Raw genomic sequence first — 72,089 nt, 5'->3', positions numbered from 1 at the left:
TGATTGCAAAAACGCGTCCAAATCATTCTTTCATTAGGAAATTAGCGTAGGTCTCATGCATTGCACATAATCTAAGAAATGAGCTATAGTATTTATAGCTTACGTATAGTGTGACTTATTAGAGTTTTTGTTTTATATATAGATTTGTAGATTAGATGATGCAAAGGATGCATTCCCATTTAAAGATTCCTGAAAATATATCAAGAAACACAAAAAAATTATATTCAGGATAGATAAAGAAAGTATGTTCTTCAAGAATGTTCATGGTTTTATTGCCGCAGTAATTCATGACTTAATGTTCTGGCAGAACAAAAATTTGTTCCCTAGATTACATGTAAAGCTGTTAATAGATATGAATGGTGATCTGATCAACAGTACATACTGTAGCTTTTGCACAGTTACTTTTAAACGTAGCCTGGAGGCAGCTTCTCAAGGACTTTCTTCAATCATTATTGAAGAATGTCACTACTTTTTGCATCCTAACGTTCTTAGATTTAATTATTGTTCATTGTAATTATTGTACTTTTGTAGTATTTAATGGTCCAGACATTGTCTCCTTTTATTTTTAGCCTCTTTCCGCAAATGTATTGTGTTTTACACCTTCACTGTCTAAAGAATCAGTTACACATGTGATTTTGGATTTCCTTAAGCAATGATTTTCACATATATGTCATTGGACATGTTAGCGAAGTTTTTTAATCTACCGATGCCTTTAACTCATAATATATGGTGTCTCTAAAGTGGGTTCCAGATGGACCACGTGAAATCTTTGATTCAAATTCTCTTATCACAAATGGAGTTGATTCTTATAATATGAATCTTTCTGTTGTCACAGAGATGATCGTATTATGGGTTAAATACATGGACCAACACTGATCCCATGTAACAGCTGAAAAGCTAATCCTGTAATTTTGACTGGTAAAGCTATTGATATCAAAAGGAGAAACTAGAAATGGCTAATTTGTGATGCATACCATGCTTGAAATAGTTGAGTCAAGTCCATAGATCATGTTAGTAGGAAGAAGAAATTCTAATTAAGGAAGCAATTTTATATTTATTAAGGTCGATCTGGAGGTAGTCATGAGTATTGTATTATGTCAGTTGTTTTCTTCTATGCAGAACCATCCATTTAGGCTTAGGCTTTTTAACTACATTCATAAGTTCTGTTTGCTTTGTCATTTTATGCTCAAATTTATAAAAAATGATACGTGGTAACAATCTCTTGATAAAGCTTTATGCTTGCGAACATTGCTGCTTGCTGGAGATCAGCAATACAACGGTATGTCTTCTGAATAGAAAAGGTTATATTTTCATGGAAAAATAGCAACCAAGGACTATTGGAGCAAATTTATATCAGTTAAAAATCACTTATTATTAAAACTTGAATGAGTATTTGTTAATTTAGAATAGTCCTTTATCAAGTATTCTTTTGGGTTTTAATAACAACTTATTTTAAATTAACAATAATCCATTCGATTTTTTTATTTATTTGAGTTTTTGATAACAATTGATGCTAGACTAATATAAATTTGCTGCAGTGATCTTTGATTGCTATTTTCCTTATTTTCATTTTCCCCAAAAATGGCATCAACCAATCAATGTCACAAATTCTGTTAAATAGATGATTTGAGATAGTAGCACCTTTTTTATTAACCACAAATATCTCTATATTGGAAATAATCTTATTTGAAGCATTATCAGATATTAAATATAGGTATCTCTATTAGTGAGGATTTAAATTTTAATTCGCCACATGGTGAGAGGCTAGCCTTTTTCATTAGACACAACGTCGTTGGTAAGATAATAGCACCTTTAACTTGCAGGGAGGTTTATACCAAGATATGTGGCCTGTTATTCAATGCGTTGGTAGCACAACTATGTTAAAAGTCACCAATCTTCAGGCCTCTCCTTGATCCATTCACTTGTACTTTTATTAAAGAAAGGGTTATAATTTAATTGCTCTTTAGATGTGGCACCTCCACTCGAAGACATGTTGCATCGAGAATTCTAAGGAATATTTTAATTGTAACTATAAAATGACAGATACAGGTCATTGTACGTCGCAAAGTCTTGCTAGAGTTGGTGTATTTTCTCAGTTACAGTTAACAAAATCTGGACCACAATTTCAAGGTGGTCCAGATGTTGGTAGGGGCACCGCTTGAATTTACCTACCTTTGTGTTGGCTGTCGGTCAGTAATTATTAGAAATGGTGCACATCTCTGGTTGCATTTTTTTTAAGCCCTACCCACTTGTCCTTTGGTTTTTTTTCTCTCTCTTCCCCCTCCTCATTCACAATGGCAAAAGCGAAGACGCATCCTGAAACAATTAATCAAGTGGTGTCTAATTGTTCTATAAATTAGATGGCTCGGGTTAGACATTTTTCATTTTCTTGTTAAATTTAACCGGAGCTATCTATATTATTGTTTGTTGTGCTGGTTAATAGGTCTCCCTCCGATTTTTTTTATCTGTTACTTTTGAAGAGAAGTTGTGGGTATGTGTGTGTATCATTTTAGAAGTTTAATACAATATTAATTGCTGTTTTCCCACTTACATACTTATCTTTAATTTGGTAAAAATATCAAAGAAAACAAAACTACATTTAATAGTTAGAAGTAATTTTAACATATTAATTACATTAACTTATGTGCAGAAATCTTAAACGACAGGTAAAAGAAATGGAGGGGGTAATTATGTAAGTAACAGATATCCAGGCCTATTGGGAGCACAGTGATTGAATATCGAAATTGAAGCACCTATTCAACGTTAAACACGAGTTTGTTCTGCTCTATGCTATCATAACTTGGTGTTGTCTGCAGTATCTGTGATTAGGAAGCTATAATGAGCATATTCATTTACATTGCAGGTTGAATAACCGGCTATACTATTAAAATTCACAAGCTAGACAAAATTTAATTAGAATTTTAAAACTTTGCTATGCCATACTTCGAACTTCTGAGCCAATTATTCATATGGTTACAATACTTGGAGCTTTAAGGCGAATGAAATGTAAACCAACTATCTGTCAACAAACTACATGTCAACAAGCTGGTTACCTGTAAATCGCACAGATTGTGGGACCTCCGTGATGGAGAAAAAGCTATTACTCTGGAGCGGTTAAAAAAAAAAAGGAAAAAAAAAAAGATGTGTCCATCTTTATCTTTTTCTTTTTTCATCACCGTACCTCTTTAATGTAGGAGGGGATAACATTAGCTCTTGCGTTGAACACTTCTTAATATCCCATTTTGCAAAGAGAGTTTTTTCCCTTTTTAGTTTTTACAAAATTGCTGTATTATTATTCTTATTCAATGATTTTTATTATATCTTTTTATATTATTTTAAACATAGAAGAATTAAGTTAAGTTCTTATATTAATTTTAATTAATTTTTTTTGTCATTTAAGGAAGCCCAAACTTTTATGTGTAGGATGGAAGTTGAAGTTATAATGGGGCATGTGGTTGAGCTCAAGTAAAATTGTTGATGGTAAGAGATGGCTAAACGGGCAAATTTCATTATATATATATATATATATATATATTATACTTGATATTTAATACTATCTCAGTCAATTTTAAGTATTGTTGGTTCAATTGAGTGTAACTTTCTCAATATAATATTTTCTTTTTATTTACAAAGTTCGAACTTCCGACCTTATACAACAAAATTGAGTCCTTTCTACGTAATTCAGCTACTATTGCTTTGTGGGAAGTTCATACTTTGAATGGCTGTAGTACAGTATGTTGGATGGTATGCTCGGCCCCTCATCTTCAATAGTTCAGCTGCAGTACTTGAATAGCTCGTCAATAAGATCTCCCTGAAATAAGATTACCAAACAATATGCTGTCCCTTGGCACACTAGTTTGTCTACTCGAACCATGGAAAAGAAAATAGACATGCTAATTAGTGCCTGACACAAGAGTAAGGTACTGTACATCCCAACATGGGGTGAACTTTTTTAAGTTATTGGGTATCTACTTTCCAATAAAAGCCCTGAAGGCCTCTTGGAATGTAACGTAACGTAACGTGGGCATTAGATTGATAGATTCCCTCTCGTTACTTGATCTCAATTTAAAAGATATGTTTCATTTTCATCAAAAAAAAAAAGAAAAAGATATGTTTCATTGATTCAGCGGCATGAGAGAGACAGAAAGCGAGGCAATGCCACAGAAATTGTTAACATAGGCCTATCAAAAGCAAAACAAGAGACCCGGCATCTTTGCATTCTAGATAAAGTTGGAATGCTACGTGGGATAATTGCAGCTTAGCATTCGGAGGATTTGATCACCAATGATGCGGTCGTACGGACTGTGCGTGGAATCCGTGTTGAATGTTGAGGAGATTCTTAGCTCTTGGAGAAGAGTGATGATTAATTGCCCTTGCCAAAGTTCATATTGCAGCACCACAAACACAAACCCAGGTTTGGTGGGTTGGGTGCAGGTTTCTGTATTGAATTATGGCACGTGACACGTGGAGGTGCCTCCACGTGGAAGTCACATGGCAGGGGGAACTGTGGAGTGAAGAAGATGCTGCTGTCCCGTCCTCACAGGGGGAGGTTTGGTGAAAGTCCCTTAATATAAGTACACGTTGATCTACTCCCTCACCACCTTTGACGTCGCTGGCAGTTACAGTAAGATAGTGACTACTCGGTGCAACCCATTGGCTGCTAGTACCAAGTACGTCTCCTTCTTTTTCCCCTTCACTGACTTGGTCCATATAGAGCAAGGAAGAAAAGCAGAGAAATAGTACCATATGGGACGCATTTGATAGTGGCCTAACCTTATGCTCCCACTAACCACCAATTTGCATTAACTTATATTATCATTTTTAACTTTTTACTCCCTTTCTACTCTTGTGGTATTACGTTGCTGTTATTGGTTATTACTCAAACTCTTCTGCTAACAATGCCTCAATTACTGACAACTCACAAAGATTTTTCTCAACAAGTGATATTTTTTGGGAGAGAGATTTGAGCAACTTGTATTCCAATAATTGAGAAAAAGGGTGAGGATAGAGGTTATCCCTTTTTACTCTTTTTGTTTGTTAATTGAACAGAGAACAGTTCTGCACAATGTTTGAAAGCATTGATCCTAACCCGCCACTGAATTACAGTCATGAAGGGCCCATTATTAAGGACAAGAGGTAGTACTATTAAGGATGAAGTGGGGTCACTCTGCGTTGGGCTATGGCCCACCAACTTAGCAACCTCATTGGATTTATGCATCTAAGGTACGTACCCCTAAATTCATAAAACCCCGTAGCATGTACCATGTACATCACGCAAGCGTCAACTTACGTCTCATCATCACCACCATCATCATCATCACCAATCCGGAACGCAAAACTTTGATGGGCCTGATAATTGCAGGGTATAAAATTTTTCGACCGGCATTATCAAAATGAGCGAGTACTCTATGAAAAAAGTGCCCCGATTGTCATATTTTCAAATGTTTCATTTCTTGTTGACTCACAGAGAAACAAAGAGTATCTCGCTTACATTATGACCATACCCCCATGTGCCTTCCATTCTGTAAAGAGATTTTCTTTTCCATTTTTTTCTTAGAAAAAAAAAACCAGATATGCAAGTGCTATATTGTTTGATATGAAATGGAATCACTATTTATATCCTTTTCCTTTGAACAGAATTATCAGGTCAATTAATCAGATAACTGTGTGGTTGTCTTAGATTCAAAATGATCTTCACTGTTTATGATCTGAATGAATGAGTGAATTAGTGGAATCGTCTTCTTGTAAAATAAGCTCAGTAAGAATTACTTTGCCTCTGTTAAAAGATTTGGAAGACCAAAAAACATGGAATTGTTGGTAGTTAGGGGGAAGGTGCAAGAGTTCTTAATGTATATTGATTGTTTTTCTTTTAGAAGCATTTGATTGATAAGGATGCACCACTTAGTTAAGAGGGTAGGAGGAGGGGGGCTTATATCTCCGTTTATACATGGTAAAGAGGGGTAGGAAGGGGGTGGGACTTTATGAGGGAATGATCAAATGTCTCTATCTTGAGGTGCCCCACATATCTCAGTCACGTTGTCCTCAAGCAGAGCTCTAGATGCCTATTCCATCTCTCTATCATTGCAAGTCCCTATCAGTCCTCTGTAGGCTCAAGAAGTGATCATTATCAAGATGTCCTCGTAACCCCACCCCACCTCAAGAGCTGCAATCATTTAAATTTTTACTTGGGCACCTTGATGTAAGCACCTACTCCATCAAATCATCAATCTAAACTAATCGTTAACTTTTCTTGATCTAACAATAAAGAACACTTATCAGGCTAGTTTGTCGAAATATTTGGTTATTGTCATTGAAATGCTACTTCTTCAACTGCAATCCTGTTTGACCTTAAACCTAGCTACCTCCATGTTTCACGGCTAAAAGTAAATTTAAAACCATTGAAAAATGCGCAGCAAATTGAATTAGACAGGCCAGATAATTATTTGAAACCCTGGGGGGCACCATATGTTTCATGCGGATAATACACCTAACATGTCAAGTTAAAGGTAACATTACAGCCTAGAAGTGGACCTACTTACGCAGCTAGTTCTGTTCTATTTGTCCAAATCGGACAATGATGGTTGATGTTTATGATGAGGCCATAGCGTATGGTGCTATCTTGTTCAGAGTGACGGAGTAAAATATTTGTTACACCTTCAGAAAGTTAGGTTTTGAGTTGAACGTATCTGCAACACATTAACAGCAGCAGGACCCTTTATCTGAATCACCCCTGCAATAGCTTGACAAATCACTAGTGGTGGTTACATTGATACTGAATGCTTGATCAATCACTTTCTGTTTGACTAACATAAGCAAAAGGAATTGCTTTTTTTTATCAAATGGTGCTAGCTAGTTGCCATGAGTGTGGCCTAATCGGATGGCATAGATTGAACGTGAACTTTGATGTATACCCATATTAGAGATATGTACTATGTACTGTTTGAATGGTGGAGGTTCCAAAAATGTCTGAGCGTGGGAAAGAAGCTGAGGATTGCTGTATTTTTAATGGAAAAGACTCGGTTTCTACACAGCATTACAAAAGCTAAAGAAAAAGAGACTAGCATAAAGAAACTGACCTTCCTTTGGCTCTCTTCTTTTTTATTTTGCTTCTAATTTGGATGGCTACTAGTTGGTAGGCAAGGCTTTTCTTGGCCAAGAATGTGACTTGCAAATAGCAATGCCTTCACGTGATGCCTTGGATGTTCTCTCTCTCTCTCTCTCTCTCTCTCTCTCTCTCTCTCTGTCTGAAAAATTACAAGTCCCAGATTTTTAATACACATTTGACTGGCTTGGACTTTTCGGCATGTATACTTTACCCTCTTCATTCGTATGTATGATTTTTTCCATTCCCCAATTACTTGATGCTTGATCTAGACGAAGAGGTACTTATTAATTTATCCCCTTTTGTAAATCCCATTAATTCTATCCCTTTAGATAAAAAAAAGTATTAATATATGCACCCACCTACCTAGCTATAATCATTATAAAGCGTGCTCTCACGCATTAATTGGATGATGTAGTTTATGGTCATACAATCAATAACGTTTATTATATGCTTTTTCATTTTAAGGTACCCTACACTTTGTGAACCATAAAAAGTCGTGGCATCCAGCTCAATACTTCACAATGGAGCGGACTTTCCGTTTCGTTTACAGCTTTCCCACCAATACTTGTTGCCTGCAAGAACTGGAAAAAAAGTATGCGTTCCAACCTTTCCCACCCACCCAATACCATATTAATTATTTAAAGTTATAGTATAATAATTAATCTAATGAAAATAGAAATCCAAAGCTGAAATGAGGACTTTTTTTCTTCTTCTTCTTGTTTTTTTTAAGCTTAAAGATGCTCTGAAAATGATAAATGTGATGATAAAATCTTCTTATTTTTCACCGAAAAAAAATCTTGTGAGTTTTCAATAAGGAGGGGCCCTTTAAAACAGTCTTGGAATCTACATATAATACATAAATTCTACAAGCCACCTTGTTAAGGTCCATATAATGCATGAAGTTCGATTAGTAATCGGGAAAAGTCACTAATAACTCAAGTGAAAGAGATTTGATTTTTCTTGAGTAAGGTTGAAGATTTATGAATTTTATATAAGTGTTTTGAAGATTAGACTGGATCGGATGGTCCAATCGCCACTCATTGATCAAGATGGCTTGGTTCAACTAATTAAACCAATCTTTCATTTGAATCAGGTTGACTTGATGGTTTTGAAAGAATTGAATTTGACCTGAAAACTAGAATAGGTCAACTCAGTTCAAAGGAAAAAATAATTAAAAAATTTAGGTTAAATCACTAAATTTGCATTTTTTTTTCTAATCTAGTTTTCTTCTGTTTTCTCTTCTGTTTTCTCTTTGGATCTCTTTATCTCCTGGCTCAGGTTCAATCTTTGACTTTTCCTCTAATATCTTCCTCTAGCTCTAACAATCCAGCTTTTAGCATCAAAATTGAAAGCTCATGAGTCGTGACATGATAGTGTGCCTCCAATTCTATGTTTTGCTTCAACATGTAAGTTTGTGTCTACATGCCTCTGCCTTTATCTCCAACGATCCAGGCATCTAGCCTTTGACATTGAGATCTCAAGCACCATCGACAAATTAATATTTATTTATATATTTGTGTTTATAAATATTTTTTTAATTTTTATGTCATCAGTTCAACCACCAATTTAACTGGTCGAACCATGAAAACTATGACCCGTTGCTCTTTTTAGTTCGACGTTTGGTTTGGGTTTCAAAACATTGCTTGATATATAGAAAAAATGATATTGAAAAAGTACCTTTAATTAAACTTGATGATACCCAGTGCAATCCAATATTTTTGGATTTTATTTAGATGTAGTATAAAAAGGTCACTCAGAGATCATTTTTCGGTTTATACTAAAACATATAATGGAAGAAATTTTTCATCATGAAATCCATCGAAAAAATTTATTTGCCATGGATTTTGTGATTGACACTTTGAAAATACGCGCCCCTTATATACGTGCCCCTTACATCTCACATATTTTAGTTGTAGTGTATATATATGTTAAGTTTGAAGCTGCCATATATATAAAGAATCTAACGATGTATACTTTACTTTGTTATACAGAAGCTTTATTTGGCCAAAGTTTAATTCTTTGACAGTGTCATCCTTCTTTCCTTTGTCCTGTTTTCTTCTCGCTATTATCGAAATCCACCCAATACAAACTACACTTTTTCGTAGAAAACATTCGTTTCTTTCCTGAACACTTACATTTTTACTCTCTTTCTCTTTCTCTCTCCACTTCCTCCATAACTTTATTTTATTTCCACTTAACGAGAGTTGATATCACACAGAAAGAAAAAATATTTATTTAATTTGTCACTAAGTGAAAATTTCCTTTTGATGGCTTAATTGATCGTCAATCAAAGAATATTTATTCATAGACATTGCGTGCACATATCATATGGCTAAGGTTTTATTTTGCTATTAACACTGATTGGATGCATAAACTAATTTTTTATACCTATAATCAATTGCAATAATTTGAAAGGAAAACTGATATGCTTAACTTATATACTTGAGGGATTTGTTTTTAATTAAATCAAGACATGTATATTTTGTATATTAAGTATATAATGTTAATATATAAGTCTTGTCCAATTTGAAATCATTTTGCCTACATTTAGTTTGAGCCTTAATTATTTATGATATACAAACACATACATAACCTTGAGTTTAGATTACGGCTAAGTGATTCATGCGGAACTTTAAATGTTCATATTATGCACATACACGCACAAAGTTAATAAATCCTTTCAATTCCCTTTTTCCTAAAAGTTTAATTAAGTTGCAGAAGAGTATATAATTGGTCATTCATAAAGCTAATCCCATCAAATGAGAAATAATAGGAGATATTCATTTCCATATTCAAGATTCTACAAGACAAATTGAACTCGAACTCTTCAGTACCAAGCCTTCCACACCAAATAAAACATAATAAAATATTTGAAACTGAGCCAATTTTGAGCTAGAGACTTAGGCAGGCTTGCATTCTTGGGTATATAGGAGTGGTGTAGAGTTTCCAAATCCATAACTTATTAATAAATTTAAGAGATAAATATAAGAACAAAAACATCGACAATGTTGGGAAATGTGGAATCCTTATTATTATATTCATAAAATCACCGGGCAGATACAAATCAGTTAGTTAAGGAGATATAAATTCTATCACTTCAAGGAAACACTGAAATTTAGATTGATATATAGATGTCACGAGATGGCCAATTAGGGCATATCCTTTTTCTAACAAAGCCATGTAACTGAGCTGTGAGGCTTACGTGTCTTCTTCTTTAGACAAATAAAGCCACTCTAATGCTATTAATTATCCCATAAAATATGCCACCCAACATTCCCAAAAGCAATAAATTACAGAACTCTTGTTCCTTAACTAGTTTCTTTCTAATATAAACAAATATAAATTATTGTGCAATGGGCTCAGGTTGATGAAGACGGATCTTTGCCTGCTTAGAAGTGTGCATTACTAGATACAATGTTTATTGTCTGGTTTGTTCTCCTAAAAGACATTATGAAAATATCCCACTTCTGATTGATTAATTAATTAATTGTTGATCGATGTTTCTTGCTTCTGCTGATCTGATCAAGTTTTGGTGTGTTGTGTGTGTGTTTGTTTTTTAATATTATCAAATTATGGGACATTGGGAAGGATGGGGGGCAGAGATTCCACTTCCTTTAATTGAAGAAAGGGATGGGGCATCCTTCCAACACCTGTGTTACCTTGACCAAGACTCTTGTGCCATTCTTTTCTCCCATACCAACTTCGTCTTCTTCAATTCATTTCCTTCTCTCTAAATTGATTAATTAAATATTTCTTTGAGGGGTTTTCTAAAAAGAACAAGATGCCAATAGATATGTATCCACTGGAGGCATCTCTACCTTCAATAAAATCCAAAGCTCATTCAACTAGCCCAGCCCCCAGCACCTTCCTTTTGCTTGCATCACACCGGATTCAGAGTCTTGTCCCCAACTCTACCATCTTTCTCTCCTCAGGAATCGTACATCTTGCATCATGGACAATTTAATCCCTCTCTTTCACTCTCTCCCCTCCTCTCCCTCTCCCTCCCATACACGCACAGCATGCATGTACACACATACGTCAAGGGGGAGACAAGCACAAGCGTTGTACATTAATGTATAGAAGAATCCGTATAAGGAAATCATGGAGATAGCAATATCTGTCACTGTCAAGAATTAAGGTGGAAATGTTGGGTTTTCAAGCGATCTGAATCATTAATAACAGCTAGGAGATATGTGATGAGAGTTTCTTTGTTAAAGGATGGTCAAAGGGAGGAGCGGCATTATGGCCTGTCAATCTTTAGAGGGGAAATAAAAATAATGAACTTCCTTTTAGTCATTATGTAACTTGCGGATTCTGTGCAGACTGAAATATAGATACCAACTTCTGAAATGAATGTGGAGAGAGAGAGAGAGAGAGAGAGTATGGACAAATGTCGATCATTTCATGACTTCGGTTAAGAAAGTTCACCTGATTTAGGTTGCAAATACAATCTTTTTGAGTACTAGTGTCATTTATGTACCATGGTCATGTCTTCCCCAAGCTCCTGATCATGTCACCAGTACGAAATAAGAGATTGTCGTATAAAGCATGTAATTCAACGCCCTGAGGGAGAAGTGTATATGTATATATTTTCTCTCTCTAAGATGCATTATATCTCAGACTTTGTTGTTGTTGCACTACTGCAGCATAAACTTAACGGAATCATTTGTACTTGTGCAATGCTGAAAACAGTGCCGGAGGAATTATTTTAGAAAAAGAAAGAAGCAATCAAGTCTTCTTATTTAGCATTAATACATCAAGAAGTTTTGCGTTTTATTAGCCTGGATCAAGAAGTTTCCCAGCATATTGTTTCTTACATATATCTTTATATGTATGTGTACATAGATGCTTTTACGTTTAAGAAATAAAGCAGTAAAAATGTTCACGATCTCTTGTATACTTAAGAAAATAACTAAAATTCCTGGCAGCTAGAGTGTCAGATGCATAGATAACTCTTCGTACATTTTAGTTGGCCTACCTTGTATCAACCAAATATTATAAACATGGTGGTATATATGAGACATGAGATTGTTTGCTGTGGCATCACGAATTCCACTATGTGATAACCAAATTAAAATAATAAATCGTATCAAAACCCCAACACTCTGTTTGTTTAGCAGCATGATAATTTACAGTGTCACAGTAATGCAAAGTACGCCTTGGTTTCTTTGGCTGATTTAGTAATGTTATTGCTGCATTATTAATTACATGCTAGCTACTGAGAAACTGGTATATTACAGTTATTTGAAGGTTGATATTTCGCTTTCATCTACGGATACCTTGGCAGTAGTTGGCCCCATATATATCTTGTTACCTATTTGCAGACGACTGAAGACCACAATTTTATGAAGAGTTAAACCCAGGAAGAAAAAAATAAATAAATAAAAGTTGGAATGTAAGATAAACATGCTCTGCCAAAATTTTATGGCCTGTGAGGTTCTAGTTGAGTTGAATAAATGACAGTGGTTTAGGAAGTTTTCCTGGGACTGGAATCATGAGCACTAATATCTACAAGTGTCAGGGAATAGACCGGTAAGCCATGAAAACACACACACACAAATATTGCTGGCATTGGGGTTCAGAGAAAGATACGAGTCACCAAAGAAATGGGGTTAAATACCTCATGAGTCATTATGTTGTGCAAGCACATAACACACACACACACAGAGAGACCTATTTTATTACGGTTGGCCTTTGCTGGTGATAGACGGTTCATGAATTTGGGTGAGGATCGGTAGTCTTCTAGAGGAAGACATTGAAAATGAGACTTGGGGAACGGGGAAGAAAAAGGGGTGGGGCCTTCAGAAAATATTTTGGGTGAATAAAAAATTATATGACTCATTAATTTCACCCCACCCAAACGGGGGGTGTGTGTGTGCGTGTAAGAGAGAGAGAGAGGGGGGTATAAATGTGAGTTTCCTTGTCCCTTGTTGGTGGGCTTATATAAAGGAGGATAGGACGTTGCCGGTTTCCCCACTATTAAAGATAGCTATAGGTAATTAAGGGTGAAAGTGGAGAGAAAGAGATCAGACATTAGTCCGTATAATTGGTTATTGTGAGAGATTTCATGGAAGAACATCTCAGTCCACTTGCGTCCCCTGTTACCCATCTCCTTCAACAACACACTCAGAAGCTTGTGCATTCATGAAAATTCCCAATGGGTTTATGCGGTCTTCTGGAGGATCTTGCCCAGAAACTACCCACCACCCAAGTGAGAAGAGGATACAAACCACACACCATTGAATCAATTCTTGAGAAAAGATCATAGAAACAGTTTCTTTTCACTTCAGCCACACAATTCAAACATTCTCATGGCCTAATTAATGATACGTATCAGTTTCTTTTCACTTCAGCCACACAATTCAACATTCTCATGGCCTAATTAATGATACGTATCCTATGAATGCATTTTCCTATATAGTTAGTTGGCTTGTGTGTGTGTGTTTGTGTGTTATGATGTTCAGTTCTTATACCTTGTTGATAGGTGGAAGGTCAAGTGGCTTATGATAGATCAAGAGGAAACAGAAGGAACTGGTATTGTTTCCTTCGTTGGCTTCGTCGTTGCGTTATGTTTTACTTTTGTCAAGCATAAGATTGCATTGATTAAGCTCAACACTTTGAACACACCAATGAAGGATATTGGTCTGGGAAGATGGTTTTCTGCAATTTTGCTTCTTCATCAGCGCCTGAAATCACCTCCGGTGAATGCCCTGGTTCATCTGTCTACGGGAACTGTGAATTCCAGCACTACCAAGGACTGCAACCAGAGCTTTTCTTCAAGATGTCACATGAGATCTATAACTATGGAGAAGGGTACGTATCACCAATCTTCAGTAGATTAATCCTCGGAACAATATAAATGATATCTAGAACAGGCTATATAACTATTTAACTTTATGAGATTTTGAAGCAGAGAGAGGCTAATTAAAATCTATGGGTCAGGTTGATAGGAAAAGTTGCTGCAGATCACAGTCACAAATGGATATATAAAGAACCAAATGAACAAGAAATCAACTTCTTGTCAGCGTGGCACAATTCAGCAGACTCGGTTAGAAAAATCCCATCTTGCTCATGATCATGATTTATTATAACACAAACTGCTGATATCAAGTGTCGATATGCTTGCTGATAAGCTCATAAGCTTGTGATTTCATGTTTAATTGGCTTCATGCGAACTAAATCCGCCGTGTTTTCCTATATATAATGCATGATTTCATGCTTACACTTTCTTCCACAAAGAAAATAAAAGGGGGGAAAAAAACTGTCTGGTATCCTCATTATTTATGTTCTTTACAGCACCCAAGGACTTGGGAAGCCCAGTTCCAGTCTGGTATAAAGTACATGTAGCCTCTTGACATTCGTATGCATAACCTATCGTCCTTAACTTTTAACTAAAAGACTCCTTTCATGAATTAATTAAAATTCAATCGTATTATGTCTTGCAGACCATAGCCCTCATAGCCGTAAGAGAAGGTGTTGTTCAATTGGGAGCCGTTCACAAGGTATTGTATAGTGCTAAAGTATTGTATATTACTAACTCATAACTCATCATGTCATGTCCATTTCGTTTTGTCTGGGACTGAAGGTTATTGAAGACTTGAGCTACGTGGTCTTCTGAGGAAAAAGTTCAGCTACATCGAGAGCATCCCAGGCGTGTTGTTGCCACATCCATCATCTTCCGCATACCCTTACAAGGTGGAAGGGTACGGATCAATCCCCGAGCAATGGCAATATTTCCAAGCAGTACACTCGCACCCCCACCACCTGAGTTATATGATCACTTCAACCAGCAGCCCCTGAAAATCACTCCATCAATGAGCAGCCTTGAGGCACTTCTCTCTAAGCTTCCCTCAGTCGTACCGCCAACGCAAACACAGCCAATCAGTCCAATCATCATCATCATCATCATCTTGTGCCATCCCATCATCACAAAAGGCCCTTAGAGTTTCTGGGAATGCAGAAAGCAGCAAAAGAAGAGATTGATGATCAGGAGGTATATAGACCAGAGCTTGATGTGGGTGAGAGCAGTAGCTCCATACCAGAAGGATACCACCACCAACACCACCAGCATTTCCAAGATCAGAATTTGACTAATGAAGCCAATCATGGGTTTTGAGTATAATATCAATAATAGTAGTAGTAATAAAACCCATAGAGGGCATTAATTAGCACCACATATGCATATGTTTCTAGACTAGTTTCAGGTGGGAAAAATGAAGATGATCAGTCCCAAGTCCTAACACTGTTGTAGTGAGTTTGTTAGGTTCAGTGTTATTATTTATTATAAGGGCTTGTCTTTTCTTTAAAGCTTTAATATATGGCAAGCCAAGGACTTCCAATTTAATGCATGCATGCACATCCGGAGCTGATCAGGTTTATGGGAGTGTGAGAGAGATAAGTGTGTGTGGGTGTGTGTGAAGCAACAAAATGTAGTAAACCGTGGTTCTAAAATCCATGAACTTGTGCAACTTAATTAAGGGAAAGGTAGTCCTTTGAACTGGAAAATACTTTTTTTTTTTTGTGTTAAGTACTGTATCTCACGAGTTTTTATCTCAACTAACCTAATTGATAACTTGTAGTCACCTCTTTAAGGTATACCCTCCATCGAGAATTATTCAAGGGTTTGAACTTGAAATTTTTGATTAAACTGAACCAACCCTTTACCAATTAATTAAAGCGGCCGGTGTAACTAGTAAAGACTTTTAATCATATTATATAGTACACAATAATGAAATCGAATATAGTTTGGCGAAAAAAAAAAATCGAACATAGTTAATGGTCTGAAACAAATTACAAGAAGTGCTCACAACGATGATCGATTCTGTATAGTATGAGTGAAACGTACAAGATCATGAATAAGGATAGAGAATAAAAACATGTAATAAACCATTACCTTGGGTCAGGTGACAGAGATAATCGACACACACACACACACGCGAGAGATCGGTCTATTTCACTATTGCTGCTTGCATGATTGGACTAGACTGGCAAATCCTTGTTCAGAAGATGACTCCAAATAATGCTTCTGTTCTATCACCAAAAAAATAAAAAAGAAAGAACTCCAATATAGTTTTGCGCTTAATTGGAGTAGTCTTTTCGTATATTTGTATCAAGAGTATTATAATATTTCACAGAATACAGCCATTAATTGATTTATTTTAAGGATAACATATCAATACGGTGTCACTTTAATAAATAATAATTGAAAAGATAAACTTCAACTATTATTTTTTATATCAAAGATCAAATATATTAATTTTAGTTGTAAATTTGACGTCGGTTTTTTTCCCCTCTTTTTCCGGCGATTTGAATGTGCTTTTTACTTATATTTTTAAAGCAATAAATTCGAATATGAGTTACTGATTAATATTTTTGATAGGGATGGTAATCATATTAAACTTTTTATTGTAGAAAAGGAAACTAAACTAGTTGATTATTAAAGTTGAATTAAGTTACTGATTAACATTGAGGATATACATTTTTAAAGATACTTATTTCTAAAATATGAGATTTGACATTCATTATCCTAATTAATGCAAGGTAAGTGAAGTAGCAGTTAATTATAGCCAGGAGGAGAACTTCGAACCAAAAGTTAAGAAGAGGCCACTTGTGGGAGATTTTTAGAGCATGTCATCTTCGTCAAACCTCTCAAGTTAGATACAACTTCTAAAGATAGGAGAGATGCACCATTTGTCCCAGGTTATGGAATAAAGAGACGAACAACAAATTAACACAATAGGAAAACAATCACACAATTAGTAATATTCCTTTCAATTGTATTTATAAGTCACTTTTAAACTATTTTACCAAAATCAATTAGAGGAAAATCAATTATTGATATTGTTTAAAAAAGAAAATAAAATTTCTAACTTACTCTTATTAAATGCATTATCTATGCTCAAAATATTTTCTCTCTCCTGTAATTTACTCTCTCTACTCATTGAAAATGTAAAAGTGTAAACTTGAAAAAATACTCCATTTGGTTCTATTTGTAGAACATCTTTTAAAAATAATAGTTGATCCAAAATGTAGGAAACATGGTAATAATTAAAATATTTTTTTTAATTTTATTCTTTCTTGATTAATGTGAATGTATTTAATAGTTGTATATCATTATTTAAAGTGAAAGATAAAAATGAAAGTATATATAACATTTTTTATGATATGATTAACAAAACTAACTTTTTTTAATACGCGCGTGAAATAGTTGAAAGTGTCCTACAATTAATAATTTAAAACACAGAAAAGCTAAACAGTTGGACCGTTGACCAGAGTTGTTAATGGCTCGATTTGGATCAAAAAACTGTTTACATACATAATTGAGCTGGATTGGAAAAGAGAGTTGAGCCCTATTAAGCCGAAAATCAAAAATGAACTAGAAATTGGAGTGATTAAAAAAAACTAGAAGGTTTAAACATAATATTAAAAAAATTTAAAAATTAGATCATACTAAAAGCCAACTTTTTTTTTGAACAATTTACATGAATAAAATATGATTTTGAAACTCTTTTTATAAAGATATTGAGAATTATAAATGCAAATGTAGATATTTTGAAGTCTACTCATATTTAATTTGATCAACAATTTACCTATATTTGATAAATTATAAAAAGTATAATTTATGATATTATTAATTTATGATTATGCTATTTCATTTTATTGACATACTATAAATTTTTTCTTATATTTATTCTATATATATATATCATATACATTTAATATTCTTTTTATTTAATTATTATACCTCGTCCAATCACTAGTCTCAATAGTTTAATCATAAAAAACTTAAAATCACTAACTTTTCTTGTTCCACCATTTGGTCCAACTTTTAAAACATTGCAACTACTTAAGGACCAGAGGGAATGCGAATATAATGATATTTTTTTTTAATCTAAACTGACTATATAAAAAAGATCGAGGCCACTCCAAATATACGGACGAGTATTATATATTTTTGTATTTTGAAAAATTTGTCTCCCTATAAATTTTTTAAAAAATTATCTTTGAGTTTGTTGTATTATACAAATTTTTTCCTTTTTTGAAACCTGCTCAAATTTTTATATGTTAAAAATAATCTACATAAAATTTTTAAATTTTGTTGGAATATATTATGCAAGTTCCCTTTTCCAAGAGATTTTGAAAAGACAATGGATTTACAGTAACATTAGGCCAAAAAAAAATTTTACTGTATAATTCACTTTTAATTTTTTAAAGAAGATTCAGATAATATTAGTAACTAAGAATAAGAATGCTGCTATAGTATTAATAATTTTTAAAAGAAATAATTTTTGATTCAGAGAGACACAGTGTGTGTCTATGTAGCCTCAGTAAAATTAACACATAAACAATCATATATATGTTAACCTGTCTCCTGTCTCCAATTCCACAAATGTGACACCTAATTTTAAATTTCGTGTGAATATTCATGGTCAGCTTTGTCAGGGGTTTAAGGGTCCTCTTGGACACCACAAAAGCATTTTGTTTTTCCCCCATCGGCCGACAGCACAAAAGTTTAGATGCATCATGCGAGTGACAAATAATGAGATCTCCTCGAGGAAATTTGCGATGATGTAAAATAGGCACAAAAAACAAATTAAAATTAAAAGGAAAATCTCAATCTAAACATATTGATCAAATATAATTAAGAAAAAAGAAAGCTTCCTAAATATGAAACTTCATGCGCACGAAAAAAAGTGAAATGAGATTAAAAATGTTGAGGAAAATGATAAAACTTAACAGAGTTAATTTTATTTTTTTTTGGGTTCAAAAAAAAGCTTCTTTAGTTAACTACGTTCAAATTTCACGATCAAGAGGCAGCATCTTCGAACCGGCAAGGAACAATCAAAGATTGTGGAGGAAACGGGAGGAGAGAAGGGGTTTAGGAAAGAAGAGTTTCAGAAAGGGCTTGGAGTGAGAGACATGGAGCTAATCAAAGACAATGTCACTAAGGACAGTTTCATGGGAGACAGTAGAGGAAGAGGAAGGGAGAAGTTTTTTTTTTTTCTTAATTTAAGAGAGTTAATGAACAATTGCCATAGAAAACAACAACTTTAATATGAGAAATTTGTGACTTCATTTACCATAATAATAACACTAAAAATAAAATCAAATAAAACTGTGCACATAAACAACTCATATAGAAAAGTTACTATTTTAATATGGGTAATAAATAATTTCCATTATGAAAAATTTGCAACTTTTTTATCCTGATAACTACACTAAGAGTAAAATCAAGTGAAGTCAAACACATAAGCAACTCCCATAGAAAAAATAATCACTTCAATATGGGAAATAAACAATTTTAGTATGGAGAATTTGCAACTTTTTTTTACTATAATACAACACTAAAAATAAAATCAAGTTAAACTATGTGCACAAATAACTCTTATAAGAAAACTAACCACTTCAATTTGGGCAATAAACAATTTCAATATGAGAAATTTGCAACTCTTTTTAATATGATAATAACACTAAGAATAAAATTAAGTAAAATTATACATGCAAACAACTCCTATAGAAAAAGTAACTACTTCAATAGGGCAATAAACAATTTTAATAGAAGGAATTTGCATTTTTTTACCATAATAACAACACTAAAAATAAAATCAAATGAAGCTATGCGCATATTATAGTTATTCATTTATCCAGCATCACTTGTTATTTATGGAAGTGGCTTAAGCCTATTTAAAGACATTTGCCAAATTCCCCCTGCTAAGGTTGTTTGTTTCTCATACTGAAATAATTAATTTTCTCACAAGACTTGTTTGTGTGCAAAGCTTAGCTTTATTTTATTTTCTTTGTGATGTGATTATGGTAAAAGAAGTTGCAAACTTTCTATATTGAAATTATTCATTATTCATATTGAAGTAGTTACTTTCCTACAAAAGTTGTCTGTACATATAACTTTAGGAGAGAAGATGGTGAGAGAAGTGGTTTAGGAAAGAAGAGTTTCAGAAAGGGCTTGGAGTGAGAGACATGGAGCTAATCAAAGACAATGTCATTAAGGACAGTTTCATGGGAGACAGTAGAGGAAAAGGAGAAGTTTTTTTTTTTTCTTAATTTAAGAGAGTTAATGAACAATTGCCATAGAAAAACAAACAACTTTAATATGAAAAATTTGTGACTTCATTTACTATAATAACAACACTAAAAATAAAATTAAATAAAATTGTGCACATAAACAATTCATATAGGAAAAGTAACTATTTTAAATATGGGTAATAAATAATTTCATTATGAAAAATTTACAACTCTTTTTATCATGATAACTATACTAAGAATAAAATCAAGTGAAGTCATACACACAAGCAACTCTTGTAAAAAAAATAATCACTTTAATATGGAAAATAAACAATTTCAATATGGAGAACTTGTAACTTTTTTTTTTACCATAATAACAACACTAAAAATAAAATCAAGTTAAGCTATGTGCACAAATAACTCTTATAAGAAAAATAACTATTTCAGTCTGGACAATAAACAACTTTAGTATGAAAAATTTGTAACTCTTTTTAATATGATAATAACACCAAGAATAAAATTAAGTAAAACTATACATACAAATAACTCTATAGAAAAAGTAACAATTTCAGTATGGGCAATGAACAATTTTAATATAGGAAATTTGTAACTTTTTTTACCATGATAACAACACTAAAAATAAAATTAAGTGAAGCTATGTGCATATTATAGTTATTCATTTATCCAGCATGACTTGTTTTTTATGGAAGTGGCTTAAGCCTATTTAAAGACATTTGCCAAATTTCCCCTACTAATTGTAACACACCAAATTTTTTTTTAAATAATTTAACTCAACCATAGTTGGGTTACAGCCACCCAACACATTTTATATCAATAATTTTAATATAAAATATTTTATAATTGGCTTCAACTCACACAATAAAACATTTCAGATAAATTTTTACCTCCCACATGCCATTAGGCCTAAATCACATTTATCCATCCTTATACTCCCAACAAGTAAACTAAATCACATTTGTCCATCCTTATACTCCCAACAAGTAAAATAAATAATTTAGTCAATTTTCAACACAAGCCAATTATTTGGCCTCATAATCATGCCATTTTAACCAATCCAAAGTAAACTAAATATTAAAATTACAGTCATCCAAAGTGTACCAAAAATATAAATAGGTTGAAAGGCATGATTACATTTATATATTCATATAATTGTCAATAAACAAAAAGCCCTAATATTGACAATATAACACATTATAAATCATAAATCAAATACCCAAAAGAGACAGTGGATCTATGCCACTAAGCCTCTGAGACTCCTTCACGTGTCACTCGTGGCTCTTCTCCTAAAAATTGTTAACCACATAATGAAACTCAAAAGTCCCAATAACCAAAGCAATTTATGATAGTATATACAAATAGTTAAGTGTGTGCTTATTAGGTGAGAATTAAAAATAATATAATTCCAACAAATATAAGAAATATTACAATACACACAAATAACCATCCTTATATCCCTCCATTAACCTCGAGCCGTAGCCTTCACTCGGTGCTAAATTACCCGGCCAAAGGTAGATTAGCTCGAGCCCTTATAAGCCACCTATTGAGCTCCAATAGGGGCGTACCACGTGGCACATAAATACAACAATGATAGCAAGTCTCCTAACACCTCCCACAATAATCAAACAAATTCATAATAATATTGCACAATTATACAATATACAAAAATTCATAATTTTTTCAATAATCACCCAATTAATATGAAGTAACACTAATCACAAATTAAAAGTATGGTTAACTTGTGGCTTTTTCAATAAATTATTCCTTAAAATTTCTCTCCCACCAGAATCTTCACCAATAATACAATCTACAAATAACATATTATTTATAAATATTAGTTTCAATTTTTGAAACTAATAAAATAATTCTAATAATAGAATTAAAATGTAACATAATTTCTAATCTCAATCTTAATACAAATCTAGAGTTAACACTATTAAGTAAAATTTTAATTCCTCTTTTAGTCATCAATAAACATTAATAATCCAAAAATAAACTTCTAAACTAATTTCTATTATCAAAATTTCTTTTTATTTTATAAATTCGCACCTAAAATACCCAAAAAATTAAAAATTGAATCTCTAGCTTAGAATCATAATCCTATAGCCATAATAATTCATTTCTCATCCCAAATAATCATCTAAACATCAATAAATCAACATATATTTTCCAGATTTAATAAAAATCTAATCTAGAATTTGATCCTTATGCCACAAATTCAAAGATCATCAATAAATTTATACTCTAAAATATTTATTATACTACTAATAACCTCAAAAATCATATTTATTCAATATAAATTCATCCCTCTTTCAAATTATAAATTTTCTACCACTACAAACTCAGAAATTAAAGAAGAAGGATGACTAAAAAAAATTTTAGAACACTTATTTAGCCTTGAAAACTTGAAATCACACCCTAAATATCCTATTAAAAACTCTTACCTTAAAAACTCAGATCTCCCGCACCGGCGAAACTAGATGCTCTCTCTGCCTCAGCTCGCGCACAGGGAAGAATGAAGAACAAAGTAAACAGGTAAGTTTTTATAAAAATTCAGTGGGTCCTATATTTTTTAAATTATTTTTCCCTTTCCTCTCTCTTCTTCTTTTTTATATTTAATATGTGTGATCATTGCATGCGGTGCCGAAAGCAATTTTGTTCTTCTTCTTCTTCTTCCCTTTTTTTTATTCATACCTTTTCTCTTTTTTTTATAATAATAATAATAATAATAATTTAATAATATTTTTTAATTAATTAATTAATAATTTTTTTAAAAAAAATTTAATTTAGAATTATATCCTAAATTAGATTTAATAATTATTTTCTACTAATTTGCTTACCTCTAAATATTTTTTAAAATTTCTATTAATCTAAATTAACTATTAAAATTTAAATTGGGATGTTACACTAATATTGTTCATTTCTCATATTAAAATAATTAATTTTCTCACAGGAGTTTGTGTGTAGAGCTTTACTTTATTTTATTTTCTTTGTGCTGTTATTATGGTAAAGAGTTGTAAATTTTTTATATTGAAATTATTCATTATTCATATTGAAATAGTTATTTTTCCTATAAAAGTTATTTGTACATATAACTTCATTTTATTTTATTCTTGTATTGTTATCGTGGTAAAAAAAGTTACAAATTTCTCATACTGAAGTTGTTTATCGCCCATTTTGAAATGATTACTTTTCTTACAAGAGTTATTAATACACACAGCTTTACTTGATTTTATTCTTAGTGTTATTATCATGGTAAATAAAGTTACAAATTTCTCATACTGAAATTATTCATTTTCTTATAGCAGCTGTTTCATTAACCCTTTTTTATTTTTATTTTTTTTAAACATTCTCCCTTCCTCTTTTCTCTCCCATGAAACTGTCTTTGATGACATTCTTTGCTCTCCATCAGGCTACTGCTCCATGTCTATCTCTCCAAGCACTTCATCAGACTCTTTTTCCAAAACCGTCCTTCCACCATCTTCCCTCCTTTTCCACCGTAAAACCTCTTATTGCTCCCCACTAGTTTGAAGATTCTGTTGATGCTGTCTCTTGACTGTAAAATTTGGTCACTTCTAATTGAATAAGGTTTTTTTAATTGAAAAGAAAAATAATTCCATCATTTCCCTCAACATTTTAATTTCACTTCACTGTATGCAGTTAAGTTTCAAACTTTACGGGCTTTCTTTTTATTATGTTTGATCAAAGAATCTAAATTAAAATTTTCCCAAATTAAAACCCTGCATGAATTTATGGCCTTCAAAAAAAAAAATATTGCATACAAATCTCAAGGAAATTCAATGGCAGGGGTGAAAAAGAAACTCCCTTTGGCTTCCAATTTTAGAGAATACCTATGGTCCCTATGTCTAAATCATTAAAAAATGTTTCCCATAAACTCCTTATTAAATTTATGTTAGAAAATAAGCTCTTTAATCATTAGAATATAAACTTTTATCAGGGTTCAAATCTGACAAATAGTTACAATTTAGAACAAATTAAGAAATTAAACTACCTCTAACAACTTTTTTTAATATATGAAAAGTAGTTCGCTGACGTGTATTCAAAGACCACAAGGAATAATATCTTTTTTTCCGTTGGCAACGTGTGTGTGTGTATCCTTTTTTCTGAATCCTTTCTTCAATCCTAATAAACAAACACAAGCAAACAAAATACACTTTGCATTGTGCCGCGAGCAAGAAAGGCTAAAACAGAGTGGTCTGCATCCACATTAAGTCAAGTCAAACAGGCTAAATTGATATTGGTTGCATTTATAAATAATGTACACGTGTATATAAAAGAATGAAATTTGCTTCAACAACTTTCAGACGAAATGGATCAATGGAAAGCTGCGACTTCATCAATGAAGAGTTTGAGGAGGCTCTCAATACTCATAACCTTATGGTCGGAGTTATCTCTAACCCGCACACTTACCTGAAAAAACAAGTCAATGTTTAGCTTCCTGATTGCCTAGGAGTAACATGATTTAGGGAGAATGACAATTAAGTCACAGAAGATTGAATTAATGACAGTTAGGTCCCTGATATTTAAAAAAAAATTACAAATATCAATTCAGAATTTCAGATAGTTACAATCCAAAAATTATACTCGAAGCTTAAATGTATTATCTATAATTGAAACTCTTAATTTTCAACTCATCTTTCAGAAAATTGTCAGGGAGCTAAGTGCAATTAATTCAATGTTTTGGGATCTAACCATCATTCTCCTTTAAAAACAATCACATAGGATAATGACACCCCTCAATTTTTTCTTTCCTAGAAGAAAATTCATAGTAACTGGCAAGGGAACCTAAAGATGATAATTGTCTCCATATGGATATTGCGTTCATGGAAACTTCAAGGTCTTTTAAAGTTTTGCATCCTTCAGCACACCTGACCTCTTTAAATTTCATCAGATACCACTGCCAACCATCTCCTATAGATATAACACGTCCCCAACTAAAGAGTAACCCAGAATTTTCACCCCCCACAAACAAAAGTAACCTCGAGACTTCAATTATTCCACATGTGCTAAGAATGTTATGACAAGTTGAGAGAACGTAGCTAGCAAACTCAATATTATACTATCAAGGATCAATTTATCAGATAGCATAAGAAATAGCAAAAACCTGTCCGGTCTTAGCTTCCTCCTCTCCAACTACCAGTATGTAGTTATACTGTGCTAACTGAGCTTCACGCACCTGCACCAGGCCAGAACTCTACTATTAAACACAAGTTGCGAATGTTTTAATTAAATGATTAAAGACAACCAATAATTAAAAATATGCCAGTTAGGAAGAAAGGATCGTATCACTACATGATAAAGGACATGTAAGCGCCTCCAAACAAGACCCAAGAAATGGGGGAAAAAGTTGGCTACCAAACCAAGGTTCTAGTGGAACACAGTGTACACCATATGTTGAATGACAGTTGGAACAACTATGGTCCTCTACATTTTAAACATTATGCCAAATATATCCGTGGGATCATAATGACTTTCAAATGCCAGGCAGGTGCATAATCAAATTTTGGGTTCTGGAAGCTTTCAGCAATATGTACCTTCTTCTGAATCTTCCTATCAGTTGTATCAGCATCAACATAATAACCTGCTTGATGAATCTTATCTCGCACCTAGAAAATTGAAGCAGTAGAAAATGTCATTCCAAGGAAAATAATATCATATTTAAATGAAAGAAGGTCAAGCCAGCCACAAAAATTATCAGAGAAGCTAGAACACTAGATTGACACAGATTTAAACTCAGACTTTGATCAACAGAGCGATTCCAAAGACAATAAAATTACATTTAAATGAAGAGAATCATTGACATCAAATCAGCTCTATGCCGACTAATAGAATTATAGCTTTATGCACATGACAAAAAGTGCTTCTGATAATTAAAAAGAAAATAAAATTGATTCCACATGATATATGAGATACAGTAGCGAACTGTGCCTTTTATACTTCTACGATAAGAATATGAGGCAGAGGGCAAAGCCAAATATGTACACAGCCAAGTACCTCAATTGCATAAGACTGTGATTTCTCTGACACAGGGCAAACAATTGCTTGACGAGGACTGAGCCAGAAGGGCCATTTACCCTTGTAATGCTCCAATAATATAGCAAACATGCGCTCAACAGATCCTAGAACAGCTCTGTGTATCATTACAGGTCTTTCAATTTTGGCTTCATCCTCAGCTGAGTATTCCAACTTGAAACGATCAGGAAGCTGGAAGTCAAGCTGCAAGGAACCACATTCATGTAATTATCAGTGAATAAATTATGCAACCTGAGTCAATATAAATTAAATCAAATGAAGTGAACCTGCAAAGTTGCACACTGAAATTTCCTGCTCAACGCATCAGATACACTGATATCTATCTTTGGTCCATAGAATGCACCGTCTCCTTCATCTAACTGTAAGATACTCATAGCATTAACATTAAGATGATAAAACAACACAATAGATTTAACAGAGTTGGAAGAATAGCAGCTGCAATACGTTCTGCTAACCATGCACCCATCTCGTCAGCATTAAACAGCCAGTTAGAGAATCATCATGTATGCCACTTTTGGCAACCAGGCCTGCAGATCTAAGCTACATCTAAATTTGCCTAAAAAGAAAATTCCATTTTTCATGCAGAAATGTATTTCAGGACAAGATTAATTGAAATTTCACTTTTGGAAATTTTCACCCAGGACTGGAGTGTCCTGAAAAGAGATCATAATTCCTTGTAATGGAAACAAATTCACTGAAGAAAGTCAAGAGATGGCATGGTATATATACAAAATATGAACAAATAAGGACAAAAGGTACTATGCAAAGTCAAATATATCAAGAAAATCAAATTAACATACTTATTGATTTTATTCCTCAAAAATTATTATTTAATTCCATGGCTTGTAAAAGAAATATCACCAATTTAGAAAACAATTCAGATCATAATCTATCTATTAACAACTACTAATAAATGATTATTATGGCATGTGATAAACATTGTAAAAATAGTCATGAGAGATGCAATTATTAACATCTTGTTTATATTTTTAAAAATTAATCATTGTGCTCAAGGCTAGTTGGATAAGGCTCGTTATTGCAAATAGAAGAGTAATAATCACCTGCCAAGGCTTTCCAAACTCATCTAAAGCTTCTTTGAGTGCAGTTTCAGCCTTCTCCCAGGTTGCTAAATCTCCAAGGTATTTCTCTGGCCTCTACTCATATTCAACGTGTAAAGTAGGGTTAGTAATTGTTAAATGAAGCCAAAGAGAAATGAATATAGGTCAGAACCTGGAAATGACTATAATTTGTTGCGATTGATAAGCCAATAATGCTATTTCAATGAAGCTGCTATTTAAAAGAATATGAAAACGATGAAAGTAACTTTCATGAAAGGCAGCATATATCTAATTTTCCTGAACTACATCGGTGTTTTCTTGTTTAATTACCCCATCAAATATAAGCATGAATGGAGATTGAATGATTGTATTTCATACTACTCAAGAGATTTAATCAAAACTTAAGGTATAAACACAATAATAGTAAGCTTCTTTTCATAAAAGTTATCAGGTACACCCCTGCTTTAGTGCCTGCTTTACTAAGCAAGTTACCATGCACACAATCATAAAGCTTCACACAAGCCATGTTGCAAATTACATACATCAAAACAAGTCTAAATTGTAAGTCAAATTAAGAAGTATAATGAAGCTTGAGTATATTATTTTCCAGCCACAAATCTAAGAAGAGTTTCAAAAAGTGAAGGTATATAATTTATGGATGATGTTTGTCATGCTGTATAATCTATAGATAATAGATAAATAAATCATAACTTTTTTTTAATTTATTGGACAAAGACCAGAGATTCTGGGTTCGATCCCCAGCGGAGTCACTTAATGTTTTGAGATGGTTTGGGCATGTACAAAGAAGACCAAGGGAGGCACCAGTGAGAAGAGTGGAACATATAACTTTGAGTCCGATTAAGAGAGGTAGAGGAAGGCCTAAGAGAACACTCTTGGAAGTTGTTGAACGTGATCTCTTAATTAATAATATTTCTAAAAGCTTAATAAATGATAGAGCACAATGGCGTCTTGCAATCCATGTAGCCGACCCCACCTAGTGGGATAAAGGCTTGTTGTTGTTGTGTTGTTATTGGACAAAGACAACTAATGTTTGTCATACTATATAATTTATAGATAATAGTAATGATTAAAAAAACCAGACTAGACCGGATAGTCGGGCCATCAACCTATCAAGCTAATGGCTCGGTCAAGCTGAAAAAACTGTTTGGAGAGTTCGACCAAATTAGACTGCTTTGGACTGGGAACCAAATTCAGATATTAAAAACTGGACGGCTCAAAAAATGACCCTTTTTTCTTTTCTTATCAATTTTTCAAAGAAAATGACCCATTTTTTAATTATTTGATATTATGTTGTATCATGTGGCTTGTTAAATCATGATAAACTTAAATATTTGGTTTTATTTTTAAATTAAGTAGCAATTTCATATATATTTCTTATATTTAGATCATTATATACATATTTTTTTTAATTTAATTATTATGCCACTGGTTTGACCATTAATCCGACTAAATTGGACCATGCAAACTGCGAACCGCTAGCCTCTCCAATTCAATATCTGATCGGTTCTAAAAACATTGGATAATAGATAATAAAGGAATTTTGGTCAAAATAATAAACAATGTTAGCTTATTTTTGTTATATAGGACGTCAATGTAGTGCGCCTTTTCATTTCAAGTAATGGTGGGAAGATTTTCATCAGAGGAAACACTCACGTAATCTGAGCATCTCTTAGGATAAGAATTATTTACCAAAGAGAAAATACTCCAGGATAAACATGACCTGGGGATATACTTCATAAACATGAGAGACAGAGAAAGGAGCATGATTATCAAGCTTCCACAATCTCTTCGCACAGGGTGAAGGCGGCAGTCCACCAGAGAAGATATTAATCAGCAGTATTTTGAATTTGAACCAACTACACAGTCAAAATTAAATCCCAAAACAAGAGCCGTTTACCAAATGCAGTTGTGTTAAAATAAAGAGATTTATTGACAACCAGATGGTAGCTTCTTCGCAAATCCAGACGAGAGACTATTAAGAGCGCAAGGTTCAACTAAGCATTTCTGCTATGGTATTACCAGCATTTAAATAGGCAGATAAGAAAATTATTAACAGTAAAAAGTAACAGCATACCGTGGAAAGCTTCAGATCATAGGTGAAACCAAATACTTTATAGGCATAATTGATAAAGTCCAAGGCACCTCTCACTTCCTCCTTTACCTGTAAAATGAATCATATTAACAAATATAACTTCAATTCACGGCAGACTTTAAAATTGTTGTCAGTTCGACTTTTAAATTTAAACTGACCTGGGACTCCCTGCAGAAGATATGGGCATCATCCTGTGAAAATGCATAAGTTGAAAGATATGTAAAGAACAAAAAGCTACTCGCACAAGCAAAGAATACAGTAATAATCCCCCTATCATGATTTACAATAAGAAAAACCATACGTATTTTACTTTTTGACAAATCAACCTCACAAAATCTAAATGAAAACTTCAGCATCATAAGCCCAGAATCTCTAGCATGATTCAACCAAAACCTACCAACTCTAGGACTCTCTTGTTACTTCTCAGAAGAAATTCACAACATCATCTGACTCCAACAAGTGCTTTCAAATTCTCCCAAGGCATTATATATATAGATATATATCTCTGTGCCAATCAAATTGAAAAGGCTTCTTCCACAGAGAGTAATGCTATATATAAGCCTACCCCAGTGTGCCTTTAAGGTGATATTGAGTTTCATAAAACAAACATGGCAAGCAACCCTGATTAGGAACTGGAAAATATAATTATTTTATTGTTCATATATGTTCAGCGTGAGAAGTTATACCTGCTGGAATCTCCTAACACGCGTCAATCCACTCAAGGCACCACTAGCCTCATTCCGATGTAAAACCCCAAAATCAGCCAGTCGAAGAGGAAGTTCTGCAAGATCATTAGAAAATATTTACGATGACAATGGCCAAATATCCCATATGCAATATATTGCATTAGCAATCCAACTATAAAAAAAATTCTGCATCATTTGATAATGCTAAACTCATGGGAACAGGGAAAAAAACTAATAAAAAAGATTCTATTTGTTCAATAGATCATAAAAGGATGCAACTCCTAAGAATGATAGCAGGCCGACAAACTTAAGCAAACTAAAAATAAATTATAAAAAAGAAAATAGTTCCTAATTACAATTACATCATGCTCCCTCCGGTCCTATTTGTAGGACACCTTCTATAAGTAATTTAGTCCAAAATGTAGAACACCTTATAATAATTAAATCACTTTTTCCAATTTTACCCTTTATTAATTAGTGTGAAGATATTTAATGTAGTTGCATCATGGTTTAAGTCAAGGGTAAAAATGAAAGTTCATGGCATTTTTCTTATATCATCAAGAAAAAAACTAACTTTTTTTAAGATACGCAAAACAGTTGAAAGTGTCCTACAATAAGGACTGGAAGGAGTACATCAATATAATCAACATGAAACTCTCCTTATACAGTTTTGTATCTCCTTTTATAAATCTCAATTTAAGGAAAGTCGGAAGTTAAACATTTCATTCAACTGAAATGAATTCATCAACTCAGTTGAAACCATCATTATTCCCACTTAAAACATAAGTTAAAATCTTAATAGAGCCAGTATGATGTTCATCAACTTTTCTCAGGTTGGGGCTCAATCATTTGTACCTTTTGCGATTCAGTTTGAAATCCAGACCAGCCCAGAAAATCTAAGAAAATACAGAAGATTCTCTTTTTCACAACATCAACATTGATGTGAATGGATATTACCTCTGTATGAGCGAACTCTGTGCTTAAACATCAAGCAATGCCCTGGGCAATTCATTGGTTTCAGCCCAAACTCTTGCTTTTCAATCTACAATACACCATATAAATATAACATGGTAAGATGTAATTTGATAGCTTACCCACAAAGATATGTGTTTGTGAGTTTGTGCAAGGCTTATTAAGTATGTGTAAGAAGTTCTTGAAGTTTATTATTAGCAGTTAAGAACAGAACAGTATCAAGGGGTTGGCTAGTCAATCAGTGGTCTAACTCCCTCCCTCTCATATAATCATGTAATGGAGCCCTGGGGGAGTTATAACACTAGATGAGTTCAGATTATTTGATCTCTTTCTGTTCTATATTCTTCTATAATAACATTCCCTTTTGTACTATCGTTGGGTGCACGTATGAGTGTGTATATGACATGAACGCGTACCTCAAAGACAAACATATTCTCCTTGTAGTTTGCAGCATGTCCAGATTGCTCCCACAGCTCCATATTATAAACATTAGGAGATATAACCTGATGAATCAAGAAACTAAGAGATCTTTCTTGAAGATCATTTGTTGTCACAGCAAACAACTTGTAATATAAAACTCAACCTCTTGGTAACCTCTTTCCCTATATTGATTTCGAATAAATTCCACCAGTTTGTTGTAAATCCGAGTGCCATGGGGAAGAAAAAACCAACTTCCTGGGCTGATATTGGCAACGATGGATTAAAAAGACATCAACCAGAGAAGCTTGATTAAAGTTGAAATTACATGATTAAAAACTTACTATACCTCCACTCATGATGCAGAATAAGTTCCTGTTTTACACCCAACAATCTGTGGTCATACTTTTTAGCCTCCTCCAACCGGTTGATATATTCCTGAACAGAAAAGACATTTTAAGAGATAAAACCTAAGACAAAAATCAATATATAGAAATTTCATGAGCACACCCTTTCTTAAATGCATTCAGTCATGAAAAAGCTTCAGAAGAAAAAATTCCTCTTCTTTATTCAGAAGATGGAGGTTCGAGGTAACACTTGATTTGTGACAATATTTTGTGGTTGGGTGCTAGAAGGTATTGCTGCAGATGGTTTGGTCAATCAACTCAGTTTGCAAGACCAGATACCAATAAAGAGTACCCTCTTATTATTAGAAAATAAAACAAAAAAATACCTTCAAACTCTTTTGATCAGGATAAGATATCCCATAAACTCTCTGCAAACTTTCTCGGTCTTTGTCCCCTCTCCAATATGCTGAGGAAGCCTGGAATTGCAATAACATAGTGATGACTTTCAATGTGAGTTGCATGGAAGAAGTTTCATATGTCAGCTCTAGCTCTAATATATACCTTTAGACAAGCAAGTGCTTTCACAAAGGATGTGTTAGGTATATGTGGTCCACGACACAGATCAACCAAGGGACCACATCTGTATACTGTGATAGTTTTGTCTGCAGGCAGATCATTGATGATTTCAACCTGATCATGATAACCAAAATAATTACAGCATCATTAATCACCATAGAAGGAAACTAGGAAATGATGCCATCAAAATAAAGCAACTATACTTGCCTTAAACTTATTGTCAGAAAACATTTCAAGTGCCTGATCCTTTGATACTTCAATGCGTTCAAATGGTTGTTTCTCCTGAAAATAAGAACTACCACTGATCATATACAACAGAAAAGCATTGATAATGATAACCTATAAGCAATATCATGCACAAAATCAAAACTCAGTATTCCACGTAGCAATAAACTACAGTTGAGAAGAACTGTGAACAAAAGACCTTGAGTAAATAAGAAATTGATGACGAATATAACAAACAACTCACGAAGTTCAAAATGAATTGTATTCAATTTTAGTTTCCAATTAAAAAATGTGCAACAGATTGTTGTGACTGAAGACTTCTATACACCACTTGGACGTTTGACGCATCTAGTCAACCCATTCTTCCCCTTCACCGTCCAACCACATGGACCATCAAGAAATCTTTCTTAGAAAAAAAAGTCAAGAAAAAAAAGAAATGACAGTACAACCAGCAAAAATATCTCTATTTGCAAGCATAAGAATATCAGCTATAGAAATACTACCTTCATCCTTTTTATAAGAGGCCTTCCAGAACCTCTCTCTAATTCACAATATAAGGGATTTTGTCAAATTTATTCAAAATGATGGCGAAATCAGTGGAGATATTTCACATAGGATTCAAGCTAGGTGGTTTAATTGGAGAAAAGCTAAAGGAGTTATTTGCGACCGTAAGGTGCCTAATAAACTTAAAGGAAAGTTTTATCGCACTGCTATCAGACCGGCAATATTATATGGTAGTGAATGCTGGGCTCTAACGGGACAGCAAGAGCATAAAGTTGGAGTAGCAGAGATGAGAATGTTACGATGGATGTGCGGACATACACGTAAAGATAAAATTCGAAATGAGCACGTATGCGAAAAAGTGAAGGTGGCACCTATTGAGGAAAAAATGGTAGAAAATCGGTTGAGATGGTTTGGGCATGTACAAAGAAGACCAAGGGAGGCACCAATGAGAAGAATAGAACATATAACTTTGAGTCCGATTAAGAGAGGTAGAGGAAGGCTTAAGAGAACACTCTTGGAAGTTATCGAACGCGATCTTTTAATTAATAATATTCCTAAAAACTTGATAAATGATAGAGCACAATGACGTCTTGCAATCCATGTAGCCGACCCCACCTAGTGGGATAAAGGCTTGTTGTTGTTGTTGTTGTTGTATCATTTTACCCCTTAGTCCCTTGAAAATTGCAAAAAGAATTAATTATGCTTTGAAAAGGAGTCTTCTAATAAATAGGGACAAAAATGGAACATTGACATACGTTTATACCATTTTAATTAATTTTTATTGGAATGCATAAAACAGTTGAAAATACCTTATAAAAAGGGATGGAGAGAGCATAAGCAAAAGTTTTACATTTACAAAGACCCTTTTTTGCTCTTACATCTCTATAATAAAATCAATTGAACAGGGAGAAATTAATATGATCAGCAAACCTTTTATAAAGTGCTAGTGACCACAACAGTAGTATCAATAATAATAATGAAAAGGAGACGCAGATATGAGAATAAATAGAAATACCGCAACAGCCTTTGAAGCCCCAGATTCTATCTGCTTAAAGTGATCGTCATTCAAACTCAAGTCACCATAAAACGCATCATAATAGAATCCCTGCAAGGAATTTTTACTATGCCATTAGCTAACCACCATTCCATTTCACAAAAATGACAACCCATGCAAAGATGAGAAGGAAAAAATGTACGTCTTTTTAATTAAGAATATCTCTATATAATACAAAGTACTAGCATTGTTTTTCTTTTTTTCGATAAAAAGAGCTAGCATCAAATTGAACATCAGAATCACATGCAAACTACAGTTGTTTGAATAGACAGTGTAAAAGGGAAAAACTCCAGATACCTTGCCATATTCAAGTATCATTCATTTTCTTCTCTTTGCCTTTTCATATAAATGAGTTTATCCAAAGTCAGTTGCAATTTAACTCTTTAAAACAATATCCAAATAAGCATAGGAAAAACCTCACACCAGAATCTCAGACACCCACAACAATCAGATAAAAATATATCATAAGTGACTTTGGGAAAGATGTGACTATAAAATTTACCATAAAGAAGAAAAGGCCCCCATGATGCTCGTTTGTGAGGTTAATTCATATCACATAATCAACATTATTCAAAGCAATGTATCATGTTCTTATCAAAGCAGACGCATAAATTGTAGTGCCCCCAACAATGGATGCTACTACATTAACAGCAATGTAATTCAAAACTCATAATCATTTTAAACCTGCAATGATTTTAGTACTTCCATTATAACTCATATCTACCATTCCACAATATCTGAGTGGCTCACTCAGATAAAAACATTGTCCGCATGAATTTTATTCCGTTCGAATAGACAAACGATGTGCGTCAATGAATAAAAGTTTAGCATAAACATTCGAGAGTACCAACACTCATAACATACAATACAAAATAAAGGCCCAAAAAACAAATTAAAAAAGTTAATTAGAAATACGTAAGTATAATAGTAAGTTTACAACAAACCTCTCCTCTAGTGGTGCAGGGTCCAATGCAGAGCTTGCATCCATACTCCACCTCAAGGGCCTGCGCAATAACGATGAGACTTAAGTCCATTCCGAGCCAAATATTGAATTTTCATAGAAACCAAGTCTCAAGTACAGCACCTGCCCCAAAATGTGAGCACTGGAATGCCAGAAAGTGTCACGTCCTTCATCGTCTTCAAATTTGAAAATCTGAAGCTCACAATCACCTTCCAAGGGCCTTGTCATGTCCCATAGGACCCCATTCACTTTGGCAATCAAAGCATTAGCAGCCAAATTCTTGGAAATCTCCCTGGCAATATCCAGGGGTGAGGTCACCCATTTCTTCCCTTCCTTGACATTCTTGTCCGGCAAAGTTATCCTTTTCATTCGAAGATAAGAGAAACACACATCACCCAGTAACAAAAAGTCAAAAACGGAAGAAACAGTATAAGAATTCCCCATTACCAATAAGATAAGTAGACTAATTTACTTGATGGGATCGGCGGGGAGGGATTGGCGTTGAACGAGTTGCTGAGCTATGATGGTCTCGAAGAGTTGGATGCGCTTGGGGATGACGGTGTTGAGATAGACTTCGTCTTTGGCATGAGCCACCATGGCCGCCGATGCTTGAAATGTGGATTGCGAAGCGGAGGAGAAGGAGGCAAAAGGCAGAGCCTTACGAAGCAGAAAAAGGGAAAATGCAGAAGTCGAAGAAGCGTAACGGCGGAAGCGGATTAGTGTTGCATAGCACATAGCACAGCCACCACGGGAACTGGAGACTGCTGTTTTTGACGCCAACCTGAGGTTTAGGGTTTTTTTTAAGAAAAAAAACCGTGGTAATAATACTCGGTTTGATAAGAAATTAATTTTAATTCTATGTATAAATATTTTATTATTTTTATATTTACCTATACTTTTTATTCTTATTAAATACTAAAAAAATTATTAAAATTATTTTTAAATTTTTATTACAAAATAGTGATAAAAATTTATTAAATTTTAAGACAATTATTAAATATATTAAAAATAACTTATAAATAAAATCAAAAGAAATATATTATTACACATAATCATCCATGTATTATCCATATGTCCTGGTATAAAATATCCCTATCTAAGTATCTAACTACTTTATTGAACTCAAAAATAAATTATTAATTTTGTTTGAAAATAAAATAATTTTTTAATGTTATCTATATTTAAATAAAAAAATTTAAATAAATTATTAATAATGTCTTAAAAAAGTATAATTTATTATTATTAAATAGTAAATTTATCTTTCAAAATATTTTTCTCCCATGTGTACCAGTTATTTAAAGAAAATTGTGAAAAAATAAAACTAAAAAAATAACTAATAGTTCATCTTTTCATGTAAAATGAGAAAAAAAAAAATCATCAATTGCTTTTATAATCTGAAAAAAGTGGATGGATGTGTTTGGTATATTTTCTTTTTCACCCATTCTTTCATGCACTCGTCTTTAATCATATTTAGCTTATCATAACCATGGGAACAATAGTTTCTCTCACACTAATCTTTATTGATTAATATTTCTTAAATGTTGGAACTTTAAATTGATAACCTTATGCATATCAATTCTTATTCTTGTCTTTCTATTGCTCTCTTCATACAAAAATTTATATATGATCAGTATTTTTATCAATCCATATCATCCTATTTTTTTCCCATCAACCAAACATGCCTTTAACTTTCTAGTTGCTTCTGACCAACGCCAAGTCCATTGCTCCATGACACTTAACGCAATGCCAGCAGTAGGATATGCCAAGTGGATATTTTATACACACACACACACACACATGAAGTTTACTTACCATTAAAAACACAAAAGAAAAAATATATACAAGGTTTTTATTGAAAATTAAATTTGTTTTATACATCTGCACATATTAAGATAAGTAGTAATAGTAATATTCATAACTTGGGTGATTAAAATAGTCATATTTTATATGATATTGATGTTTGTATTAATATTTTTTTAAATAAGAGGGTTATATTTAATAAAATTTTGATTGAAAATTAGAAGGGAACACCTAAGAATTAATTAAATATTTTCTTGGCAGCTTATGAATAATACAGCTCTATGTGAATTTAATAAATAAATTGACATATTGATTATTATAAGATAATTGAAATAAATCTTAAAATTTAAACAAGAATTAATTATTCTAACTAAACTGACATTTGATTTAGTGTAATTTTCAATTTCAGAATCATGTTCTCCTTTTTTTCCCCCAAAGAATCAAGTTCTCTTTTAATAAATTAAACTGACATTTGATTTAGACAGAAAAAATAAATACGATGCCCATATTACAGTGAAATGAGTGTCCACAAATTATTCGTCGGTCAAAGTCCCACAATTAATTAATTAATATCATTTATTTGACTTTGATTGTTTCGTTAACGCACCAATAAATAAATTTAGCTTGGCCACCAAGTGGATTTTTGTCATCAGATCACGGTTTGATTTACTTGGCCGTCAAGAAAATTCTACAGTGATTGCAGCACAAATGCTTAAACCATTTGCTTGACTTTTTTGTGGACCCAATTGGAATAAGGCCCTGTTTGATGTGATAAAAGAGTTTTTAATAAAATTAAAATAAAATTAAATTTTAAAAGTGTGCTTAATATAAAGATAAAAACTTAATATGATTTTAATTAATAAATATACTTAAAATAGAAAAAGATCAAATTGTCATTTTTTCTCAAAATTAAAAAGGCCTCCCTTGTCATAAGTAGACAAAAAATATAAGGGTAGTGGGTTTCACAAAATGAATTCAAGGAAATTAAAGCAATTTCATGATCAATATGATGAAATTGAATTAAATTTTAATATTTTTGGTGAAATTAAAATTTTCAAGAATTGCAACTTTTATATATCAAATATGTTTAAATTAGGATTCTATTTTAAATTTTATTTTTACCTTGCCATTTCAATGACACCGAACTTGACCTAATTGTATTAATGTGGCCTCATGCCACATAAACCTTATATTATTGTCAATAGCTTTTAATGTCATTTGGATGCCACGGTAAGTTTATTTTTAAAAAATATTTTTGTAATAAGAACATATAAAATTTGAATTAAACAACGGAGGTGGCTGAAGATCTATACTGAAAAAAACTAGATAAAAAATTTGAAACCTATAGTTACAATAGCATGTGTGAAAACTATAATAAAATTAGAACTTTAATTTACATTAACTGTAAAAAATAGGCATACAGTCGTCCATTGAATTTTAGAATTTTAATTCAAAATAATAATAAATTTTTAAAATAATCAAAATCATTATAATCTCAATTTCCCTCTATCACCTTCTAATATATCTCCCCCTTAAAAATTATATTGTAAATATAGCATTTATTTTAAAATATAATATATATATATATATATAGGAATAAAAAATATACTATAATTTAATACCTCAAGAGATGTGAAATAATGATTTTTTTTCCCAATAGGTGTTGATCCTAGTTGAAAAGATTATAATCACTCATGCATGAGATTTTAAATTTGAGATTGTGTAAATACAAAAAATGTCTTAAGAAAAGCTAACTCCAATTGGATTTGATAATGCTTAAATTTGACCTAATTAGATTGCTATAATGAAAAAAAAAAAAACAAAGGATCTTTCTTGGTAAAGAAATGAGAACTAATTAATGAAATATCCTTTCAGCAAAATAAGCAAAAACACAACACTATGTCTACCTTCTGTTGGGAGTTGGGACAATCGAACATGTGTTCTTTCAAATCTAAAGAAGTGTTGGAATATTATGATGTTAACATGTGATTAGTGTTAACCATATTCGTTAATATTCCTAAAATCTATATAAAGGATGCTATATTACTTTAGAGGTTAGAGAGGTTGAATGTTATCTCAAGAGAGAGGTTAACTTGGACCTCACCTCATGATTTTTAACCCTTAAAAAAGAGTTATAATGTTTTGTAAATCATTCAAGAAAAGTTTATCATCTTCATTATCATTTTCATCATTATCTTTCTTGTTAATATTCTTCTCTTCTTAAGTTTTCTAACAACAAGAATATTTATTTTCTTTAATCTAGCTGTTCTTGCTATTTTAATCCAGTAAAACAAAATAAAGAAGAACATTTATATTTGTACATATTTCGACTGAGGCAAATGCAAAAGCAAACATATTATTTGTGACAATCAAATTCCAAGCAAGCTAGAGGTGTGGAGTCTTGACATAAATAAGAGTTGCTGACTCCCTTACCTTAATTTGCTTGAATATGAATGAGAAAAAAGTATTTTAATTAATGGTGTAAAGTTACATAGTCACATAACTATAAGAAAATTATATACAAAACTCAAAGCCCGGACGCTTTGTGTTGAAATATTTATTCCTATTAGGCTTGATCTTACAAATTTCAATGCACATCCAAGTAACAGTCCTCTTAACTTAATCGCTCCAAGTCTTAAGAGTCATGTTCCCTTCATGATTTAACATTTACTTAATCCAAAAAGTCTATTATAAATAATGGATCAAGCTTTACTTCATTCAATATCTCATTAGACCTAACTTTTCATTATTTTGAGTTTTTATTTAAATGTTAACATTTTCAGGCCCAAACAAATACCCTTATAAACTCATGTAATGTATCATCTGGTTACATAAAGATGAGAGAATGACACATAAACACTGTAGAAAGTAATTAATCACTACAAATGATCATAATTTTTTTAAGAAATTATATGAAAGGACCAACATTAAAAAAAAAATGTGCATAGATGAAAATGCCCTTATACATTTAACGCAGGGCTTAGTTGCCAGTTGTAGAAGATGAGCAGCAAATCGTGAAATAATAAAAAATTATAAATTTTGAAAGTTTTGTATAGGCGAGAAGCTCACTTATAAATGTTGGAAGTTCAATTGTAAATGAGTTTTAAATTAAACTTTGGATGTCTAAAACTTTCGATGAAAAATTGAGATTCCAACATTTGCATTTGAACTTTTAAGATTTATAACACTTCCACAATTTATAATCCATTTGCGAGTGATTTTCCTAAATTTGCAATTGAGTTTCCATTATTTGCAGCTAAATCATGTGTCAATCAAATACCAAAAAAAAAAAATCATGTGTCAATCATGTATGGGCATTTTTGTTTACCTTTGTCAAAAAATGTAAAGTATTTTTAATTAAATTTTATCTCTAATAAAGTAGTTAGTTATTTTCAAACTAATAATTCCTATTTAATATGATATTTTATTTTAAAATAAATATAAGTGATTTATTTATTATGGGCACTTTTAGAAAAAGCACAATAATTACACCTTAAAATATTAAAAATGAATTACATTTTTAAACATTTAATTTATTATTGTTTTTTTTGTACGGAGGGAGTATACTTTTTCTTTAAAACTTTGGTCCTTCTATGTAATTTTAAAATTTTATGGTCCTCTCAAGTGATTAACTTCCTCCCATGATTCCATGAGATTGTCACTCCAATCACGCCTAAGTCAAGGTTGTAATTTTCTTAATCTAATAAAAATTTAAAAAAAAATAAAAAACTCTTACATTCGGGAGCGAAACTAGGATGAACGCATTACGGTGTCAAATTTTTAGAAAATTACTATGTACTATAACTTAATTTTTTAAATATTTATCATAAAATAAATCTTTAAATACAGTTATATCATATTTGTAACGATTTTTGAATCCTGAGACTTATTTAAAGTCGATGAGATCTCAAAACTTAGTTCAATAACTTTCATGTTTTATTAGGCTCCTTCTCTTCTCTTAGACCAAAATTAATTGTTAGTTATGTTATGGGAAAATAAATTTTTGTAATTTTTTGTTTGAGTACATGACCACAGCAAACCATACTAAAAAACTAAGATATAGTCATATCTAAAGTTAATACACTTCTACAATCATGTGAAGGAACATTATAGATCATGATTACAAAATTATCACAACATATCCGATAAGCTAAATGATCTGAGCATCTATTAATTTTTTTATAAATATGATCAAAAGCGATTACTCAATTCTTAATAGTGAGTTCTCTAATGTTTTCAATGATAACAAATAATGAATGATTTCTAGAATACTTATAATTAATTAGAGATAACGCTTCCATCAAATCAGAATAGACATTAACTTTGGATAATTTCAAAAATTTTAAATTAATTTTTAAAATTATTTTGAAAAACCAAAATCAAGGTCCTTTTTTGCCCCGGAAAAAAAAGTAAAATAAGATGATCAAATTACCCTTACTAATTAAATATATTCTCCAACGGGTATTACATCTTGATTTTGAAGTTATGTTCTTCTCTTTCGAGAGGATAGCCATTAAACATGGAGAATTACATCCAAAATTCCTAATGTCATAATAATATTTATCAAATTATTTTTTTTATAATACTTATCACGTGGTTATAACATTCTATCAAGGCCATGAACTTGCTTTCTCTAAAATAAGCATACAGAATAATCAATATACACAACAGAGATTATCTTTTTAAAATTCCGAGTGTAAATTATTGATATTCCCTAATTAAATTGTTACATATACAAAAAAATGAAATTCAAATCCCAAACAACTTGTTAAAGCAACGAGTACCACTCACCAATTTTATTTGGCAACTTGTTTTCCCATGAACCCCAAATATTACTAAGCATAACCTCCCCCCCCCCCAAACAAAAACAAAAAAAACAAAAAAAGCAAAAAAAAAAAAAGAAAAGAAAATGCGTTTTCATTGCCATCATCAACAAAGCACACAACCATGGTCCATCCGATATATATATTATATATTTATATCATATTTTTTAAAAATCTGCATTTTTATATATTATACAAATTCTAAATAATCAACCTCGCTATTCATAATTTATAGAACATTCATTTTTTATACAAATTTTATGTGTGTGTGATGAATAACGAGTTCAAAAAAGTTAATTTAATGGCAGTCAAATCTTAAAAAAATTGTTAAAAGATGAGTTGTAAATATGTATCAAATTGTTGTTAGCATGAAAATATCAGTTACAAATAAGGTATTTAGGTATTTGCACCAATGTCTGACAAAATATATATATTGTTCTCGCCCCCTCTCAATGGATCTTCACACTGTATGGGATGGACTATAGAGTCTAATAATCTTTAAAAAGAAAAGAAAAAGAAAATCCTCACCTAAAATTGAGGAGCAAGAAAGTTGCATTACGAAATAAGCTATGAGACTACATTTCAATAATCTGGACGAGGAAGTTGTCAGATAAAATCAAACAGAACATAAAATTATCTAATTTTATATCTCTCCAATCTTAAATATGTAGGACCATTTTACCCACTTCACAAATATTAAGAATATTTTGATGTGTCAATAATTGAATTGACTACATTTATTTGTTACTATTTATGCTTCATTGGCAACATTGGAAAACACCTCACCTCAGTTTCTCATTGTAACACATAAAGCTCTAGGGCAAAAATTTATGTAACATTTTCATACATGACTATTTTGAAATAATGTACATAAACCACCTAATTAGGTGCCAAAAAAAAAACAGGAAAAAGAGAAAGAAAAATAGGAGCATATATATGAAATCACCAAGCAGACTTCAAATTTGAGCCAGTGTGTGGTCCCAAAGGCTTCAACCATCGACCCTCATTTGAAAGAAATGAAAAGGCAAAAGTGCACCAGTCAAAACTATGGGCTCTGTGCATTACTATGTCATCACCACTCAGAACTTACTTAAGAGACTTTAACTTCCTATCGGCTTCGGACCAAATGAGAGTGAGAAGGAATCCAGAAGAGATCTAGCATTATGCAGTCTTTCTAATTGAATAATTAGCCTCACAACTCACGAGGAAAATTATTGATTTGTCCTTCTTCTAGTGTATCCTTGCCATTTATCTTGTACGCTATCCTTACACGCATGATGAGAGATTTCTGAAAATAAGGTGCACATACATAGATACACGCTAGCTAATCAGTTGTTCTGTAAGATGCACTTAACATAAACATGCATAGGAAAATAAGAAGATTATCATCATGCATTATGAGAGTTCTAATGTCATCTCCAGATAACCACATGATTGTATTTATGTTTGTTTCTTTCAATGATTTCTCAAGTGAACCATCAATAGGCCCAGATAGCTGGATATAAATCACTTGCAGTTTTGCAATAGCATGTCACAAGAACTTACACCAGCCTCATGATTTATTGGACCAAGACGAAAAATTATGAAACAACAGTACCAACTATTTAAGTAGCTAAATATTTCCAGTCCAGAATATTAAATAGTTTACGTGCCACCTGAGTTATATCCAACCAATATGTTTCATATATGATGGGAAGGAGCATAGTCTCATGTACAATTGACTACATACTCCGAATATTCATCTCCCATTGTTCATCGGGCTAAGATTGTGCTAATGTTTGTCCTCGAATATGCATAAAAATGCAGCATAATAGAGGGACATGACTCAAGAAAACACTTTAACTTCACATTAAGTCTAGGAACAGCATCTATTGAACAAAACAAGAAGGGTGAAGCATAGTTACATTTGACACAACTTAAATGACCCAATAAGGATAACCAGATAGCATTCGGTTTTCAATGCAAATCACAAGGCACATGAAAGGAAAACGAGTATCCACTATAAACTATAATTAATGAAGAAAAAGTGCAACTAAACCAGATGGGCACATGATATGAAAGCAGAAAACAAAAAATCAAGGGATATAAACAGCTATGAATGATGATGGACCACACAAGGAAAACACAGTTCAAATACCTTTCCATGTTGGGTGTTAGTAACTCTCAATTTTTGTGTGATGGACCCATCACTACTAGCAGGCAGAGCATTGCCACTAGCCGGGTCTAAGTGCAATTGAAGAAACTGAAAATTAGATACCCAAATAAATAAGTTCTGCACGAAGAAAAATATAAAAGAACTTCTACAGAATTTGAAATTCCAATGAAAAAATTTGATAGACGGCTGATGACCATCGTACATCAGAGAATAAATGCAACTATTTAGCACTGACATGTTGAGTAGCAAATTGCAATGCATTTCAATTGTTTGAATCCATCTCTATAAGATGGTACACCCTATGGAATTTAATCATGTAGAAGATTTTACAATCACATGCCAAACAAAGTTAATTTTCAACAGCAGCTAGAAATTCATGGACCCTTCGGTTAACACAAGAATGATAAAAATCATAACATTGTTTGGTAGCAATTTTCAAAAGAAGCTAAAATTACAGAATAAAAGAATGATAGTCAAGAGCAGCGTGCACAAAATGATGAGTGGCATACCTTAGGAACTGCTGCCTGGAAAACAAAATCTGTATATGTATTAGATGTCAAATTCATAAAGGTAGCTTGAATAATTGTTGTTTGTGGTTTTCCTGGTTCTTTGGAGAAATTGAATGTCACCCTCACGGAGCTGCTCTCAAATGCAGTTATAGATGGATAAACTGGTCCATTGTTTTCTATTCAACAATACAGGGACAAGAAGAATCAGTACTTCAACTCATTTTTATGTAAAAAAAAAAAAATCCAAATGTGAAAAATTGAACTACCTGTCGGAGGGCTGGTGGCTAAGCCATCCAACAAATCCATCATAGGAGCAGCTCCAGCATTAGAAGTTGCTCTTGCAGAAAGTGGGAGAGACGTGAGATCATCCAGTGGTGAAACTGGTGTTTTGTTATTCATACTGTAGCTTAAGATGTCTGTTGTAGATGAGAGGCTTTGTGCAGAAGGTGACGTAGTAGGCACAGAAGGTGATCCAATAGACAAAAGATCCAAAAGAACGTCGGTACCACTTCTTGGGGCTTGACCAGAAACTAAAAATGCAAAATAAAGATCAGACAAAAAATAAATGTAGATAAGTTTCTGTGTTTAGATGTTGCTACACATCTTCATCTCATCCACAGGAAAAGCACTCCCTAGTACATTTCCAACTTCAACTCCAATAATTAATTTCAACTCCATGTGACTAATCATAGTGCGCTAAATCACATTTTGCTAGTACCATCTCTATCTATTATTATGGTATGTGGTAACTTAGTCCAGTTGTATAAGGTAACTTCTTAGTAATTTTATTATTTGATATGCAAACATATAGTAAACTCTTCCATTTTCCACTGCATGAGTTGGCCTTCTGGCTCAAGTTGCATGCTTCTGGAGCCAGTTCTCTGATGATGGATGAAACGACCTAAAACCCTTTAATGCACTAAGTAAGATTGGTTGGATTGTCAGCATGTACTTATGCAAGCTATAAGAGGTTTAAAGTTTAAACTATAAGAGGCGTTTACAAATAATTGTTGCTTAGTTTGCTTTAAGGAAAATACAGCTCTCTATACTTGTAATAAAAGAAATAAGATAATCAATACTAATATAGGTAAAAAGTACTAACCCAGCTGTTGTGATCCTGATGGTGATGCTGATGGCAAATCAACACCAAGAAGGTCCTGAAGAAGATCACCACCAGAAGAGCTAGGTGCAGGAACATCATCTGAGCTCAAATCAAGCAGATCTACAAGAGGAGCCACAGCAGGTTTGGCAACTCCGTTTGGAATATTAACTGTAGGTCCTGCTGGAGTTGAAGCTGTGCCTGGCATAGAGCCAGCTTTCCTTCCAATGAAAGCTGCCTCATCTAAAACTGGCATCCTTTCTACAAGTGCAGAACTGCATGATATGATATTAAAGCCACCTGTAAGAGTGAACTAGAAATTCAAGTTTTGATAACATGAAATAAAAAAATGGTTAAGCTTACCTAATATTTTGATGATTTGAAAGAATTTTATTGAATTCTGTAGATCTTTGCTGCAATTCAAGCACCAGGTTCCCTTTATACTGAATGACTATATTCCTGATTCTCCTGTACAAATTATTCAGATAGGATCATCCTTTTTCATCAAGAAAAAGAAAATCATACTTACGCATCAAACATACAAACATAAGTGAAATTAATTTAGTAATGGGTGTAAATACATAAGTGGGACATAAATGAAAAGATCTTGTGATGGAGATAAAATCTATACACAGGGACCAAGTTTTATAACAACTTGAACTTGATCAAGTGGACATTAACTAGAAAATTACATTCCTTGAGAAAGCGCACGAAAACTGGCAAGAAAACAATCAAAGGTATAATGTAATTAACATTTTTATACCAATGATGTTAACTAACATTCGGTAAACTATGACTTACTCTGAACAAGACGGAAAACGTGAACTAAGTTTCAAAAGGGCAATCAAAGCCATTGCTTTTGTTGTAAGATCTGATGCATGTCGTTTTATAGCCATCTCTAGAACATCCACAGCATCTGATTCAGTCACCTGCTAGCAAAGAGAAAATTTTGTAAAGAAAGATACAACAAGCCTCTTCTTTCTTTCTTTCCTTCTTTTTTCGGGGAAAGGACAAAAATGAAATGAAGTTTTCTTTATAACATGGCATTCCAATGAGCTTTAATACAAAAGCATGCAATACTAAAAGCTTCAACAGTTAGTAGACCAATTTCTGCTAAATTGTACTATATCATGCCTGCTGGCTGGGAAAAAGAAACTAAGCAATGCCCATATTTTTTTTCAACTCATGAACTACTGCTTGTTTTCAAGTGATCATCATTTTCAGGCAACATGAAGTAATAGATACATCACAAAGCTTGTGCAGAAAATATCAAGTAGAAAACATAGACTAACCACTATTGGATCTTCTATGTCAAGCATTCCAACATTCTTAACTAAAATATCACCATATTCTCCAATGCACCACACTGCAACTCGAACAAGACATTCCTGATGAAAGTATTAGACAGTGCTATTATTATTGATAGCATTAAGAGAAAATCAACTGTATACGTAGATTTTGTAGAAGTATAAATGAGCACCTGTTCAACGGAAGTTTGAAGTGCTCTGTATAATGCTCTTACTGTGTAGCCATGAAGGTCATAAGCATTGCTTATAACAACAATTAACGCATGCCACACTTCATCTTTTACAAAGTTTCCAGCCTACTAACATAGCATAACAATCAATACTTGAACTCAAGGTATAATTTAAATAACATAGCTCAATATGGGCTGCATGATACACATGGATCAAAACAGCCGTCTCAATCAACAGCAAACAAATTCAGCACTGAAAATTTGCATCTGATACATAGAAGTAGGATGAATCTTGTGCAAACAAAAAATCATAAATCACATTGGCATATATATTCAGTAATTTGAGCATTCATATTAGAACAAAGAAGTCATCAAATGATAAATAAAATATTTGATGTGAATACAAAAGCATCACAAGCTGTCATGGCAATAATTTTTTCTAGGATGAAAGTGGAGACATTTTGAGAAGCAACAAAATTCTGAAATAAGGATTAACCTAAAAAATAAGCACGGTCAGGATTTTTTCCCTTTGTTTCAATTTTCAATTAACTACAAAAGGTTGTGCGTAGATTTATACCTCAGAAAGAACCTTAAGCATCTGATCAATGTACCACACCTTCTCTGGAGAAAACCTAAAACACCAATTAGTAAATCCCAGTCAACCAAACATGTATATACACAGCTTAAATTAACCTTATAGGTAATAATTCTGAAGTTATAGTAACAATGGACAACAGGGCAAGGCCCATGGAAAATGGCATTTTAGAGCAAAGAAAAGACTGCAGCATACAAAATACAAAAATTGAAAGCTTGATGCAGAGAAGATAAAACTGAAAATTCTAGAACCAACTTCCCATCAGGCAAAACGAAAATAAACTAAAGAAAGAGAAGAATTCAAAATGATCAAAATATCAATGCAATCTAAAGGGGATGCCATTCAAAACCCGTATGACTGACTTGGCAACTATTGAGCAAATTTTGGCAGTAAGGTCAGGCTTGAATTCTTGATCACTGACTTCCAGATAATCAATTAGCTCTTTTGTTAAGGCCCTCACATTACTTTCATTCACCAAAACGTAAACAAGTTCAAGAGCTCTTTTCTGAATTGAAGCATCTGAATCCTGAAGCAAAAAGTAAAGTCACTAACTTTTCAATCTGCAAAAGAAATCCTTTGGATTTTTTGTTAAATGGTAAACAGGGAACAAGGCCATTCAACTAATACCTTCACACATTCCAGAATAGTTGCACGATGCCTCTGCACTGCCTGAGCATCAACTGTCACAGCCTTCATCAGCATGTTTAATGCCACATACCTGAAGAAAGAAGGTAGGAAAAGTTAATTTACTCAATAATGGTGGGTAGAAATTAAAAATAATAAGATTAAAGGCCCAAGGGGGAAAAGGAAGGAAATGATCAATAGGGCCCTGAACACTCAAGAAAGATGAGACATTAATTAAACAGGTGAAAGCAGCAAGAAAATAAAAATTGCAGAGTTAACTAATCAAGACATTGACAGAGGGAGTTTAGAAAAATAGGTTGGTTTAAATTCTAAATTGAAAAATCCCATATGCAAGATATACAAGAAGTAAATCAACTGGAACTGAAGGCTGTTAAAAAAAAAAAAAAACCTTCCCTGAAAAGTAATTTTTTTTATTTAAAATGCCATTCCAAGGTTGCCAAATTAATTTATTATGCACAAGCTAAATGATAAAAAAACCAAAGTTGTGAAAACCGGACCATACAGTCCAACCAGTTTGATCGTCTCTCGCTAAGTAAAACGGTTTGGTTCAACCAATTGAACCAAATTAGCCTTTGGACCAGATTCACTCGGGCAGCTTTCATAGAATTGGATTTAACTCGGAACTTGGAGTAGGTCAACCTAGTTTAAAGCCTAAAAAAAAAATTTAGGCTAAGTCACTCAAATTCACGATTTATCTTCTCTTTTCTCTAATGCTCTTCCGTCTTCTCTAATCTCTCCTTCATGGCCCATGCTCAATCTTTGACTTCTCCTCTAACCTCTGCCTCCAGCTCTAGCGATCCAGCCTTTGGTATTGAAATCAAAAGCTTGTTTCATGACATGATGGCGTGCCTCTAACTCCAGTATTTTCCTTCAAGATCGTGAACTTGTGCTAACATGCCTCTACCTCCAACTCTAACAGTCTAGGCATCTAACCTTCGGCTTCGAAATCCCAAGTACCATTAACAAATTAATGTCTTATTTATATATTTGTGTATATAAATATTATTTTTATTTAATTTTTATGTCACCAGTTCAACTGCTAGTCCAACCAGTTGAACCATGAAAACTATGACCCGTTGCTCTATCCGGTTTGACGTCCGGTCTGGGTTTCAAAACACTAAAAAAACAAAAGCACTCTTGAGATTTTCACCTCATAGTTTGGTACAAAATGAGAATCTTTTTTTCAATAAAGACAAACAAAATAAATTATTGTTAGGGCAGAAGTAGCTTTTGCATTTCCTACATGATGCAGCGAAATCTAAATTGCTGCTTACAAACATGACTCTTGCAAGAGAAACTTTTGCATTATTAAAATTCTCACAGTACATCCAAAGGCACTTAGGCCCTCTTATTAGAAGCTAAATCTTTGATACTGTAAAGAGCACTAAACTATATTGCATAAACTACTTATCATATAACCCATTGCACTATCATGTGTTTGGACATAATCATAGAAGTTGAATAGGAAAGGAAAAAAAAAATTATTGGACAAATATAACACTAACAACAACAACAACAACAACAAGCCTTTATCCCACTAGGTGAGGTCGGCTATATAGATTGCAAGACGCTATTATACTCTATCATTTACCAAGCTTTTAAAAATATTATTAATTAAGAGATCGCGTTTAACAACTTTTAAAAATGTTCTCTTAGGCCTTCCTCTACCCCTCTTAACAGGGCTCAAAGATATATGTTCCACTCTTCTTACTGGTGCCTCTCGCGGTCTTCTTTGTACATACTCAAACCATCTCAAATGATTTTCTACCATTTTTTCCTCAATAGATGCTACCCTCATTTTTTTGTATACGTGATCATTTCGAATTTTATCTTTACGTGTATGTTTGCACATCCATCGTAACATTCTCATCTCTACTACTCCAACTTTATACTTTTGTTGTCCCGTTAGAGCCTGGCGTTCACTACTATATAACATACCCGGTCTAATAGCAATACAATAAACTTTCCTTTAAGTTTATTAGGCACCTTACAGTCGCAAATAACTCCTTTAGCTTTTCTCCAACTAAACTACCCAGCTTGAATCCTACATGAAATATCTCTACTGATTTCCCCATCATTTTGAATAATGGCTCCCAAATATATAAACTTTTGCACTTGAGGTATAATTTGATCTCTCAATTTCACTTCCAAATTACTGTTAACTAGCCTCCTCCCAAATTTACAATATAAATATTTCGCCTTATTCCTACTCAAATTGAAACATTTCAACTCCAATGTCCTCCTCCATAACTCAAGTTTACAATTAATCTTTTTTCTTGTCTCTGCTATAAGAGCTATATCATCCGCAAAGAGCACACATTTTGAGAATTTTTCCTTGAACATGTTCCGTCAAAACATTTAGGAGTATAGAGTAAAATACAATAATCTCCCTTCAAGTTTGTTAAAATTATAGAGACCTCTCCTCTATTTTCAAAACCTACATTTCAGTCCAATTCTTAACACCATTAGAAATATTCCATTTAAGATACCAAAATGCTTTATTATATTAATTAAAATCTATGAAAAAAATTAAAATGATTAGTTTGCCCTCATAATCCAATGTCTTGTCTCTCCTCCTATAAAGAATATTATAGTTATATTGACATAAACATTTTAAAAAGCTTGAAAATTAATAAAAAATTATATTAAAATTAATAAAATAAATATAAATTATGTTTGTTTGTTTATTTCTCATTATATTCAATTGTTAAATATTTTTGAAAATAAAATTTTTAATTTATTATATTTTTATTTATGTATGTTTGAAATATTATTTTTGTCAACTTATTTATTTAAAATTTAAAAGTTACTTTATAAATAAATTTATTTATTTTTAATATTATTCTTCTAAATTATATATTATATATTATAATTATTGTTTGAACAACCCATAATTTTATAAAATGATGTTTTTTGCCCTTTTTTTGTAATGTTTTCCAAACAATTGATATCTCCTGCTTCTATATACTCTATAACTCTGATTTAATCTTATTTTGAATAATATTTTTTTATTTAAGGGTAAAAACTTGAAATCCCATTTGAAAGAAGTTTAAATATCATAGGATTTTACGGATGATAGATGCAAAAGCCGATGATTTTATCAACAAATTTCAAACCCAAGTAATTGGTTAATTAAAATTATCTAATATTTAAATTTCATTTTCAATGGGATCCCAAATTTTCACCATTAGATAAAAAAATTATTTAAAATAAGACTAAATCAGAGTTATAAAGTATGCGAAAGCATGAGATATCAATTGTTTGGAAAACATTGCAAAAAAAAGGAAAAAAATGTTATTTCACAAAATTATGAGTCACTCGTCACAGTCAATGATGCATTCACCGTGGTGAACCACGTTGAAGCTAGTTTGGTCTATATAATGGTCAACGTTCTATACATAAATAGTGGGGGTAATTTGCTCGAAATTTAAAAATTCAGAATCTAGGACACTACTCGCATAATAGCTTAGGCTTTATGCCGCTAACTAACTAGGGCCCACAAATGAACAATAACGACGTTAAAAAAAAATAATAGTAGGGTTTATTTTGCATATTTTAAGATTTCAGGGTCTAAGGTGTTTTTCGAGCACAAGTTCAAAGCCTATTTTGCTCATTAACCCTAACATTTATGTCAAAAGGGGGTATTTAGTCTTAAATATATGATTTAACAGTTTGTTAACGGTTAGATGGATGGAAATGGAATCTTTAAAATAGAGGGGAGGTATGTGTTATATAAATTTTGATTTTAAGGAAAGTTTATACAGGTTTTAAAAATGAAAGGGATTTATCTATAATTAAGAAAAAATAGAGGAGAGGGTGGTATATTTTACTCCTAAATATAAGAATAAATATTCCAAATTTGTGGTGGTAGTGGTGGCAGTTGCCATAGTGACAGTAGTTGCAGTGGCAATGGCAGCAATAATGGCGGTAGTTCCTGCAGCAGGAGAAGCTTGGTAATGATGGAGGATGGGGCAATATGAAGGCAGCAATAGTAATGGTAGTGGGCAGTAGTGACGATATCACATTATATTTGGGAAGAAGGGTACGCGTATTTTTCAAATTTATTGTTTGTGAGAAAGAGTACTGTTCTATATACTTCATAAATGGACCACAGTCATGTTGTTCATTCTTCCTCACTGAACAAATATGTCTTACTCTAGTTACAGTTCTTGCATTTTTGTGCTTTCCATTTCGCTTTTATAAGTGACATTTTTCTTAGCATACATTATAAAGTGAGTTGGCATGCATTGCATTTTAATTTTTAAAGACATAAGAAATTATTGAGAAAAGGAGAAATAGCAATGTACAAAGACAAACCTAATATTGTTGTCACGGTTTGACAAGAATCTTCCAAGGATATTGATGGCAAGCACACGTAGGCCACCACTATCTTCAACACTCATGATTGTTTGTACACATTCATATAAAATGGCATTTCCTGCAACTTTATTTGACTCCGTCTTGGTAGCCACCTATGATAAGATCAGCAAGTTCACAAGCTATCAAAACTCAAACTCATTACTAAAATAACATGGAACCATAAAAGATAATCAAGAACCAGAGAGTCAAAATTTAGCATTAATAAATGATTTGAGTATTGACAACTGCACCAAAATTGAAATGGATAAATTCATTGATTAAAAAACCTGGCTTAGAGCAGTATAAGGTTTGAGGCTTTGACCAATAAAAAATCAAGCATACATGATCACAATAGGATACTTGACTAGTCCAAGTCTTACTCTTGGATAAAACATCATTTATAAGATTAGAAAGAGTCAGCACAAAGAAGCATCCTTTCTCCTTGCAGCAAAGCACGTCAAAGGTTTTGATTAACTTCTTTTCGGAAAAAGGGTTCAGTCACAAGTACAACAGCATTTGAAAACAAAAGAAAATTCAAGTTCTCCATAGACAATTTGATAGTGGAAAAGAGTATAGGACGTAGAACGAAAAGGAATTGAGAGAGAAGAATGCAAAATATTCAATCACTGTCATAAGAGTCCCCTAAAACCCGATGCCAGATATACAAGGCGACTAGGTGAGTCAGTTTTGAATTATAACTAACCAACCTCCATAACAGAGCATAGCAGCTATTCCACTATTATTAACTGCTAATAACTCCCAACAATTTCCACTCTTTCCATTTTTTTGAACACAATTATCTCCACATCTCTTCAATGGTGAAGTTAATTACATGATATAGTTCACTACCTCCATACAAAATATTAAAAAGAAGGAATAATAGAGGAAGAGCCATTTCCAACCTGATGCCGTTAGTAGGCATCTATCTAAAACAGTGCGAACAAATGACAAGTTCTCTAAAAGGCACTCTTTAACTCTACATTATAACTAACCCAGCACCATTCTCACCTTAAGAAATATGACCTATTCCTTCTAAATATCATGATATTTGCAGCCAACAGTAGTTCTTATTTGCTCTGAGAAAGATCTGGAAAGTATCAAAGCTTAGTGTGAAAAACACTTTAAGGTGGTTTGTACGCCCATTATCCTCATGATATCAATCTAACCACCTCATTAGAAATATTTAACCAAATTGTATAAAATCTTATGTAATACATGCTTCATGATCAATGGCACAAAAATGAGACAAAATATTGAGTGATAGATTAAACTCAATTGTCTTCAACCCTTGTGATTTGTCAAAGTTGAAAGACTAATCACCTGACTACCCCAATAAACATGCACAGCTAAATGAATAAAGAATTCAGAAATATTCATTTCTTCCACACGGGTTGCATATATCATTCATGCTCAGACAGACATTAATCATGACTGTAGGTCAAGCAGACATCTAGGTGAACACTGGCATTTTCTAATTCAAGCCTAACTGCCCATGTAAGAAATACAAGTTTATGCAACTATATTGCCATACCTATTAGATAATATGCATGCGTTTGGACTTTCTCAAACAATATCTACTGATGTAATGGCAGAAAACACTTTTCTCACTATTGTTCACACCTAGAATGGCTCTGTTATGACTTCTATTTGGCTTTTCCATCCTTTAGTCCAAAGCCAACCCCACCTGCCATGCATTGCATAAGCCTTTAATACGCTCAACATTAGACCAGTACCACCTGAACAAGCCAAAATCCTAGTAGTATTTCCTGTTCTTGCTTCGCATATTTCCTTGAGGTTGAATTTTTCTATCATTTATTAACCCGTCCACATTAGTTTGTTGTGGCGTGCGAAAAGAAAATGTGATAATCAAATGTAAGCAAGTGGAAAGGACATCCTAAGAACAGGTATAGTTTTCAACAAACAGAGTTGACAACAGAATCAGGCAGAAAAGCCAACTTGTCCAATCACTGCAGCATGAGAAATATAACAAATTTAATACCACAAAATGACCATGAACACACTGCTGACCTGGGCAAGTATGTCATTCATTAAGTCACTAGCATCAGCATCACCTTCACCCAGTACTCGCAAAAGCTTAAGCAATCTAATGTGGAGGAAAGGATCAGTGATACCAGCAATGTCATACTCTGGTGCATAAGGACTGTTAACTAGGTCCTTGAGACTTCTGACAACACCCTCCGTGCATTTCTACAGTAGATGTTGAAAACTTTCATTATAATTAATTCAAGAATCAATTTTTATAAGAATTCTTTCCCAAAAGGGGGAAAAAAACAAAAGCTAAGTAAAATACTAAAAAACAACACATGAGCCTTGCTTCAAGTCCCTTAAATGCAAGAAATTATACAAAGTCCGTGCCTGTAGTATTTGATATCAAGTCCATAGTTTATGCACACAACAATAGTAGCCCATGAATACAGCTCATACCTTATTTCCTTTTGTTAAATAAACAGAATACTAAAGCATATTACAAGTTTGCATGATATTCACTTACGCCTAAATCAAGGAATATATTTAAATAGATATTAGATTCCAATAAATGAGTTAATCAATTTTTTCTTTGGTGATTCTAAGTCCATATTAAATAAGTATAGTTCAATAAATATCACTAGCATTTGGCTGGTACAAAAGATTACACAAGTCTATAAGCAACACATTTACCAAAAAAGATGCCAAATTACCATTCTAAAGTATTCAAGGGCTTCTGCGCTAACTTTACACAGTTCTGTGCAGAGTTGAACCCCAGTGATCAAAACTCCATGATGCTTCTCCTTAAATAACACCGCAGCAGAATTAATAAAATTTTCTGCCAAGTCTGGAACTTTCTTTACGATTCTTATTGCGCATAATGCTGCCTGCATTTAATTATGCGTACAGTCAATTCATCAGAATGATCAATGACTGCCAAAACAGTTAAATATGATAAGTTTCACCAGTAGCTTCAACTTTAAAATTACCATAGAGGACAAATAAAGACTGACAGCTCCTTGTAGGATGACTATCTTGTTTGAGATTGCATACTTTAAAGAACATAAAAAAATTACAAACTTCCACAGAAAAAGAATGAAAAGTAGAAAAAACTGCACACATATATGCTTCAAAATGATTTAGCATTCATGGCTGCTTCTCCCATTAATTTTTAAGTGGATAGCAAGTAGTTACTGCCATGTAGTGGGGAATATCAAGGCCATAGAAGCATTCATGACACTTCTCCTCCCATCAAATATGCATCACTAAATGATAAAAATCCTACATATGCATCAAATTTTCCAAACCTTAAAAAGTCTGAGGAAATGACATAACAAAAAGTCACCTTTTTCCGGACATTTGGATCTCGAAATTGCAGCAACCTCTCAACCTCTGGTGCAAGATCACGAGCCATTTCTGCTGAACAAATGTTTCCTAAAGCACAAAGAGCAAGTCCAACAATATACTGATTTGTGTGATTGAGATCTCTGAGATTAAGTTAAGTTTGCCCCAGAACATCAGATTTTTTCTTCCTCTCAATAGAAGATAAAAAACAACAACTTTGTAAATTAGAGTCCAAAGATGGGGACATATGGAAACAAATAAATTTCAGATTGAAACTGGATACTGTTTCAAGGAGTTTGTGACCAACATCAGAACTTCTTGTCTTTCATCAAGAAGCAACATAAGACCAAGATAACCTATTCTCTTCTCCGGAAATCCAGGAGAAGCAATCAACTTGAGGCATTCCATTTGACCAAAATGTGTTGGGTAGCCAAGCATGTGTATGAACATTAGCTTAGCCAGATTCCGATGCCTGTAGACTTGATCATTTTCATCAATCGCAGCACGAATGGCAGCGCACTCTTTTCTCACAACAGCACGTTCTTCAGCTGCTGTTTTGCAGGTACGTATGGCCCGAATCATGTCCCTACAAATGGGAATGTAAATGATTTTGTTCAAATATTGTAGTATTATTTAAAACAAAATGAAGAAAACAAAACTTGAAAATCTATGCAAAATCAACAGCCCATGTGTTATCTAATTATTTGATTCTGCAACAAACTAATACATTGAATTGAAGAATCAATATATATATATATATATATTAAAGACAAAGGCACGCATGTATACTATAATATTTGAAAAAGAGAAAAAAGGCACATGTGTATACAAAGAAACATAATATAACTTCTCAAGTCAATGGCTGTATTAGAGTTGTCAATCGCATAAAGTATATCAGGCAAAAGCTAGTGCAGGTTCTACAGAAGGTGATGACAAAAGAACCTGCACAAATTTAACCGCAAAACTAAACCTATGAAAATGCTTATAAGCTATAACCTTGTCTGTTAATGTCCCTGTATATTCATAAGGCAAAGCCTATTAAACAGATAATGAGAACTAAATAACAACTCAATGACTTCATATATTAAATCCTATCCATCTGATATGCATTAATTAACAAGATGATACATCAGTGCCATCTAGCAAATACAGGCCAAATACTGCTTCATCTCATAATTACAAGCCAGTGTTCTTATAACCCTGAACCTCATTAATGCTTTACATTGTTCAGTTGTTTGAAATATTGAAACTATATATCTGCAATATTTAGCAGTTAATAAATGGAGTTACTGTTGCTTTTTAGTTTCATTGGATTTAAAAGCAGTAGCAAATGAAAGAAACTTCAAAGGCATACAGGTCTTGCTGTAATTTGCTGTGTTGGTTAGAGTGGTCAAAGAGTGAAAATACTTTTTCACTATCTTGGCCCCAATAAGTGATGCTTTTTTGTCTTTCGCTAAGTTTATAGGCTATTAGATCCATAGAAATTAGGAGCTATCTAATCACTGGGTTAACAGAACAAGAAAAGTCGAGGTAAGGTTAACATTTCGAAAATCCAGCTTCTCAATATATTTACTTTCCTCTCTTGTCAATTTTTCTTTTTGTTCCCCCTCAAGAAAATGTATCCGCAGAGGTACAATGACTGATCGCTATTTAACTTGGACAAGACTGTCATGTGATCAAATCCAACTTCGCCAGGTAAAAGGAAAAATCTTATGCATATAGAATTAACAGATAAATTTAAATGTGCAACAAATGCTGTAGGTTATCCTTAGTTCACCCAGAAACCTGCTATAATATATAAACTCTCGGCAAAGAGTCAACGATAATTAATTTATCTTAACCCTGCTTTAAGCCAGCCACCGATTCCTATTTTTCGACAAGCCAAAATCTTGTAACTATCACTAAAACACAAATTGATAAAATTGAAAATGCAGAGATACACCAATAGTCTTTCTGTATGTATTTTTCGAAGGTGATACAATGTAAACAGCAGGAACAGTCAATCATATACAAAAATTAGAACTGGGTATTCAAGATTTTGGAACGGTCAATCGATAACTATCATCAACACATTGCATGCTCGTGTTTACGAGTACGTGGGTTACTCTCCTTGCTCATGAACCAAAAGAATGAAAACAGCAGGATCCACTGCTCACCTCAAGCGCGTCCCTGAAGAGAAGGGATTCATAATTGGGTCTCAGAAAGCTCAGTCTGATCCAATCGAGAACAGTCAAACTGTCAAATCGAACAAGCGATCAATCACGAACCACCCCGCTTGACAATCGGAAATCCGTTCTTCCAAATATGGTGACCACGATCCAATTGCTTTTAGCGATGAATAACAGAGAGAGAAGTAGAGCAGAGCAGATGGTTAGAGAGATTTGGATCTGAAATGGAGGGAAGTGTGTGTATGAGTCTGTAAATTTCAGGGACAGAGTCCTTTCCTTCTCCCTCCTCCTTCAACGAACGAACGCTCGTGTTCTGTTCTGCTGTCTCTGAACCTCAAATTTCCGAAATGACACAAATTCTCAAGAACAAGTGAGATACTATGACCCGGTGTCACATAGAATTGTACATTCAGCTTCTTTTTTACCGAATTCCTATTGGTCTGTGAGAGCTCATTTGCTCACCCAATGGAAAATTGACGGATTATTTTTTTTAATACACAATTGTTTTTGTTTTTGTAAGCTTTACTTAGTCAATTTGAAGTCTATGTTCTCATTGACGCCTTTCGTTATTTTGATTATCCTTAAATTTCATGGAAGGTTTGATGAGGATCAAGGCGAAATTTAAGCAAGGCATCTATTTAAAAAATAAGGAGATGTTTAATTTCTATTTAAAAATTATTTCCATTTTTTTAAATACAATAAAACATAAAAACGTTACTGATGGAGTGCTTTGCATTTGAATAATTTTACAAAGAGAAAATCAATCAATTGATCTTTAAAGTTTTGACTCTACTATAACTTAATCTCTAAAATTTAATTTATTATAGCTCGATTTTTATAATTTTAATTAAATTATAATTTAATTTTTAAATTTTTGATTCTTACAATTCAACCTTTATAATTTTAACATTAATTCTTATATTTTAAAAAAATAAATTACAAAGATTAAAATTATGTTAAAATTAAGGAAAAATGATAGAGAGATCAGAAGATGATTAATTAATTCAACGTAAGTCCCAATTATCAAACTTCAAAAATTTGCAAATACCTAATTATTTTTTAAAAATTTATAAAAGTGAGAATCAAACTTGCAAATTTATGAAGTTTGACACTTGAAATTTAAGTTGAATTAATTTATTTCCTTGATATCTATCTGTCATTCTCTCTAAAATTTAGGGCAAATAATAAAATACTAAACCCTTTTAATCCTTACAAAGATCAAAATTTTAAAATAGTTTTAATCTTTATAATTTTATCTTTGTAAAATATATGGACCAATATTTAAATAGCTAAAATTATAGAAATTGAGTTACAAAAGTTAAATTTGAGGGATTAAGTTACAACAATATCAAAATTATAAAGACCAAGTTATAATGATTCAAAATTTAAAAACTGAATTATAATTAGGTCAAAATTACAGGTAGCAAATGCTTAATTTTCTCATTTTTCTCATTCCTTAGTTTTTAAAAACAAGAAAATGAAAATATTTTAAAATTGTTTTAATTTTAAATTTTTCACTTTTTTTACCCACTTTTTAATTTTTTTTATTTTAAAAATACATATTTAGCCTCTTAAAGCTGCCACGACAATTGTCACAACTTTTTTATAGAGCCAGTAATTCAAATCAAACTCAACGAGCTAGCTATAATTGGCTCAGAAAAAAAATTAGATCCAAGCTTAATCAAATAATTATTTTTTAATGATTGAGCCTACTAGGGGCTGGATAGGCTCGAATATCCAAATAAAAAATTATATTCTTTAAAAATATATAAAATATAATAAATATTAATTAATTCTTTAAATTTTATGCTATTTTTACCAAAATACCATATATGTAGCGTTTAGGTGCTTTACTATAAATATTTTTTAAAAAATAAAAATATTTATATTGTCATATTTTATTATTTTCAATTCATAAAATATCTCAAAATAATCTTTAAAATGTATTTTAGTATTAATTTTCAGATTTTAAGATCCACATATTTTTTAAAAAAATTTGAGTCTTATACATTGTTTAAGTATCCAAAAAATATGTTTATACTTTATAAAATAAAAATCATTAATTTTAAAATAAAAATTAAATTAAAATTAATTTTGAAAATAAAAATATGGGTGTTCAAGCTGCCCAAAGCTTAAATGAATTTGGATATAGCTTATCTATTTAGGTTTTTTAGCAAATCCAAGCTTATTTGAGTAGGGCTCATTTTGAATAAAATTGAATAAACCTGACTCATTTGAATTATTGATTTTACCCTCTCATAGTTGCCCATCATTGTGAACTCGGCTTGGCTACCAACTTGCCACCAACAAACTCCACCACTCTCTTTCATCATTAGTCACATTCATATATTGCCATAAGTTAACACTAATAACTATTTCCAAGCATTACTATGAATCATTATAGTTTATTATGGCTATGTGTTATTGACCACCTAACTACGAGCATCAACCTTTGCCAACCATTACTACTAGCCATTGTTATTGGCCACCATTGGCCTCCTTAGTGAATATTCATTGTTAACCATTGCCAATTGTTATCATTGGCGATCACCATCAATCAGTGCTTATCACCATGGTGGTTAGTAAAGTTATGGTGGCCAAAGGTGTATTATAGAGGCGATTGAGGGCAATGATAATAGAGCAGTGATGGGTAATAATAATTAATAATAACCAATGACATACTGAATAATTAAAAAAATGTTTTCAAAAGAGGCTTTTTCAAATTATTTTTTATTTTTTAATTCTAAAAATGTTTTTAAATTGATATAATCAAACATATTTTTATTTCATTTTTTAAAATTATTTCTAAAAATTAGTTCACCAAATATTTAAAAAGAAAAACAGAATTTAACACACTAGATTTTCAAAAACCTGTTTGAAAAAATATATTCTTTTGAGTCCAATTCATGTCTAACATATAATTGACCTGCTATTTTTTTTTTCCTTGCATAAATCCAACTTCATAAAGATTGGTCATCGGATAGTAGTAATCATTGATACCAAAATCAGTCAAATATAAAATGTACAGAGGGCTGTATGAATACAAATGATGAATTGTTGAGCTCATTTTCTGAGATCTTATATAAAGCCCCATTATTTGGATAATCAAATATATTCTTTGTGCCATCTTTTACTTAAAAGAGAATCAGAACACAACTAAATAATTTTACCAAAAAAAGAAGAAGAAGAAGCACAACCAAATCATACAATCCAAATTCTAAATAGTAAACCACACAGGGTTGAGAATGTGAGCCCACTTGGTCTTATATGGGTCCTCTTGTGATGAACGAATGGAAAATTAGGCCGAGTGTGACTAACCTCCTAGAATTTTCTCAACTCAATGTGGGCTGCTAGTCTAATTGATAAAAATTTATAAAAACAATATATATATATATATATATCTCCAACATTAATTCCTCATACAATAACGCAATCAAATTTAGGGATAGCATACACGTTTGAGAAAAAAGTTAAATAAATTGATGCAAGATAATTTCATAACCTACAAACTGAACTATTTTGAATGGTTGGTAAAAGGCCTAATTAAGCTAATTTAATTATTCAGTTACTTTTATTCTTTTTAATTGAAGGCCACAAAAAACCATGGGAGAAAACAATAAAATTAAGCCATATTAGATCTTAACAAATATCAACACTAAGGTGGGTCTTCGAAAATAATATTATCAAAAGTATCATGTGATATTTAGGGTATTAGTCAATTGACACATTTATTTGTTTTCTTGAAGACATGATCAAATGTGCCATTCCAGTTTTACATAGTGAGGTCACTAATCTTCAAGGTATTAAACTGGTTGAGGTAATGGTTTAAGGTCTAGTAGCCTGATCAAGGATCAACCCAAAATCAGATTGGTCACAATTAAAATAATATAATTTAATTAAATATATAAAATATTTATATGAAAGCCAATAATATTTAAAAGTCTTTAATTCTTGAGCAAATGAAAAATTTATCTATAAAATCTTATGCATGTGTTATTGAAATAATAATTATAAGTTTCTAACAATAATAAAACACAATAGCATTAAAATTATTAATAATAAAACACAATAGCATTAAAATTATTAATGAAAAAATTTATATTTGATTTAAGGTCTAATATTTAGAAGAAAGAAAAAATAAATAAAAATAAAAATAATAAAATCTAACCCAACCCAACCCATTAACCTATTGAGTTAGTCAGGCCAAGTTATAAGTAATCGATTTTTTCAATCAACCAAATCGATTAAGTGACCAGTTCACCATTTTATGAGTCAACTATGTCAGGTTAGTTTGGGTTTACAAACAATGCTAACCTTGATGATAGAGTAGAGGGATAATTATGGAACAATTCATTATGAATGAAAGCAAGAGCCCCAAAGAGTCAATGAAGATGCAAATTTTGGTATTCCAAAACAAGGTAAGACCCTCATGATGTCGTGCATTCCCAAGACTGTTATTGCTGTATTAGCATAGTAACTAAGGTTCCTGTTTGCTTGCTGGAAAAGAATGAATTGAAAAATAAAGATACAAATACATTGATTAAGCTGTGGATAAAGAGAATAGATAAGTTCACAATGTTTATGAAAGGAAATGAATGATTTAATTCCTAAAATTAAGAGTCATGATTCCTGATATTTATAGTGGATAAAACGATTCTCATATTTAAAATATGGTATTGAGTTTTTTCATATTTAGCAAAAGATATTGAATATTTCAATTCACTTTTGTTTCTATTTTTTCTTAATCCATTCCATTCTAACAAATAAATAAAACCTAAAATATTTTAAAAAAAAAAACCCTCTGTCGAGTTTCTTTTTTATCATCACAAATGATATTACCATAAGTCATTATATCATTGAAGTTGACAACACCGTCAATAACAAGTTTAAACCGTCCAGCTTCAAGTGAATTTCATTCATCTTGTGATCTTTCTAGAGCCAAAATCAAAGAATTCATCCTTGATAGAAGATGGAGGTAATTGATCATGTTTTGAGTGCTGGCAAAGACAATATTTCTGTCAAGAGTATCTTCATCGAAATTCACTCCCCCTTATTAAACCAAGGATTATCACATGAGGCCAAGTTGAGCATCCCCTTGGCTTGATGCCCGATTTAGAAACATCATGAATTAATTCCTTCTCGACTTAGAATAACCCAGTGCTTCGTGGAGCAAAATCAAGCAACATGTTGGCATAAAAAATAAAGAAAAAGAAACAAAAGCAAAGAAAAGAAACTAACTCCATTGCGAGGCTGAAGCTAAGGGAATTCTTCGACGTCTGACTCGCGTGAAAAAGAAACTGAAGTCTGATAGATCCGAAGATGGTAACCAAACCAGAAACAGTAATGAAGGTCCTCAAGGTGATGACCAAGTTCCGGTGTGGGTGCATGGGGCGTTCTCTCATGTTTCTCAGAAGGGAATGGCGAGTCCAAATTATGCTCTTATCACTCTAGAGAATGTTGCAGCAGATTTGGTCTCCAAGTGATCTCTGGGCGAATGGCTATGAAGTGTCTTCAGGATGATGGAATTACGTAACTCTTGCGTTTTTTATTCATTGCTTTATTTTGTTTTTTAGTTTTTCTTTTCCGATGTATCAAAAATAATTAATTATAAATTATTTTCACGTAATATTAAAGTAAAAAATAATTTAAAATATTAAAGCCCTACATCTAACTTTCAAGCATATAATATAATCATCTCAACATTTATTTCAGAATGTTGATCTTCTCTACGATCGAAGGACATTAACTAGTAATATTCTTATCTTTTCCTTTTATACCCACTTAATTTTTCGAATTTAACCTAAAGCTAGGATTGATATGCATACACGGCCATCACATCACCATGTTACAAGCAGATCTTAAACCAGATTGCCACTATGTATTGGAAGATATAATACTGTAGCTATACACATTGCTGGGGCCTGTATGTAACAAAAAAGAAGGGGAAAAAAAGGATGATGAAACCCCCCAAGTCGTTAAGGGCATCAATATGGTCTAAAAATCTAAAACCCCCGTTAGTAGCCCTAGCAAGTACAGCAATTGATGTAATCATGTACAAGAGAAGAATTGCCAAATCACACCCTGAACAACCAAGAAAAATTCCAGTGTCCAACACTGCATGCATACCTGGTTTTCATCTGGCACCAAAAGGATCGCATGTGACATGTCAAGTTGAGCAAACCGGTTCAGAAGACATGAAGAATTTGATTTTGAAACAGCAAGGTCTGACCACCATCTTTCTGGTTAAGATTAACAACCAAAACTTGTCTCTGATTCTCCAGGTTAAGGATCTCAACAAGTAAACCAACCAGCTTCATGGATCAATGATTCTGATTTACATTGTCCAACTCATGCTGTGCTTTCAAAAGAAACCTTGAACTGGGGTGGATGCCTTGGCTTTGGATTTGATGCAGCTGCAAGGCCTTTAAGCAATTTTACAACATCAGCAGTATCATCAAGATAATACTTGGCCTTGCTAGGCTTGCTACCAACAGTGCAAGCAAAGACCTCTGGAGCAACTGGCGATGAAGGACTACAGGCTGTCCTTGATATGCTCTCAAACATGTCTTCATCCGACCTGTCATCTCCAATGCACATCACAAAATCCGGCAGATTCCCATCATCTAACAGGGTCGAGAGAACCTTTTCTGCTACTAAACCCTTGCTTATTCCCTGCAAAGAGCAAAGCAAGACTTTGAGATATCGGTTCTAGCTTTTGAGACAGCAGATGAAATTAAGCAGGGTTAGGATTCAAACCTGTGGCTTGACTTCAACAATATGATGACCCCTTGTAACGACAGCTGGTTCATTAGAAAGCACACTTTCCAGGTGATTCAACAATTCTTTAGCTTGGCAAGAACCAAAATCAGGGTCTGCATCTTGATGGTGCCACACCAAAGCACTTTCCTTAATTTCAATATTAGACCCATCAGTTGCTTCTGTATATGATGTCATGACAGGTTCCACTATATTTTTCCATTCAAGATCAGCAGACAAGTGATTGGTTTCCCATTCTGAGTCTCCAATCCACCTGCAGCCCAAAAAGAATGCATAATACCAAAATCAATTAGCAAAACTTTGACCTTTAGAAGAACGAAGAGAGAAAGTTACAAAAACAGATTCTACTAAGTACTAACGCACCTTAAAAAGTACCCATGTTCAGCCGCAAGTCCCAGCCTCTTGCATGAAGCAAACCACTCACTAAGAGAATCTCTTCCCCTTCCACTAACAATGAACACACTGTTCTTGGCATCATTACACAGAGTATTCAGCACAGATATGACTTCAGAGCTGGGGATTTTATTTATAGAAGAGTGCGGTACAATTGTACCATCATAATCAAGAAATATGGCCCTTCTATTAGTTCTTTTATAAGCTGAAACAACATGATCGATGGACAACCTCCTAAAACCAGGAGAAAGAGAAAGAACTCTGAACCCTAGGCCCAAACCAATTCCCCAGCACCTTTTGGTATAATGATCTACACATGCCCTCTCCAAATCCTGCAAGAAGCTGCGGGCCCAATAAGCCACATCATGAGAACTGACATATCGATAGTGTTTCTCATGCCTCAATTCCTTCTCTGAATAACAGGTTGTAATGGCCACATACATTGCATCAGCAACTGCATCAATATCCCAAGGATTGACCTTAATTGCTCCACTTAGAGAAGGGGAGCAACCAATGAACTCAGAGACCACAAGCATGCTTGTGCGAGGGGAATCACTTTTTCTACCCAATGCTTTGTCCAGTTGAGTAGTCCCTTGTCTGCAGACAACATATTTGTATGGGACTAAGTTCATACCGTCCCTCACAGCATTAACAATGCAACACTCTGCCACAGCATAATAAGCACTCTTTTCAAAACGAGGAACTGGACGATCGATGAGAATAACTGGTCGATAATGTTTTGAGCCATATGTATCATTGATCCTTTGGGCAATTAAATTTGTTTCCTTCTTTGCTTCTTGAACATCCTTCCCTGAACCCCTTGCAGGGTTTAAAATTTGAACTAGGACCACCTCTCCCAGTAAGTCTGGGTTTTGCTGCAGCAGCTGCTCCAAAGCTAGAAGTTTTAAATTGATGCCCTTAAAGATATCCATATCATCAACACCAAGAATCAGCTTCCTGCCCTTAAACTCTTCCTGAATCTCTTTTATTTTAGCAGATGTAGAAGGAAGATTTAATACAGATTCAAGCCTGCCCATGTGAATGCCCACGGGCAAAATTTTAATATATACAGTGCGGCCAAAGTAATCAAGTCCTATATGTCCCCGCTTAGATTCATAGTCCAGACCCAGCATTCTGCTGCAGCAAGAGAGGAAGTGGCGAGCATAATCAAATGTATGAAAACCAATTAAGTCAGAATTCAACAGTCCCCTCAGAATTTCATCTCGTACTGGCAGAGTTCTGTAAATTTCAGATGAAGGGAAAGGACTATGAAGGAAGAATCCGAGTTTAACTCGATTAAATCGCTTCCTAAGAAATGTAGGCAAAACCATCAAGTGATAGTCATGAACCCACACAAAATCATCATCAGGATTAATTATTTCCATAACCTTGTCTGCAAATATTTTGTTTGCAGAAACATAAGCCTGCCAAAGCATGCGATCAAAGCGGTCACCATGATCTGGGCACATAGGTAGCATGTAATGAAAAAGGGGCCAAAGCTGCTGCTTACAAAAGCCAAGATAAAACCTCTTCTGGATTTCATGTGGTAAAAAGGTAGGTACGCAACTGAAATCCTCCAGTAGTTTCTGAGCAACTTCTTCCTGCTCACTGGCATCTATCTCAACCTTCAAAGAACCCACATAGATAACCTCAGTATCAGAAGAAAAACCATCTTTCAATTGTAATAAAATTGAATCCTCATCCATGCTGAAACACCATTTAGCAGATTCTGCATCTCTTTTAGCCTGCAATGGCAGCATGTTTGCCACTATAATTTTCCGCTCCTGACACCCAGATGAGCTAGCATCAGAATCCACATCATTATTACCATGGCCATCCAGGTCAGAAATGATTCCAGGAACTGTCACAACTCTTGGAAGAGCTCTTGGTGTGTAGGGAACATCCAATAAGCCTCCACTAACTAAGTCTATGAGATTAGCAAATGATCTTGATGCCATCAAGGGTGGATAGATAATTGTTTCCCTGATATCCTTCTGATTTCTATCAATTCAAACAGAAGAAGCACCATTCTTATTAGTATCCTACCGATGACAAACAATGGACAATGAACTAACAAAGGACAAGGGCAATAGAGCACTATCGCTTGTGCATGGTATTACTATAACATATTCATTATGAAAATTTGTAGATATTATCAACTTTAACTCTCACTATAATTCATTCCAGGCACATTCACTAGCTTGGTTCCTCACAAGTGTTTCAACATTTCTCCTATTTTACTAATGTCAATTTTTTCCCTCCTGTTGACAAAGAGCAAGCAATAGGTAAAAAAAATTAAGAAAACTCACAGAATGAAAACAATAATAAATTATACCACAAAAGTTCTCATATTTACGGCCACCAATAATTCCAACATAGAAGGCATAGTACATACTCAGCAGGGGAGAGAAAAGGAAAAGAGATCTATTTTCAGAATAATAATGCCATCATATCTTTGCAGCTATATGCACACCTAATATAAAGGTTCCATTCCCACACAGATCACAGACACTGTTATGCACGCATACTCTAATACTTATCTATTGTTATATAGATATGGAAGTTCAACCGCCGTATAATTTCAAAAACGACAATAAAAACTCTTAGCTATTGCTTTGAATATAATGTTCACGATGCACTATCCAAGTCCAAAACGTGCATGAGAGGTCTCCCCCCCTCCCCAGAAAAAAAAACACAGAAAAAAAAAGAAAAAGACATAAAAAAACACTGCCATTTGTTTGTCTGACAATATCTGATAATCATAATCACGTATTGCAAACAGTCCAAACGACTTGTTGACACAAAAATATGTAGAATTTACAAGAATAATCAAAATGCATAATAAATAATTTCCTCAGTGGTTTAAATTGAAACTTCAAGGTATCAGAGGGTGTTGTCACGACCACAAACCCTTTGGGTAAAACTCACCCCCCAAAAAGCGCCTGGTGTGAGGAGGATGCTCAACTGATTTATAAACCATACTTCATCAATGTGGCCTCCCGATATGGAACTCATAACAAATGTTGGCCCAAAAAAAAGGTAATAGTGGTTTAAAGTATGTTTTCAAATACAGGACAAATGTCATCGCCAGAGGAGCTTAAATCATCACCTTGAGCAAGAACACATAATTTAAGGCAAATCAATCAACCATGGTTAATCGAATTTTCTTGTTCACATTTTTAAAGACATGATATCCCCTGATCCTTCCACCAGAGTCATATGTTCAGGAATAGTTTCCCGCAAAACTTTTAAATCAAAGCATCTCACCAGGAAGTCCGGCACGGTATGACAAAAGTAACCACCAATACTCCGCAAAACCAAGCAACTACGAAAGAAACTATGCTCAGCATATTTTTTCAAATAACGAATCAATACACTAAGAAAACCAAGCGATATAGCCGTCAGATTCAAAGCCATCAGACCACCTGAGACGAACAAAATCCAGGATTAAAGCTATCATAACGTAACCAAACTTCAGCGACGCCCAGAGTCATGCCACGCCAACCAAAAAAGCAAAATAAAACCAAAAAGTAAACCAAACAAACACCTAAATGAGTTCTAAAATCGCAAATCACAATCGCAAACTGACTGGCTGCCATAAAAACTTCGCAACAGAGAATAAGAACACAAAATCAAAATAATAATAATAATAATAAACAGTATCAGCAAAATATACCAGAAACCATAAAAATCCCGGGAAACAAAAACAACAATAATTCAAGTTGTGATCAGAGACCCAACAAAGAAAAACACAAACTTGAGAAGTCAGAAACTCCAAGGCTCACCTTACACGCGATGAAGAGGATGAGCAAAATGATAAACTCCTCGGTCTTAGCTGAAGTGATGAGAGAGAAATGGGGCTAAGAAAATGGAGGCTGCGTTGGATAGAGAGAGAGAGAGAGAAAAAAGGGGAGAGAAAATCAATGAACGAGGGAGAAAGTTTTGGAGAATGAACGAGGCCAGAATGCCTACAACGAGACTTTTAAATCTCGGGGTGTTGTGGTGGTGAACGGAAATAATTTTCTTTATTTTCAAAAATAGATTTTTATTTAATTTTTTTCTCTCTGTCTGCCGAGCAAAATTGGATAGAATCAAAGAGGAGAAATGGATAGACTTGGACTCTGCTGATCTGTTTAGCTTTATTGCTGGATGACTCTTTTTCTAACCAGGTGTTTGGTTCTGCGTGCCTTTCATTTTTCAACCTCCAGTGATTTGACCAGTTTACCCTTTTCTTTTTCTTCCTTTCTTATTACTGGAATTATATTAACTCCCTTCGCATTAATTAATTGTTTTCCCACATGATACGTTAATTTAATTTTGAAGAGCACAGAACTTAATGACTACAATAAAATTTTAATTTGATTTGATTCTTGTTCTAGATACTGGCATAATAATAGTAAATAATACGTAGTAATAATAATAATGATAACTAGAAGAATTGTTGAAAAAATAATAATAATAATAACTAGACGTATTCACCTGAGTTGAAATTTATTATTTCTTATTGGTAAATAGTGGGTTTTCTTATCATTTTTATAAATATGTTGATAGATTGATAATTAATAGTTAATAATTATTAGATTATTTGACAAATTTTTTATTTTCTCCATCCTAAATTATAAGACATTACAAAATCACACATACTAATAAAGTTAATTAAATGCACTTTATAAATTATTTTTTTAAAAAATAAACTTTCAAAAATACCTTTTATTTAAAAGAACATAGTTGAAAATGTAATATTAAAAAAATACCATTATTGAATAAATTTAAATGCATTATTAAACTTGTATTTTAATAATGCATAATGATATTAAATATTATGTAAATATAACGAAAACATTTTTTAAAACAAGTTGACATATAAAAACTAGCTTGTCAAAAAAAGATATATAAAAAAAAAAACAAGGCATGATTTTCAATGTACATAAGTTTGAGAAACGATCCACTCTAGCATTTATGAATTTTACATTGTTTTTATAAATTTTATTAATAAATAATATGATGATGAATACTTTTAATTTTTTTAATTTTTATTGTTAATACTATCTATTTCTGAATATCGCATTGAGTAGTAGCGATTAATTATTGGGGAATTAATTATGGCACTATATATGCCAATTCTCTAGATCACAAATTTTACATTTTATCATATCCAGCATCATTCATAATATTTTATAAACAAATGCGTAATTGCTTGAAATATTAAATGTCAATATGCAAAATATTACTTCTAGCTTTCCAATCAAAATATTATTCATTAATTAATTTCCTATTGTGCATAATGTACCATATGCAACACATTTATATTATATCTATTAATGGAAGGCGTAGCAATTAAGACGAAAGTATGAAAACAAAACACATGGAAATAATTAAAGAATAACTTTTTCTCCTTCCCGAAAAAATTAAATAAATAAACAAAATCTATTTTTATTAAAAAAATAAAAGTTGAGATCTGAATGATCACGATTCACGACAACCTCTTTTGATAATTATTTATACGTGCCCATCTATTCAATTGAATTTTTTTTAATTAAAGAAGTCGATGTCAATAAACATATATAATATTTGTGTGTAAGAGAATAATAGAGAGGTCAGAATCAATTACTTTAAATTAAATTTTAACTTTTAAATATTAAATTTTAAAAATTTGTGAATTTGACTGTTAATTTTATAATCTTGTTATGATGAATTTATAATTTTTATTTTAAAATATAAATTATAAATTTATCATAATAAAATTATAAAATTAAAAGATAAATATATAAATTTTTAAAATTTAACACTTAAAACTTTATTTAAATTAATTAAACTTCTTGAGATGTGATTCTCCATACACACACGCACAAGCTTCATCGTTTACGTGCGTTCTTCTCTATTGGAGTGTTTGAATATCTTATTGCATGCTAAAGCAAGTACAGTTCATTTCACCAGAACACCTACTACTATTTTTTTTTCCCCGACAGATACCATGAATTTTGATTAAGTATTAATTAATAATTAATAAAATTAGATATAGAACATTATCCACCATTGGTCTCTTTATTTTAATTGTTTCTACTTTCTTTATGACCCACAATGTGTTCCTCCTTTAATTATTAGTATTATATATCCTGTTTAAATAATTGCAGAAAAAATTGGAGTCAAATTCATCGAACCTCGAAGCTGGTGCTTGCCGTGTAGTTTTCACCTTTAATTCAATTTAATTAATGGTTTCTCAACTCAAATAATTAAATAGAAAAATATAACTTTCTCGTCGCTAAAATTTTTTAATTGTCGATTAAATCTCTAAATTTATTTTGAAATTAAAATACAGTTCCTATAATTTTTTTATTCAAAAATAATTAAATTTTCACAGAGCAACTTAGGGCTTATTTGGTTTTTGTATTTTTAAAAATTAAAAAAGTTGCCTTGAAAAGTATTTGGAATTTAAATTTTTGTAAAATTATTTTTATTTTTTATTTTTTAAAAAATGAAAGTACAGTACATTTATCATGAAAAATTCAATTAATTATGTTCAATTATTATCATGAGGCCTTCATTATTAACAATTGAAGACTACTATTATTTTCCGAATTTTTATTAAAAATTATTTTAAAATGTACTGATCAAACAGATTTTTCTTTTGTATTATTTCGAAAAAAATTCTTAAAATATATTATAAAAAACATTTAAAAAATGAAAACATAATTAAACATGCCAGTAATCTCTATAATTTCTTAATTTAATGAACTAGAAGAATTGGGTTATACTTGTATTGAGTCAAAATTTAGAAACTAAATTAATAATTAAAAAAATTGGGCACTAAAAGTTATAGAATTTACAATTTAATTAATTGTGTTTTTT

General features: G+C 32.7%; 3 protein-coding genes and 1 pseudogene across 4 annotated transcripts; 1 reads left to right on the top strand and 3 right to left on the bottom strand.

Annotated features, from left to right (window-relative positions):
• Positions 1 to 13,262: 13,262 nt before the first annotated feature.
• LOC129322425 (protein RICE SALT SENSITIVE 3-like) lies at positions 13,263 to 15,483 on the top strand (annotated as a pseudogene).
• An 8,819-nt stretch (positions 15,484 to 24,302) lies between these two features.
• Positions 24,303 to 35,890, bottom strand: LOC129322273 (threonine--tRNA ligase, mitochondrial 1-like). The gene is made up of 20 exons (XM_054968493.1): positions 35,583 to 35,890; positions 35,234 to 35,471; positions 35,094 to 35,153; positions 34,111 to 34,200; positions 32,574 to 32,648; positions 32,352 to 32,480; positions 32,177 to 32,266; positions 31,793 to 31,881; positions 31,610 to 31,706; positions 31,443 to 31,529; positions 31,012 to 31,096; positions 30,055 to 30,149; positions 29,527 to 29,559; positions 29,351 to 29,437; positions 27,259 to 27,351; positions 26,464 to 26,556; positions 26,159 to 26,380; positions 25,699 to 25,770; positions 25,269 to 25,340; positions 24,303 to 24,574 (listed from the first exon to the last, which is right to left on the bottom strand). Exons 1-20 carry the CDS (start codon positions 35,843 to 35,845, stop codon positions 24,479 to 24,481), a joined length of 2,166 nt encoding a protein of 721 aa, XP_054824468.1. The 5' UTR covers positions 35,846 to 35,890; the 3' UTR covers positions 24,303 to 24,478.
• A 6,535-nt stretch (positions 35,891 to 42,425) lies between these two features.
• LOC129322199 (AP-1 complex subunit gamma-2-like) lies at positions 42,426 to 58,640 on the bottom strand. Its single transcript, XM_054968342.1, has 18 exons — positions 58,059 to 58,640; positions 56,186 to 56,488; positions 55,904 to 56,045; positions 55,272 to 55,445; positions 54,601 to 54,780; positions 52,531 to 52,685; positions 48,196 to 48,286; positions 47,931 to 48,094; positions 47,551 to 47,605; positions 46,977 to 47,099; positions 46,789 to 46,884; positions 46,298 to 46,425; positions 45,860 to 45,964; positions 45,500 to 45,771; positions 44,664 to 44,927; positions 44,398 to 44,573; positions 43,871 to 43,975; positions 42,426 to 43,021 (listed from the first exon to the last, which is right to left on the bottom strand). Exons 1-18 carry the CDS (start codon positions 58,088 to 58,090, stop codon positions 42,926 to 42,928), a joined length of 2,661 nt encoding a protein of 886 aa, XP_054824317.1. The 5' UTR covers positions 58,091 to 58,640; the 3' UTR covers positions 42,426 to 42,925.
• Positions 58,641 to 63,915: 5,275 nt separating this feature from the next.
• Positions 63,916 to 69,199, bottom strand: LOC129322201 (probable alpha,alpha-trehalose-phosphate synthase [UDP-forming] 10). 2 transcript variants are annotated; one of them, XM_054968345.1, is made up of 5 exons: positions 69,026 to 69,199; positions 68,508 to 68,665; positions 65,211 to 67,241; positions 64,827 to 65,100; positions 63,916 to 64,742 (listed from the first exon to the last, which is right to left on the bottom strand). In XM_054968345.1, exons 3-5 carry the CDS (start codon positions 67,196 to 67,198, stop codon positions 64,419 to 64,421), a joined length of 2,586 nt encoding a protein of 861 aa, XP_054824320.1. In that variant the 5' UTR covers positions 67,199 to 67,241; positions 68,508 to 68,665; positions 69,026 to 69,199; the 3' UTR covers positions 63,916 to 64,418. The 2 variants fall into 2 exon arrangements, with proteins under 2 accessions (XP_054824320.1, XP_054824319.1); XM_054968344.1 differs by lacking the exon at positions 68,508 to 68,665.
• Positions 69,200 to 72,089: the final 2,890 nt, after the last annotated feature.

Source organism: Prosopis cineraria, unplaced genomic scaffold (assembly GCF_029017545.1).
Source record: "Prosopis cineraria cultivar Desert tree isolate PC_DT_omini unplaced genomic scaffold, ASM2901754v1 PC10, whole genome shotgun sequence".
NCBI classification, from domain to species: domain Eukaryota; kingdom Viridiplantae; phylum Streptophyta; class Magnoliopsida; order Fabales; family Fabaceae; genus Prosopis; species Prosopis cineraria.
Note: the sequence above shows the minus strand (reverse complement) of the source record. Positions and strands in the feature narration are given on the sequence as shown.

Coding starts and splice junctions, on each gene's coding strand:
- LOC129322201 (XM_054968345.1), bottom strand. CDS start 67,198: ATGGCATCAAGATCATTTGCTAATCTCATAGACTTAGTTAGTGGAGGC. Junction 65,101..65,210: donor GAACATGGGTACTTTTTAAG/GTGCGTTAGTAC, acceptor TTTGGGCTGCAG/GTGGATTGGAGACTCAGAAT. Junction 64,743..64,826: donor TTGTTGAAGTCAAGCCACAG/GTTTGAATCCTA, acceptor TGCTCTTTGCAG/GGAATAAGCAAGGGTTTAGT.
- LOC129322199 (XM_054968342.1), bottom strand. CDS start 58,090: ATGAATCCCTTCTCTTCAGGGACGCGCTTGAG. Junction 56,489..58,058: donor TCTTCAGGGACGCGCTTGAG/GTGAGCAGTGGA, acceptor TCCCATTTGTAG/GGACATGATTCGGGCCATAC. Junction 44,574..44,663: donor AGCCACCAGCCCTCCGACAG/GTAGTTCAATTT, acceptor ATTGTTGAATAG/AAAACAATGGACCAGTTTAT.
- LOC129322273 (XM_054968493.1), bottom strand. CDS start 35,845: ATGTGCTATGCAACACTAATCCGCTTCCGCCGTTACGCTTCTTCGACT. Junction 31,882..32,176: donor CTGATCAAAAGAGTTTGAAG/GTATTTTTTTGT, acceptor TTTTCTGTTCAG/GAATATATCAACCGGTTGGA. Junction 24,575..25,268: donor AGGAAGCTAAGACCGGACAG/GTTTTTGCTATT, acceptor TTGTTTTTTCAG/GTAAGTGTGCGGGTTAGAGA.